This window comes from Heloderma suspectum, chromosome 6 (genome assembly GCF_057233095.1).
Source record: "Heloderma suspectum isolate Gila_16-S chromosome 6, 16-S_ref, whole genome shotgun sequence".
Classification (NCBI taxonomy): Eukaryota; Metazoa; Chordata; class Lepidosauria; order Squamata; family Helodermatidae; genus Heloderma; species Heloderma suspectum.
In genome coordinates this window covers 37,701,292-37,773,380 of record NC_139463.1, presented here as the reverse complement: position 1 = coordinate 37,773,380, position 72,089 = coordinate 37,701,292, and the positions used below count along the sequence as shown (strand labels likewise).

The following is a 72,089-nucleotide window of genomic DNA, read 5'->3' as shown; positions in this document are numbered from 1 at the left end:
TTACTTTGCAGACCAATGTCTAATCCTATACATAAATGTAACATGGCTAAATGTGGAGATGGCTGAACCCATTGTCCCATTATGGAACTAATCCCTTGCATCCTTCTTAAAGTGCGGCACCCAGAACTGGACACATCTGGAGTACTGTTTCCAGTTCTGGGCGTCGTACTTCAAGACAGATGCAGACAAGCTGGAGAGGGTTCAGGGGAGGGCAACAAAGATGACCAGGAAGGAATCCGGATGCAAATGCCGTCCACTACGCCATTTGCGGCCGTAAAGCTCTTAGATTAACCTAAATGCAGCTGTAAATGGCTGCATTTAGCATAAACTAAGGACTTTACGGCCACAAATGGTGTCCAATACGCCATTTGAGTCTGTGGTTTTTCCCGCGATAGGCTAGCCTTGAAGTGCACATGTATGCTAATGGGCATTTGTGTAAGTGCACACCTGCACTAATGTGCATTAGTGCAGGTGTGCATTCACTCTAATGCGCATTTGCAGTTAGGAACAAAATTATCACACATCCCTGAAATACCTCTAATATTGAGCATAGGGCTTGGCTTCTAGACTCCACACCATTCTGGTCATTCTTCTCTGGGCATGTTTTTTTTAAAACTTTTTATTCTATTTTTTAACTTTATAAATGAAATAAACAATATCAACAATCTAATCAATAACTACAATTTCCCAACAATACAGTATTCTTAAGAGGAGACAGCAATAATGGAAAAGAAAGAAAACAGAAGAAGGAGAAGGAAGAAAAAAAATGGAAAAAATATAAAGGATTATTTAAAGCAAATTTAAACTCCATTACACAGAAACTTCAGATCCCATTCTGCTTAAAAATTATACCTATAACATTGGCAATATTACAATTCAGTACAGCATAAATAATCAACCTAACATTTCAATATCATATCATCAGTCTTATAGCAAGGAAGCAGGCCTACAATTCATTTCCAGTAACCATATATTGCCCTTCAGCTAACATATAGTAATAAAGCTTAACAATTTAGCCAGCTAAAGATCTTACTAACCAGTAATAATGGTAATAATAATTTTAAAAGGAGATTTAAAAGGATTCATAAAAATAACAAATCACTAATAAATTTTATAATGTTATATAATAATAAAGCTTAAAATCAACCTCACAACAATCACTAATATATTTTGTGCTAGATATATAAATGAGTGTATACATTGTACAGTATATCATGAAGGATTTAAAGAGAAGAGACAAAGAGAGAAAAAAGTAAGAAAGGGGGGGGGGAATCTCTGGCCTAGCCTGTATCTTCCAGACTAAACACAGTCAGTTAGCAAAACATGTTTGTAGATTCCAGTTCATGGTGCTGGAACAGAAATCTCACGTGATTTTCCATTTAACCATGCCTCCGCCATTTCATGATTTAGAAACTTCTTCATCTGACCTGCAGAAAAAATGCAAAATTTAGCAGGATATTTTAAGTGATATTGTAAGTTCATTTGTTTTGCCATATTTTTCGCCTTGGTAAATTGCCTTCTTTTATCAGCAATTTCTTTGATGTAATCCGGAAATAGCATAACTTTATCTTGTTTCCAAAAAAAAGTTTCCAGCCTCTCTTGCCAAATGCAGGATATAATTTTTTGTGGAGATTCTTGCAAATTGGACTATAATCGTATAACCAGTCCCTTTGGCATTTGACACATGGAATACCTGCTCAGTATCAAATGAATGATCAGATGGCACAGGGAGTATCTCATGCAGGAACCTATCTATAAAACTAGACAGATTTACATCAGTAGGTAAATATTTAATACCAATAATACATACATTTGCCCTGCATGCTATCTCCTCCAGTTGAGAAATTCTGACAGAAAAATTGTTGAAAAAAGATTGTGACATAGTTTCATTCCCTGCCAGCCGATCTTGCAACTCATTAACCTTTGCCTCCATTTTTTGCCAAGAAGTGTTAATTAAATCCACAGTCCCTTGCAGGGCAATGATGGAATTTTGGATGGTATCCAGCCTCTTAGCCTGTTCCGCAAATTGCAAGGACAAAGTTTTTATCAAAGCAAGTAACTCCTCTGTCCCCTTCATGGATCACTGCCTTGTTGTGGTGAAGGGGCTTGTGTAACTCAGTGAAGCCATAAGCTATGCCGTGCAGGGCTACCCAAGATGGACAGGTCATGGCGGAGAGTTCTGACAAAATGTGGTCCACTGGAGAAGGAAATGGCAACCCACTCCAGTATTCTTGCCAAGAAAATCCCATGGAATGTATCACAAGGCTAAAAGAGATGATGCCAGAAGATGAGCCCCTCAGGTCGGAAGGTGTCCAATATAGTACTGGGGAAGAGCAGAGGGAATTTCCAAGTAGCACCAGAAAGCGTGAAGCGGCTGGGCCAAAGCCGAAAGGACACTCAGCTGTGGATGTGCCTGGTGGTGAAAAGAAAGTCCAATGCTGTAAAGATGCTCAAAATCCTACAAGCTAGGTTTCAGCAGCATGTGAACCGAGAACTACTGGAAGTACAAGCTGGGTTTTGAAGAGGCAGAGGAACTAGAGATCAAATCGCCAATATTCGCTGGATCATGGAGAAAGCAAGAGAATTCCAGAAAAATGTCCATTTCTGCTTCATTGACTATGCTAAAGCCTTTGATTGTGTGGATCACAACAAACTATGGCAAATTCTGAAAGAGATGGGAGTACCAGACCACCTTACCTGTCTCCTGAGAAAACTGTACGAGGGTCAAGAAGCAACAGTAAGAACCGGACATGGAACAACCGATTGGTTCAAAACTGGGAAAGGAGTATGACAAGGCTGCATATTGTCGCCCTGCTTATTTAATTTATATGCAGAGTACATCATGAGAAACGCCGGATTGGATGAATCACAGGTCGGAATTAAGATTGCCGGGAGAATTATCAACAACCTCAGATACGCAGACGATACCACCCTAATGGCAGAAAGCGAAGAGGATCTCAAGATCCTCTTGTTGAGGGTGAAAGTGGAGAGTGCAAAAGCTGGTTTGAAACTCAACATTAACAAAACTAAGATCATGGCATCTGGCCCCATCACTTCCTGGCATATAGAAGGAGAAGAAATGGAAGCAGTGACAGATTTTATTTTCTTGGGCTCCAAGATCACCGCAGATGGTGACTGTAACCATGAAATTAAAAGACGCTTGGTCCTTGGGAGGAAAGCTATGGCCAACCTAGACAGCATAGTAAGAAGCAGAGACATCACCTTGCCAACAAAGATTCGTATAATCAAAGCTATGGTTTTCCCAGTAGCAACGTATGGCTGTGAGAGCTGGACTATAAGGAAGGCTGAGCACCAAAGAATTGATGCTTTCGAACTGTGGTGCTGAAGAAGACTCTTACAAGTCCCCTGGACTGCAAGGAGGTCAAAATCAGGCAAGGAAATCAATCCTGAGTGCTCATTGGAAAGACAGATACTGAAGCTGAAGCTGAAATATTTTGGCCACCTAATGCGAAGAGAAAACTCTCTGGAAAAGACCCTGATGCTGGGAAAGACTGAAAGCAAAAGGAGAAGGGGACAGCAGAGGATGAGATGGCTAGATAGCATCACCGATGCAATGAATATGAACTTGAGCACACTCCGGGAGAGAGCAGAGGACAGGAAGGCCTGGCGTGCTATGGTCCATGGGGTCACAAAGAGTCGGACATGACTTAAGGACTGAACAACAACAACAAACTCCTCTGTATCTCTACTTCTCGAAGCCTTTGCCAAGGGAGGGGGGGCAGGCAGAGATCCTTTTTTTTTTTTTGCCTTAATGTAGTCATCCTTCTCTTCAAACAAATCTTGCAGGTCCTCAAATTTCATTGATATTTCTTAATTCATTCCTCAGATGTTGTTGGCATTTCTTAATCCAAAAATTACAATGGAGCACGTCAGCCCTAGTTTCCCCTAATTAATTAGGAGGTTCAAACAGCTTTGAGTGATGATTAAGCTCTGGCAGACTAGCCCCGGAGTACAGCCTGCCTGCTACCATGCCTAGAGTGTGGAGTGTTCCAAAACCTCATCCAGAGCTGCTCCCGCCTCCGCTTTTAATTCCAGGGGAGAGATAAAAAGGTTTTTCAACCTTTTAAAAAGCTGTTTGAGATAGCGTCCCATGGAGACCCTGTGGGAAGCTGCAAGCCCTTCTCTGGGCATGTTCCAGTTTGTCAATTTCCTTTTTAAAATGGGATGCCCAGAACTGGACACAGTACTCCAAATGCATCCTGACTAATGCAGAATAGAGTGGAACTAGTACTTCCCATGACCTGGATACCGTGCTTCTGTTAATTCACAGGACATGTCTTCATTTGAGGGAAGGTGTTCGAAATATTATTTGTACTGTGACTGCTTAGAGTCTGGCATGCACATTGGTGTAAGTTCTAAATATGAACTACTCTTCTGATTGCTACATTAACTTTTCATTTTCTGAGGTCATCTCAAGAAGTAATTCACAAGAAGACTGTGATAAAATGCCTAGTCCAGGAACCATCAATAAATATCAGTCAAAGGAAGCCCCTAACTGTACATCATTATGAGCATGATTATTCACAGTGCCTGCTTTTCCTGGGTAACTTTGCCCGTATATTATCTGCTTTGTGAACAACTCACCATACATATTAACAGCAGCTCACAGGATTAGTTTGACCTTCCTCTTTAGCAATTTTGATGAGTCAGCAGGTCACATTAAATAAGTGCCTTGTGCCACATTGGTTTATGTAAAGATGAAACGTGATCTTGTGTTTAGTGGCACAGCAAATGTAAGTCTGCCTTCGAAATGGCTAAATATCGGTAGCTATTTTTACATTTAACCATCACAGCCTTTTGAGGCTACAGAGTGATTGGATCATTAAAAGACAAATGCTTAAAATACTATATTTTGCATGCACCCTGCACCACAAATTTCAAATTCTTTATGCCAAATATACACCAGATGTGCGCAAAATTTGCAAACAGTGCAAAATAGAAGCATACAGAATATAATCAGGCAAATGCCCACTGTGTCCAATCCTCATGACACTCTGCTGATAACATTACTCATATCTATGCTGACTTGGACACCATGAGTTGATACAGGTCCAGTGGGTGTGACTTTGGACCCTGCTTGACCTGTTATAATATAATTAGGGTATGCGTTGGATTTGTATGAATCCAGGACCAAATTGGGCTGATTGGAACAGTTTTGGGAGTTTCCTAATCAAAGTGGGGCTCCTCCAAAGTCAACCAAATCCAAATCTTGAAGGATCCTGAAAGTTTGGGATTCAGAGGGACAGTGAGACAGTGTGTCTCCAAAACTGATACCTTTCTTCCCAAGCTTTCTATATAAGAAAAACACTAGGGAGGGAGAGGAGGAGATGTAGTTTTGTGACTGGCAGCTCTAGTTCCAAAGTGAATGGTTTTACTAGGGCTCTCCAGTCCCAGCGCTTTGGGAGAGGGACACTGAAATAATATCACAGGACAGATTCAGTGTTCTTTGCTAGTTCTCTCTCCCAGGAGCAAGAACATTATAAGAGGTTTGGTGGAATCTGTGGGACCTAGGAGGGTACAGCATTGGGTGCTTACTTAGAAAATGCTACATGTCCAAGTCCATCTGCCTCTGTCACACTATGCTTCACATCCATCATCCACCCCTGTCCTATTGCCCTTTCACTGATGTTGGCACCAACTGAGCAAAAGAAAAAAGTCTTACGCCTGTTTTTCATCCACCATAACTCCCTAAAACTCTCACCTATCCTTCTGACTCTGTGACATATGCCATTTTCATACACATTGCTACAGAAAAAGAAACCATAGATGGGTGTAAGGGGAAGTAAATCACTTTACTCTCCCCCTTCCCCAATTGAACACTTCCTATCTGCAAAAAAAAAAAAAAAAAAAAAGCTGCACCTATCCTTCTGAAACCATGCAAGTTTCTTAGCTATGGCCATCTGTATGCCATTTTCATAACTATTGCCCACAAAAAATCATAGGGGGATGAGCACATCCTAATTTGGAAGCCTCCAAACTGTAGATGCTGCTTTTGGCAAAGCTCCTTCTATATATTCATCTAAAACCCAGCAAGTTTGATCCCCTCAAAAACTGCAACTACATACACTGACCTGAATTACTCAGATGAAGGGCAAGATATACAAGAAATAAATATAAAGATGTTCCCCCTAAGATGACCTTCAAAAACATGGAAATAAGATTATTTCCCTTACAGCAGGTATATTTATTTCATTTCTATACCGCCCAATAGCCGAAGCTCTCTGGGGAGTCTAGGCAAATTTGGGAAGTTTGGAGGCCATTTTCACCCCCCAATGGGCTGTGCACATGCACACACAGATGTCGGTGCCAAAACCAGGGGGAATAAAACAAACAAACAAAAGAACACAAACTAGAATCCATAGCTGCTGCAGAACATCAAGAGGGTCAAAATTAGCTTGCAAACAAGCTCATTTTACCCTTTCAGTGCTCTGGGTGGTGCTCCATTCGCAAAAACATTATTTTAAAAAAGATTTGGGGGAACCCCTGAATTTTAGGGGGCAGCGGGGACTGCACTGGGGGCCACATCTTGCCCACCCCTAGCTTACAATTTGAGAGACAAGTCTCAGAATGTGCAAAGATTATCTGCTGAAGACTCAGAAAGCAAATGTGCCCTTGGCTCAGGTTGCCAGTGGTCAGAATGGGACATTACTGTGTCCTGTCCTTCACAAGCTCGTCAGCTTTCCTGTAAGGAAAATGGTCTCTAAAATAAGCTGGCAAAACTATGCTTTTAAATATTCTAGACATTCCATTTTCATTATGCAGGGTATTATACGGACAGTTCATCAGGTATTATACTGTACATCAGAAGAATACAAAGCACCTTTGCCATATCCTTTAATATAGCCCATTTTGCACATGAAGACATGTGGCTCGCTAAATGGCTTGGCGCTGTAGGATAAAATGTTCCCTATAAATATTCTGTGGCTATTGGGCTATCAAAATATCCATATAAATATTACAGATGTGTTCCGACTCCGTAACTCTAAAGAAGTGAAATAATGCTGGAGCATATTAGACTTTTCATACAGAAACCTCTACCACTAACCCTGTCTATGATTGAACCCAGCTCAGCAACAAAATGCATTTGTATAATTTTAGCTGCTGGGGTGTGTGTGTGTGTGTCTATTATAGCTGCTTCAGCTCAGAACTGCATCAACAAAATCCAAATGTTATGCTGATGCAGCTAAAAAGCTTAACTTAGACCAGGGGTACTGAACCCCAGCAGTTGGGAAGGGGATCAGTGTGCAGAGGAAGCCCTGCTGTTATCTCCAATCTGAGATTAGAGATAACAGCAGAGACTTGGACAGTGCTAGGAAGTCTTAGTGCCAGTGAAATCTTCCTCCACACACCTCTCACCACCACCAATGGGGATTATGAGTAGGGATGTCAGAGAATTCCACCAAGGATCTCGGTGAGGCCGAATGCCAGTGCATTCGGCCCCCCGAAATCTGTGGCGGAACGGCCTGCCCCCCCACGGATCCCCCCCGGGAAAAGACTTACCTGGGGCGGATATTCCAGGTGGCAGCAGCGGCTCCGGTGGCGGTGGCAGCAGAGGCAGCTGTGGCAGCTGGTCTTCTGACCGGCTGCCGCCGCCGCCATTTGTCTTGTAAAAAAAAAAAAACCCGACGTGATAACCTACATAAAGATTTACATAGCCTATCATGGCTGGGTTAAAAAACAACAACAACAAATGACGTGATAGGCTATGTAAAGATTTACGTAGCCTATCATGGCTGGGTTAAAAACAAAAAACAAAACCCACATATGCAAATGGCAGTGGCTACGGCCACTGCCATTTGCGTTCCTCATTTTTGGCTGTCTTAGTCTATGTAAATATTTACGTAGACTATGACGGTGAAAATAAAGGGGAACGCAAATAGCATATCAGGCGCTATTTGCATCCCTTTTTGATTCTCCGTTTTAGCCTACGTAAATATTTACATAGGCTAAAACTGTGAATCAAAAAGGGACGCAAATAGCGCCTGCTATGCTATTTGCATTCCCCTTTATTTTCGCCGTCATAGTCTACGTAAATATTTACATAGATTAAGACGGCCAAAAATGAGGAACGCAAATGGCGGTGGCCATAGCCGCCGCCATTTGTGTACACGGTTTTTTGTTTTTGTTTTTCCCAGAGCCCTCCGCGGCCGGGAATCTGGCTGCAGACGGCTCTGGGCTGGGCTGGGCCTGGCCAGCTGCTCCACGGAGCTGCTGCGGAGCACAGCCGGCTGTGGAGGATTCCGGGGGGGAGGAACAGATTGCCTCCCCCCCCCATTGAGGATTCCGGATGGAGGGACGGAACGCCTCCCCCCCCCATCAACATAATCCGCGAAAGGTAAGTGACTTTCGTACATCCATAATTATGACATGCTGTCCTGCTAGGGCTGGATCAGGATCAGGTTAAACTAAGGGGCAACCCAAAAGCAAGTCAATCAGCAGGCAATAGTCAAAAGCACAGCTTTATCAGGCAAGAGCAGGTGATCCAAAAGACATGACTGAAGAGCAGCCAAAGTCAAAACACAGATAAACAGCCAGATACAATACACAGTCCCAGGAACAGAGTCAAACAACAGTCCCAGGTCAGTAGCACAGAGGTTCAGTCACAAGGCAAGGTCAGGGAACATAACAACAAGACCACATAAAGGCATTGTTTCCATCACTGGCTAGGCAGACACTGAAGGCTTTTAACACTACACCTGCTGAGCCCCATTCAGGACTTAGCTGCAGTACATTAGAGCTCTCTAATCAGAGCCCTGCTCATGAGGAGTCACATTCTCCTGAGCAGTCCTTCTTTGTAAGTGACCACTCTTTCTCACAGGAGCCCTATTGGCCTGTCGCTTGAGGTGACAGTGCTCCTGGGGACCAGGGGTTTGCTTAGCCTCTGCCTCAGAGGCAGAGTCCCCTCCCCTGACAGGGGCAGACCTGCAGCCATCTCCCCCAAGAGCCTGGGCTCTTCCTGGTCTGGTGACAGTGACTGATCTGGGGTGCCCTGAGTTTCTGGGAGCTCTAGCTCTTCCTCCCAGGAGGATACCTCCAGTGGGGGCATGACAAATGCATGCAATTGCTGACTGAGTCCATTCACATGTGGCTTGCTGCCCCCATCGGGAAAACAATAGTAAGGCCCCTCCTGAATCTTTGCCTAAATTTTGTCCCCTCCCAAATCAATAAAAAGGTCCACCAGTTCTTTCACCTGCAAGTGAGGTGGTGAATTTGGAGGGACCACTTCTTCTCAGCCCTTTGTCTTCACATTGTCTTAACTTCTCGGCTACAGTTGTTGTTATTGTCTATTCATTCAGTTGCTTCTGATGCTTCGTGACTTCATGGACCAGCCCACACCAGAGTTTCCTGTCAGCCGTCACCACCCCCAGCTCCCCCAAGGTCGAGTCCGTCACCTCCAGAATTTCATCCATCCATCTTGCCCTTGGTCAGCCCCTCTTCCTTTTGCCTTCCACTTTCCCTAGCATCAGCATCTTCTCCAGGGTATCCTGTCTTCTCATTATGTGGCCAAAGTAGGGATGTACGAAACCCCTACCTGGCTCCGTGCTGGGCAATCCGCGGTGGGGGAGAGGCACTCTGTCCCTCCCCCCAGAATCCTGCCCAGTCAGCTCCACTCCGCGGCCAAGCCGCAGAGCTGCTGGCCAGCTCCAGCTGCCCGCAGCCGGACATCCAGCCTCTGGGCAGCCCTGCAGGGACGCAAATGGTGGCTGTCATAGCTGCTGCCATTTGCGTCCCTGCAGTGAGCTGTGATAGGCTATGTAAATATTTACGTAGCCCATCACGGCAGGGGGAAAAACCCCAGCATACGCAAATGGCGGTAGCCGCCGCCATTTGCATACGCTGGGGTTCCCCCCCCCCCGCCGTGATAGGCTATGTAAATAATTACATAGCCTATCATGGCCTCTGCAGGGACACAAATGGTGTCCCTGCGTTAGCCATGATAGGCTATGTAAGTATTTACGTAGCCTATCACGGCTATTGAGATGAGGAAGCGAATGGCGGCCGCAGGACGGCTGCCATTCGCAAAGCAGCGCAGACGGGAGTGGACAGGGTGCTCCGTTTCATGCACCTTTTGTGGGGTGGGGGTGGCGGGGACTTCGTCCTGTGCGCCTTTTGTTGGTTGGGGGGGCGGGGGCTTCGTTCCGCGATGGTTTTGGGGGGGCCAAATGCACTGGCATTCGGCCTCACTGAGATCCATCGCAGAATTCTCTGACATCCCTAGGCCAAAGTACTTCAATTTTGCCTTTCATATCATTCCCACAAGGGAGCAGTCTGGCTTTATTTCCTCGAGTATGGACTGGTTTGATCTTCTTGCAGTCCTAGGCACTCTCAGAATTTTCCTCCAACACCACAGTTCAAAAGCATCTATCTTCCTTCACTCAGCCTTCCTTATGGTCCAGGTCTCACAGCCATAGTTTACTACAGGGAATACCATTGCTTTAACTATGCGGACCTTTGCTGTCAGTTGTTATTACTTTTGTTCATTTCTTCTTCCCAGCAATCCTTGGAAGGATGCCAACCAAAAGTGAGAACCACTCAGTACCTGGTAGAGCTTAATTTGCATGTCTCTAGCCCCCTCCCACTTTCTATCTTAAAATTGTAACCAAATGCAGGCTTCATGGGCTGAACATCAACCACCTTTTCCCCTTCCTTTTCTTCCCCACCCACCCTTTTGCTTTGCTTACCATATTGCCTGATGAAGCATCCTGGAGAACTCGAAAGCTTGCATACTCTTTTTGTGACCTTTGAGTTGATCTAATAAAGGTATTATATGAATTTTAGCCTTTTTTTCTTCTGGCCAACATGGCTACCTTCTCTTCTTGTGCTGTTATCACTTCGTCTTCCTAGAAATTTTAGTCATGTTTTTGACAGACATGTGAGCACTTCACGACTCTGAACCCGAGATCCTGTTCCTTTCTTCAGCCATTAACCATCAGGGTGATGGTTAATCCTTATGAATTCAGTCTTTTGAGCAAGGCACTTGCAGCTGCGAGGCAAATCATGATATTGTTTGATGTGTGGGTTTCAGAGAAGGCCACCAAAACCAAAAACAATCCCCCCCAAAAAAAAGCAGAAGGAAGACTTGTTTTGAGCTAAAGGAAGGATGTCAATAAATATTTCAGGCTGTTTAATTTGGTTCAGTCATCAAAAGGTGTCAGTGTCTTATGACAGCAGAGGTGCAGTGCTCATCTCACTGGGTCATTCTCTTGTGCAAAGCTGGATGTAGAGCTCCTTAGGGTGACAACTCCACAGGCAAAGTGAGAGGTGTTGTGTTTTGTGTTGCTGGCATGTAAATAAACCAGCAGTGCTCCAAGCCTAGCTTAGCAAAGAAAGACGTTTTGGGATTTTGTTTTTAAAATGTATTTAGCTCACTCATAAGTGATCTAAGAAGAGGTGTGGAAACAGGCCTCCATAGTTTATCTTTGGGCTGAACTAGATAAGACACCAGTCACTGAATGAGTAGGGATGTATGAGAAATTTGTTCCAGTTTGCTCTTCATCAGAGTTTACCCAGTTCGCACCTTCCAGACTGAACACAGACTCAGACACAATCTGTGGTCGAAGTCTATACATTTCCAAGCTTTCAGTGTGATTCACAGACACACAGACACACCCTATACACACACCTACACATGCACACGCACACACTACATTTGACAGCATGCATACATTTGAAAGATGTGCATGAAAAAATACGCGCTTTTGAAAAATGCACACAAAGGTGCATTTTTGTGAGAAGAATGCTTACATTTCAAAGACGTACACAACTGATCTGTACATTTGGAAAAATATGCACAAAAATACACATGGATTTTCATGTGAAGGGTAGGAGGAGCTCACAACCTGATATGGACTTGAGTCAGAATAAGCTTCAAGGCAGAATTCAAAGAATGCGGACTTGAGTCAGAATGATCTTCGAGTAGAATGATATGGGGCCGATCTACATTGTGCCTGCCATTGCAATGAATTCAGTGTCCTGTTGGGTTAAACACTCTCACATTGAAACGTGATTATCCACACTCACCCATTTTCCCCGTTGTGGTGCTTCATCGAATGTGCGAGCTCCATTCACACTCGAGCGCTGTGCTATTTTCCTGCTTTTAAAGATGGAGGCTCTCATTGGAGGATCAGAAACTCTTCCTGTTTCTGCTGATTCCACAACCAGCATGCTCACAGCTCTCGACGGCCCCATGTCATCTTCCGGCTACTGATCACATAGCTTCCTCAGCACTCAGTGTTTCCTCAGCAACAAGCAAAAGGCTGGATGTGCGCGCGATTGTCTGATCTTGGAAGCTAAGCAGGGTTGGCCCCGGTCAGTAGTTGGATGGGTGACTGCCTAGGAAACAGGCTTCCTGCATTGAGCAGGGGGTTGTTCTATCCCTTCAAATGAGACTAAGTTTTACCCCCTTCTATCCCCCACTTTGGATTTAAAAAAAAAAAAAAGGCATTATCTTCGAAGAATCGTGGCTTCTCTGTGATTTTTTTTCTAATTCAGGCATGATCTTTGAAGATTTGAAGATCTGAGTGCTGAGGAAGCTATGTGATCAGTAGCTGGAAGATGACATGGGGCTGTCGAGAGCTGTGATTGGACAGGAGGGAAATACAAACACTGCCGTATATGGACAGGCAGGGGAGGGGACTATGACCAGATATGGTAGCAAAGGTAGAAAATCAGAGCACATTAAGGGGAAATACCGGGATATCAGGGTATTGAAAGCGGGAGCACGGAAGCGGGAAATTCCAGTTCCAATTTGAGGTGGGTACTGCGTAGTGTGAAAGACAGGTGGTGAAACCTCATTGGAAGCGAAAAAACCTGTAAGTGTAGATTGGCCCATGGACTCAAGTCAGAATGACCTTCGAGAGAGAATTCAAAGAACCATGAGGAGGTTGGGTTTTGCTGATACACATATCCATAAGAATGAGCCACTGAATAATAAGCAAGAGAGGTCCATAATGAAACACAGATAAAACCTTTTTCTTTGTGAATCACCCAGAGAGCTGTGGTTCTTGGGTGGTATAGAAATGTGATACATGAATGAATGAACAAATGAACGAATGAATGAATTAATGTACATTGCAGGCATGGGTGGTCCAATCCAAACTGGGACACTGGCATATAGAAAGTAGGGGGCATCAACCCTTTGCCTCCTTCTGCAGTCCCGATCTGGATCCTACTCCCCTACACCTGCTATTTACACTGCGAGGAAGCTCCCTTTGAGGAAATGGGAAGGGTTTTCCCCAAAAAGGTACAAGTAGCAGGTTCAGGGGAGTGGGGTGGGGGGTGGGGAGATGAACCACATTGAGACTCCAGCTTGTTCCATCCTGCACCAGATTTTGAGCCTTTTCCACCTGCATAGAAATCAGTACTTGTTCGCATTTTTTAAAGGTATGCATTTTTGTACACATGGTTCCATTAACAACAGCATGCCATGTGCATTTTTCCTTGCACATTTATCAGATGTTTGCATGTTTTTGAACACATTTTATTGTTTTGCAAAATGCATTGCAAACTTAGAAATGTACAGATTTCTGACCGCAATTTGCATTTGGATCCATTTTCAGTTCTGGGAAGTACAGATTGAATCTCGCATGAAATGCAAACCCAACAAATTTCTCATCCATCCTTAATCTTGAATGAAGTTCAGTTTATTTCCATTCCATGACCCTAAAATCATGCTAATATGTGTGCAATACTGCAATCTGCTTTCCTGAACAATTGTACATGGAGCAAATGTGATACCAAATTTCTAAGACAACAGGGAGGTCTTTTAACTTTATTCTACAGCTAATTATAAATTGTACAGTAGTAAAATCAGCCCCTCTTGTGATAATTAAATATCTTTCTTTTCTTTTTTTGCTTCTATAATATGGTGTTCGCAGAGAGTGGATATCTTGTACAGAGAAGCTCATCAAATGCCATAATTATTGTATTTTGCCTTGAACCCCTGATTAAAGAGGGCACTGGAAAAAAAAATCCCTTTTATACTAACCAAGGGAGGGTGGCTATGATGATTAACTGATAACATCTTAAAGTACATACAAATTGCTTCCTTACAGGTATTAAAACCCTGGTGGAGGGGGAAGGGATGATTAGCTAAGAAACTGCCATCATTTTAGAAGAAATTGCAAGAAACCTAACTGAAATGCTTTGTTCCCTGACAGCTGGACTCTGACCCAATGCATCCATTACTTAAAGGAAGTCGCTAGGAGATTTTCTTCATTTTTTACTGTACTGTAGCTGCATGTAGGGTAGGGGGGCTTTAACACTTCACCCTGCTGTGGTTCCAATCCAGATGGGGTGAGGGAGGCGTGCCTTCAGTACATGTTGCCAAATAGTGACTCATTTGCTGTAGGAGAGGGGCTACCAAGAAGAGGGCCTTTTCTGCTGTGGCACCCCAGTTGTGGGAATAGCCTCCCAGACAGGCTCACCTGGTGCCTACGTTGTACACTTTCTGACACCGAGTGAAGACCTTTTTTATTTCCCCAGCCATTTTAGTCCTTTAACTCTGTTGTTTTAGATATGTTATTGTATTTTAAATCTCTGCACTGCTGCTAGGCTTTATTTTGAGTTGTACTTTTATACTGTCATTTTAAACATTTATCATAGACTCATAGAATCATAGGGTTGGAAGGGGCCTAACAAGACCATTGAATCCAACCCCCTGCTCAGTTCAGGAAGCCTGATTCCCAGGCGGTCTCCCATCCAAGTACTAACCAGGGCTGACCCTGCTTAGCTTCCGAAATCAGATGAGATCAAGCACATCCAGCCCTTATATTTTATATTGTGTTTTATTAGGTTTTGTGTGGATTTAATTGCTGTTAACCGCCCAGAGAGCTTCAGCTACTGGGTGGTACAGAAATGAAATGAAATGAAATGAATAAATAAATAAATAAATAAATAAAGGATGACTATTTGGCAATATAAACTGCAGTCCACAGAGGGCCCACTCTGGAATGGCCCTTAGAAATGGGGGAGGGTCAATTTTGCATGATGCTAGAGGAAGGCACTTAATCCATCTTCTCTTTCCTCCATTTAAATCACACACACCCCTAAAAAGGTGCTTTTAGCTTCAGAAGAAGGAGACCAAAAAGTACAAGACTGATGCCTGCCTGCTTTCGCCCATCTCAGCTAGGGATGTATGGACTGTGTAAAATCCATTCCATTTGTGTTTTGCAGATTGTCAGGTGCCTTTCATCCACCCACAGATGGAAATAATTACATAAATATTTACGTAAGTATTTATCTAAGTATTTAGATAATTTATCCCAGTATGTAACATTTAGTGTATTGTCCCCTATTCCATTCTATGTTTCCTCAGCAGAAACTTATGTATTTTTCTATGGATTTATATGTGTAAATTTTGGGAAAGTAAAATTAATCTGAAAGTCCATGGACTTTCGAGGGAGGAAACTCAGCATTTGGTCATGTCCATGGGTTCCAGACTTCTTCAGGCAATTCACTGCAAAGGATTTTCATCCAGGTATTAAAGGTGATCCTTAAGTTTGAAATGATGTTGGTTTGTTCCATTTCTTATGAGCCACCAACGATGGGGGGGGGGTATGCCACTGGCTGTCCTTCCTGAATGGTTAGTGCCCCACTTTTGTCAAACCCCTTGAATTATAGCTGGAAGTCCTTTGCTCCCATCTGGGCGTGTTTCCCTTTCAACTTCAATGTGGTGGTGTACAGAGGCCAACTGCCAAAACAGTTATCCTTGTTCCAATATTTCTGGCCCTGATTGTATGTGTGTGATTGTTACACATGGCAGCCTAATGGCATGCCTGGGGAATGGAGACCAAGAGGGTGATATATTATTTATTTAATGGAAACATCTTTAGCCCACTCCCCAGACAAAAAGTCTCCTGGAGGGGTTACATAAAATCAATAAACATAAGATTTTTATTTTGCCTGCAGGCTCACAATCTAACATGACATGACATGAAAGGGAAAATGGATGGGGAGGGAAGAGGAAAAAGGGAAGTGATCTTTCAGCAGTTGGAATGGCCTGCTTCCCATCTCATTTCCCTTTGCTTCAGCCTGCTGTAAGAGCTGTTGCTGGCTGGGGATGGATGAGGGAGGTTCCTGATAGAGGTGTTCAGCAAGGCTGGTGGAACAACCCTGCATCCAATATCATCTCATTTTCCCAAGACCATGCAACCAGTCCAGGCCTTCTCATGATGAATTTACCCTCTGATGAACCTCACTGACTTTGAGGGTAATTCCACCCCATCATTATTACTTTCTCCCCCTTTGGCACACACTGTTCTTTCTCTTTCATCAGCTTGGGTCCCTGAAGGGAACTTCATATAGCCCCACTGAAATGAGAAAAAGATCATTCAGCTGCAGACCTTGCTGGATTTTCCTCCCATAATTAATTCAATCTTTACCATGATGAGTCACACAGCAGGTCAGTCCAAGACAATGGATTGTACAAAACCAAACAAATTATTTTCTGTTGCAGGGTAGAATTATAAGCCTGAGAGACTTTCAGGCAGTGATGTAGTATCAGGGATGCAAAATAACAGAACAGTGATTTCACCAAGTGGCTTGTTGCTACAAAAAAAAAAGGGGGGGGAGTCTATACTTTTGTAAGAGTGATGAGATGCTTCTTCTGTTCTGGATCTGGAGAGACTGCAGAGGAGGATGACATAATGATGTTATCAAAATGCAAAGTGGAACAATGGAAACAGTCAAAAGGAATTCACATTGGAAGTACAGCTAACTGATCTTTGCAAAGACAAACCATGATCTCTTTTCCCTTTCCCCAGTCTGCAGGAAGTTTGGGGAATTCTTTTGCAGGCTGAGCTTCCTTTGGAAAAGGGAGTAAGTGTCAAATGACCCATTATGCTAGCATGCAGCTTTTTATTTACTCTAGTGTAAGGACATGCAACCCCAATTTGTAGCAGGACCAGCATGGAGGGGAGTATTAAACCTCCCCCCCATTTTTCCATTGAACCCCACTATGCAGTCATTGGGTGCGTTTTTTAAAACCCCTATGGGGGGAATTTGAGGGGAGGAATGGTGGAAGGGAAGTTTTATCCTCCCCTCCTGTTGCACAGTGGTCCCAATCCAAACTGTAGCTGGGGTTCTATTTACACTAGAGTAAATAAAAAGCTAAGCTTCAGCTAATCTATGCAATGAACACAATGTGTTGTTTGGCTCTGTGTGTGTGTGTGTGTGTGTGTGCGCGCGTGCATGCGTGCATGTGGACAAATGTACGGGCTGAAAAGGAATGGGGAGGGAATGATAATAGGGCAGACAGTGCCTACTCCAAAGGAGAATCTGTGCAGGCCTGAAATACAAATGGTGTCCCTTCTATTTCCAGTGTTCAAGCTCTGAGTGTTGTTGCTAATGTAGCAGAGAACTCCTATGCTTGAGGAGGGATCCTGACTGGGCAGCATTCCTCCTTGAGTGTAGGTGCTCGCTATGTATACATTGCTACAGGCAGAGAACTCTTTCTTGCAAATCAAATGTCTGACAGACAATCATCTGGAGAGGGGTGCACAATTCTGGTGGTGGGTGGAGCTAACCCATGCGGTTCTGACAACCATTCTGTACATTTATTAAACACTTGGAGGGGCTTTGTGTGAAACCCATCTCTAGAGGTCCTTGGGTGGGACTGAAACCCAAAGAATGATAATGCTAGCAAGTCACTTAAAAAAAAAAATCACATTGCCCAAAGGCCAAAATGGGGACCAAATATGGACTAGCTTGAGGACTGCCCCCTTTAAATGTCTCCATCCATCTCAGAGGGGATGTGGCTTGAGGTGGGATAGGTTCCCAGGCCAGGAAATCCTAGAAGTGTTCAGTTGGGCTACATCAGGAACAGGTTGGCACCTTGGAGCTGGCCATGGTCCTTCTGCTCTAGTCTGCTGCTACCCTGGCTGACTATGGCTGACTCCCCATCTCTACCCCAATAGAGATGGCCAGGACAGGTCAGAGAACCATGTTCTGATGGTGGACACTTACTTTAATTCTGGTATCTTGGTCTTTAAAGGAAGTATCACATTACTTTTCTTTGTAGCCTTCCTCCTCTCCTCAAAAATAGAAGGGGAATTCAGGTGGCTGTTGGGACTCAGGTGATGAGAGATACAAAAGGTTTACTTCCAGGGATGCCCTTCCCACTGAAGAGGATCATCTGTAGTCAATGGTTACTAGTGATGCAAATCACTAGGGGGAACCACCAGACAATGCTTTGGGGCAATTGAGGGGGGGAAGGGGAATCCACACCCTTACTGGTAGCAGTCAGGCATTCCCAGTCTTACTGGTAGTGGTTGGCAGTCCTCCAGCACCATGCAAGTGCTCTGTTCCTGATTGGTTATCCACTCTCACTGCTATCAGTAGCGCAAGCTAGGGTTACTTGGTGTCATGGCCCTGGCTTTGGGGGCTCAGCATCACCTCAAAGAGGACTCTAAGCCCAGGGAGAGACTGGTCACCCCACTCCAGAGAGGACCCTTAGTAACCCCTAAAGCATCATCCAGACCCAAGGAGTCAGGCCTCCCATCAGCTTCCAAGAATGGCTCTCCCAAAGCCTCTCAGCTCCCTCAGTCAAAGCCTCCTTTGGACTCCTCCAAGAACAAAGGGGAATGGCAGGCTCCAGACCCAGGGGAAGAGACTAGCACAGAAGTAGCCTGAGCCCCCTCACCCCCTGTGGAGGAGCAATGCCTGGTTGCAGCCTCTCCGGAGGATTCAGAGGGCAAAGTTCCACTGACCCCAGCAGAGTGAAGGCGGCTTCATGTCAAAAAGGAACAAAGGCAAGCCTCTGTCTGTTTAAGACAAAGAAGCTCCCAGAGGCCAGAGGACTGATTGCCAGCAGCTGCTCCAGGACGCTGCTGTTAAAAGGAGGAAGCAGGAAGGGCCAAAGCTGCTGGAGAACAATGTTGTTTCCATGTGTCTGATCTCATTAGCCCCACCTCGACCTCAAACCTGAACCTCAGCCTTGCTCCTGAATCCCTGAATTTAGACCTTGCACTGGAAAATGAACTCTCTCTGCCATGCCATCTTGGACTTATCGAAGTAGTAAAGCCCCACTCCTCCAGCCTCCTCCTTTCCTATCCTTGGACAGGTTTTGACCTGACTTATCAGGCAGTGAGTTATTGCTGCTGTTTGCTGGGCAACTGCAGTCATCTGGCAAGGACTGACATGGAGAAGTTTAAGGTTGCAGAAATTACCATGGCCCATTGAGGGGTATACCCTGTACCCAGTGACAGGTGAAGCTTCTGAGAGACCTGAGCTGCCCAGCCTATCTAAGGCCTCGGTTGTTGTTAGTTCCGTGCTGGAATGGCAGCTCCTATTCATGAGGAGTTAGTCCAGCCTGACAGCTCCCGGAGAGCATGGTCTGGGGTGCTAGTAATCTCTGCCTTGCTGTGATCTTGCTCGCTGGCCATAACTGCCAACTGACGGTGATGTTACTGGTAGGAGATGTATGGATTAAATCCATTCTGCCTGTGTTTCGCAGGTTGTCAGATGGGAGGTATAATTTCATTCCCCTTCATGGATCAATAAAATAAAAAGCACACTCTGCCCAGGGAATGGACAAAATGAGGAATAAACATACCAGGGAATATGAAGAACTATATTCTTCCATTATGTGTGTGTGTGTGGGGGGGATCTCCCTCAATCCAGCTGTTCCCTGGGGGGGAAAAAAACCCATTCACCCAAGGGTCTTCTGAGATAACTAACAGGAGGTTTGCTAATGAGCTGGATGTGGAAAGCTGAGCTGGGGGCAAGTGGGGTGCTGACATGTGTAGGAGTAAGTTGCATTGAACTCAGTAAGACTTACTTCTGAGTAGACATGCACAGAGTTGGTTCTCCTCTCTGCTCAGCTTTGTATTTCCACATCCAGTTCATTATCAGACTTCCTGTTAGTTATCCCAGAAGACCCTTGGTGAATGGGGTTTTTTTTCCCCAGGGAACAGCAGGATTGAGGGAGATCCCCACAATGTCCCTTTTGATCACATCACAACAGAGGCCAGCACTTCCCACTAGAAGTGAATCCTGCGGATCCCCCCGGGATGAGACTTACCTGGGGTGGATATTCCGGGTGGCGGCGGCTCCGGCGGCGGCAGCGGCAGCTGCGGAGGCTGGTCTTCCAGCCGGCTTCCGCTGCTGCCATTTGCAGTCTTCTTCGGTGGTTTTTTTTTTTTTACAGAGACATGATAGGCTACATAAAGATTTGCGTAGCCTATCACGGCTGGGTTAAAAAAAAAACACTTATGCAAATGGCGGCTGCTACGGCAGCCGCCATTTGCGTTCCTTATTTTTCGCCGTCTTAGTCTATGTAAATATTTACGTAGACTATTACGGCGAAAATAAAGGGTAATGCAAATAGCGTAGTGGGTGCTATTAGCGTCCCTTTTTGATTCACCCTTTTTGCCTACGTAAATATTTACGTAGGCTACAAGGGTGAATCAAAAAGGGATGCAAATAGCACCCACTACGCTATTTGCGTTACCCTTTATTTTCGCCGTAATAGTCTACGTAAATATTTACGTAGACTAAGACGGAGAAAAATAAGGAATGCAAATGGCAGCAGCTGTAGCTGCTGCCATTTGCGTACGTGGGTTTTGTTTCTGTTTTTCTTTACCCAGAGCCCTCCGCGGCCAGAAATCCGGCTGTGGACGGCTCTGGCCTGGGCCTGGCCGGCTGCTCCACAGAGCTGCCATGGAGCACAGCCAGCCATTGAGGATTCCGGGGGGGAGGAATGGAACACCTCCCCCCCCACCATGAACATAATCCGCAGAAAGGTAAGTGACTTTCGTACATCCCTACGAGATATTCAGTCCAACAATGTACATTCTGACAATGCCGCAAACTAGGTTCATCTGTGAAGAATCCTGCCTTGGTGTAGGAATCTGGACAGCATGAGCCTTATGGCCCTTTGGCCCTGGATATCTCTTCCACACTGGATGAGGGGAGAGTATTTACCAGTACTGTGCCGAAAATTTCTCCCACATTTTTTTCAACCATTCTCATTCAATTTGATAGAAAATAAATTGCTTTTGAAGAGAAATTCAAAGGAGGAGAAATTTCTAGGGATGTACGAAAGGTACTTACCTTTCTGGGGATTATGCTGATGCTGGGGGGGAGGCGTTCCATCCCTCCCCCTGGAATCCTGGCCGGGGGGGGAGGCACTCCTTTCCTCCCCCCCGGAATCCTGGCTGGCCAGCTCCACTCCACGGGATTCTGCGGAGCCACCGGCCAGCTCCGCCAGCAGCTGGACATCCGGCCGCTAGCTAGCAGGGACACTAATGGCGGCAGCCATAGCCACCGCCGTTTGCATCCCTGCAGTCAGCCATGATAGGTTGTGTAAATGTTTATGTAGCCTATCATGGCTGATTAAAAAAAAACAAAAAATGCACATACGCAAATGGCAGCGCCTTATTTTGGCACGTCTTAGTCTACGTAACCATCTACGTAGACTGAGATGGTGAAAATAAGGGCAACGCAAATAGCGTTCCCTTATTTTCACCATAGTGTACGTAAATCTTTACATAGACTACCCCTGTCCAAATAAGGAACGCAAATGGTGGCGCCCATGGGGCACCGCCGCCATTTGCGTATGCGCTTTTTTTTTTTTTCCAAAGTCACCCGTGATAGGCTAACGTGACGATTTACATAGCCTATCATGGCTGACTTTGGAAATCTAGCTGTGATAGGCTACGTAAATCGTCATGGGTGTGTGTGGGGTTTTTTTACTGTAGTTTTTAATTTTGTAATGGCGGAGTCGGCAGCCAGTCGGGAGACTGGCCGCCGCCCCTACCCCCGCTGAAACGCCGCCGAACCACTGCCGGGACCCGCCGCCGAGAGGGACATTCGCTGAAGGTAAGTCCCATCCCGGGGGGACGGCGGGGAGCCAGCGGAGAATTTCCCCAACACTTTCGGGGGGCCGAATGCGTCGGCACTCGGCCTCCCGAAGATTCGTGGAGAAATTCTCCGCCATCCCTAATTTCAGGGGGCCGAATGCACTGGCATTCAGCCTCACTGAGATCCGTCATGGAATTCTCTGACATCCTTACTTGTAACCTTCTCAGCTCCCCACACTTCAGATAAAGCCATCATGAGGCAATTCCTCCCATGGACCTTTTTCAGTTCTGGAATGGCAGGTGGCCTGGGAGGCTGCAGAGCAATGGAAAGATGTGTAACAGAGAGAGAAAACACACACTGCGCCCTCGGCCACGTTGCAGTGATTAGGTAAGCTCAAAAAATACCACAAAAAGAAATTCAAAACTCTGCCTCAGAAAAGTGGAAGCCTCAACAGAGGTGATGCTGTTGCCACTTGCAGAAGCAATGCAATAAATCAAAAACCCTGAGGAAAAAAAGACAGAAGCTGGGCTACAACCCCTGAGAATAGTGAGCCCTGCCTGTGAGAAACTGTTGGAGAATTTCTCTTCCCCTGCGAAACTGGTGGAAATTGTCCCCCCAGGTTCTCTGCCTACAAATAGGCTGGATAATTTTGAGATGCCATTTGTGCACAGCTCTAGTATTTACATTAGTGAACTTGCTCCATTGTGCATGAGGGCTGGAGGAGGTAAATAAGTACTGCTTCTGAAGTTTTGGAGATATTGGTGACTAAAGAACTCCCACTGCTGGATACACACACAATATAAATAGATGCCTTGTTTGCCCACCTCTGTTCCTACCTACAAAGGATAATGATGCTCACTTGCTCAGTGAGTCAAGCCTTTCAGCACCCATTAGATGAGAGAACAAATGGTGCTGTGAGAAGGAGTGGGTGGCAAATCAATGATTTAATCTATACTAGAGATGCCATCAGCAGCAAATACGTAGGGAAACCCTTGAGGCTGCTTGGAATTGAGGATGTACAGATTTTTGTTTAATCCATTCTGCATGTGTTTCATGGATTGTCAGGCATCTTTCATTCATCCACTCATTGACAGAATCAGATTTTTTCCCCCTTCAGAAAAGTCTGCCAAAAAGTCTGCCACCATTTACAAAACTTTTGCTGGCACGTAACATTTTGTGTATTTTTCTTAGCTCACTGTAAAGTCAGTGAACAGAACATGTACACACACACACACACACACACACACAATTGTTGCACAGCAGGGGCTGAAGAGAGATTAGAGATACATAAAAACAGTGGTTTTGTGTATATTTCAATGGCATATATTAGTACATTTTCCAACAACTTTTGTATTTTCATACAACTAGATTTGTATACAATTCTGGAAAGTGAAAAACTGGTTTGCAGATCTTAGGGATGGATGGAAGTCCCTTACCTGTTCTCAAAGCTTGCTTCGCGGTGGAGGGGAGGCGCTTCGGTTCTCCCCCCGAAGTTCAGGCGAGGGGGGGGAGGCGCCCCTCCTCGCCCGGCCGAAATTCAGGCCAGGGGGGAGGCGCCCCATCCCTCGCCAGCGAAATTCAGGCCGGGTAGGAGTGCCCTATCTACCCGGCTGTGAAAAAAAAGTAAAACACACACACACACACACACTTTTTTAAAAAAAAACAAAACAAAAAAGCACGTACGCAAATGGCGGCTCCCATGGGGACTGCCATTTGCATTCCTTATTTTGACACGTCTAGTCTACGCAAAGATTTACGCAGACTACGGTGAAAATAAGGGCAACGCAAATAGCAAAAATAGCAAAACGCAAATTTTTTTCAAAGTCACTCGTGATAGGCTACGTGATGATTTACGTAGCCTATCACAGCTGACTTTGGAAATCTAGCCGTGATAGGCTACATAAATCGTTACGTAGCCTATCACGGGTGTGTGTGGGTTTTTTTACTTTACTTTTTTTTTGCAATGGTGGTGGCGGCAGCCGGTCGGGAGACTGGCCGCCACCCCCGCCCCCGACGAAACACTGCCGAAACACCGCCGGGACCCGCCGCCGAGAGGGACATTCGGCTACGGTAAGTCCCGTCCCGGGGGGGGCGGGGGACTGGCGGAGAATTTCCCCACCAATTTCGGGGGGCCGAATGCGTTGGCATTCGGCCTCCCAAAGATTCGTGGAGAAATTCTCCGCTATCCCTAGCAGATCCATGGAATCTGCATGACTCAGAAAATGCTATTCCTCTATAGAAATGCAGGGTGGATTCATAGATGTTCAAAGTCATTTAACTGTGCCGAAAATTTCTCCCACATTTTTTCGACCATTCTCATTCTATTTGATAGAAAAGAAATTGCTTTCGAAAAGAAATTTGAAGAAGAAGAAATTTCGGAGAAATTCTCATAGGTTGGGGTTGGGGTTCTTGTGCTTACCTTACGTGTGAGGTGGTTGAGGAGTGTGCATGAGTGTCTTGTCTGTCATCGTAAAATAATCTCTGTGGGAGCCTGTAGCCTCTCAGCTTCCCACATTTCAATTAAAGCCATCATGAGGAAGACGTCATGAAGCAATTCCTGCCATGCGTAGGGATGGACGAAAGTCACTTACCTGGTCCCGCAGCTTGCTTCGCGGTGGGGGGGAGGCGCTTCGTTCCTCCCCGCCAAAATTCTGGCCGGGGGGGAGGCGCCCCGTCCCTCTGGCCATGAATCCTCCTGGCCGGCCGGGACGCAAATGGCGGCGGCCATAGCCGCCGCTGTTTGCATCCCTGCAGTCAGCCGCGTGATAGGCTATGTAAATCCTTACATAGCCTATCACAGCTGACTTTTGGGGGGGGGGGAAGCGCGTACGCAAATGGCAGTGCCCATGGGCACCACCATTTGCGTTCCTTATTTGGGCACGTGTAGTCTACGTAAACATTTACGTAGACTACGGCGAAAATAAGGGCAACGCTATTTGCGTTGCCCTTATTTTTGCCGTAGTCTACGTAAATGTTTACATAGACTATGCATGCCCAAATAAGGAACGCAAATGGCGGCGCCCATGGGCACCGCCATTTGCGTACGTGCTTTTTTTTTTTCCCCCAAAGTCAGCCGTGATAGGCTACGTAAGGATTTACATAGCCTATCATGGTGTTTTTTGAAAATTTAGCCGTGATAGGCTACGTAAATCTTTACATAGCCTATCACGTTTGTTGTTTTTGTTTTACTGGGAAATGGCGGCAGTGGCAGCCGGTCGGAAGACTGGCCACTGCCGCCGAACTGCCGCCGAACCACCCCCAGGAGCCGCCAGCGCCAGGGACATTCGCCAAAAGTAAGTCCCATTCTGGGTGGTGGCGGGGGGTGGCGGACTGTTTCTCCACCAATTTCGGGGGGCCGAATGTGTTGGCATTCAGCTAGGGATGGGGGAGAATTTCTCCCCGAAACTTCGGCGGGCCGAGCGCCAACGCATTCGGCCCCCCGAAATCGGCGGTGAAATTCTCCGCCACCCCCCCGAGATGGGACTTACCTTTCACGAATTTCCCTCCCAGCGGCGGGTCCCGGTGGCAGTTCGTTGGGTCTTCATCAGGGGTGGGGGCGGCAGCCGGTCTTTCGACAGGCTGCCGCCACTGCCATTACAAGGAAAGTTAAAAAAAAAAAAAAACTACCCCTGCGATAGGCTACGTAACGATTAACGTGGCCTATCACGGCTAGATTTGCAAAGTCAGCCATGATAGGCTACGTTAATCGTCACGTAGCCTATCACGGGTGACTTTGAAAAAAAAAAAAAGCACGTACACAAATGGCGGCCCCCATAGGGAGCCGCCATTTGCGTTCCTTATTTGGTCCCTGTAGTCTACGTAAAGATTTACGTAGACTACGGCGAAAATAAGGGCAACGCAAATAGCCCCTAAGCAAATTTCACCCCTAAGGTTCAACACCCCTGATTTCATAGAATGATAGACTCATAGAATAGTAGGGTTGGAAGGGGCCTATAAGATCATCGAGTCCAACCTCCTGCTCAATGCAGGAATCCAAGTCAGAGCATCCCTGACAGATGGCTGTCCAGTCCCATCTTGATTTATGCAGTCACTCATTCTTTTTCTTTTTTTAAAAAAAAATAGAAACAATTGCAAAACTGCTCTAAGGGCTGTGTGAAGATACCTCAGTGATGGCATGAATGCTAGCCAGTTGGTGCCTTCCATAGCTGGTTTGTGCTACACACATTTGCAATCGTTGTTTTTTCAAAGCTTGACCCTGGAGTGGAAGAGTACATTTGAGCTGATCATGGTGAGGTGCTCTGAAATAGGCTCCTTCTGCTCTGCAGTCCGTCTTGACCCCTGGCTCTTTATGTGTCCCATTGCTTTGACTCCACACCTTGAAGATCTTTGTAAACTGCCCAGAGAGCTTTGCCTATTGGGTGGTATAAAAATCTAATAAATGAATTGAATCGAAGAGCTTTTGATTGAAGCCTGCTTATTATACAGGTCACCAACAGCAAACTCAATAGCTCTGCAAATTCATTTTACTCCATTCTCATCAGCTGCTTGAAGCTGATGACGAATTGAAATGTCTAGCAAACTGATATTAATAAAACAGTTGATGGCTTGCCAAGTAATGCATTACTGTGCTGAGAACTCATTAACCTAAAGCACGGAGCCAGTGCAATGTAAGAAGTATGCCAAACTCCTCACTGAAATTTAAATCATATCTGAGTGTGCCCTCTTTGTTTTATGTATACCCACATCCATACAGCTCAAGTTGGCATGCATGGTTCTACCTCACAGCAACCCTGTGAGGTAGGTTAGGCTGAGAGATCGTGATTGGCCTAAAGTCACCAAGGGAGAGCTTCATGGAAGAGTGAGGATTTGAACCCAGGACTCCACAGTTCAAGTGTGACACCCTAACCAAGTATTCCCCAACATGGTGCCCTCTAGATATTTTGTACTTCAGCTCTCATCAGCTCCAGCCAGCCTGGCCAATGGTCAAGAATGCTGGGAGTTGTAGTCCAAAACATTGGGAGAGCACTAGGTCCAGGAAGGCCAATCTAACCACTGCATCACAGTGCCTCTCCTTTAATGACCCCCCCAGATGTTCATAATGATAGACTACTTCCTAAGTTTGCATAAACAATAGCTTAGCTTAATTTAGACAAGGGGATGATCAGAGCATGTTCACTCACTCAATGCCTCAGCAACAGTGATGCAGTCATAAGTGCAGGAGCTAGGGATGTCAGAGAAATCCACAATGTATTCAAATGAGTTTGGATTTCTATGAATCAACCTGCAGATTCCACACCACACCACACCAGCTTCTTCTGAGTCACTTGGATTCCATGGACTTGTGGACCACTTTTTTTACTTGGGGGGGGGGATTTGAACTTGTGCTAATGTGCAAATTTGTGCTTGTGCTTATGTGCATCAGTGCGAGTGAAACGGAATTCTCATACATCCCTTTAAAAAATCCAGTTCCGTCATTAAGCAGACGACAGAACAAAAGATAGAATAGCCCCCATCTCTGCCTGGTGTAACAGTCTTACAATGGAATACACACACACACACACACACAGTTCCCCTTCTAACCCCTTCCTCTAGCTGTCATGTGCCTGGTCATCCACTGAACCCTCCTGTCTTGCAATGCTGCTATTTAATGCCAGGTCAGTCCTCAATAAGACCGCACTCAGTCATGATTTAAACATGGATGAGAAGGTTGACCTGGCATATATTCTGAGACTTGGCTGGGTGACCTGGGTGGGATTGACCTGACTCAGCTCTGCCCACCTGGGTACTTGATACAGCACCAACACAGGTTGGAGGGCTGTGGGGGGGGGGGTCGCTATGGTTCATAGAACCTCCTTCTCTATCACCAGGAAACATCTCCATCTTGGAGCAGGCCTTGAGGGGCTGCGCCTGCTGTTGGTCCACAGAGACAGACTGGGGATGCTGCTGGTGTCCCGCCCACCTTGCTGCCCAGCATCCTCCCTGACTGAGCTGGCAGAGGCAATCTCGAGTGTGGTGTTGGAGGAACCCAGAACGATGGTTCTGGGTGACTTCAACTTCTATGCTGAGGCTGTCTCTGGAGTTCCAGCTCGGGACTTCATGGCCTCCATGACAACCATGGTGCTGTCTCAGTTTGTCATCAGCCTGACACATGAAGGAGGGCATACCCTTGATTTGGGTTTTGCTCCAGGTTGTGAGTTGGGTAGTCTGAAGATACGGGGGGGTCCAAGTAACCCCATTGCCATGGTCAGATCATTTCCTGGTGAGATTTGAACTAACGGTGTTACTTTCCTCCTGCAGGGGTGGAGGAACCATTGGGATGGTCTGCCCCAGGAGATTGATGGAATCCAATTGATTTCTGAATGCTCTTGGGGATTTTTTCCAGTGGAGAGAGCTGGTGATCTGGCTGAGGCCCTAGCCTCACTGTGGAACAATGAGATGTGGAGGACCATTGACTTGATTCCACCTGAGTCTCCTCTCCAGTTGTGTAGAGCCCTCTCTGCTCCTTGGTATACTGGGGAGCTGCTGTCAATGAAACAGGCTGGACATCAGCTAGAGCTCAAATGGCATAAGACTCGAAGCAAAGATGACTGAGCACACTCTAGAGCACATAATCATGCCTACTGCATGGCGATGTGGGCAGCAAAGAAGGCTTATTTTGCTGCCTCCATTGCATCCTTAAATAGCCATCCAGCATAACTCTTCCAGGTGGTCCGAGGATTGTTAACACCCTCCTCAGCAAATGGGGCCCTGGTCCCATTGAAAGTTGCATTGCACTTTGAGGACAAAATCACTTGTCTCTGCAGAGAACTTGTCACTCTTGTTATTAAAGTTCCAGTTGAGGTGTCTGATGCCACCATCTGCCCAATTTTGTGGGATCACTTCCAGTTCCTGTGGCCTGAAGATGTGGACAAGGTGCTTGCAGCAATCTGACCCACCATGTGCCCTCTCGATCCCTGCCCCTCTTGGCTAATAAAAGCTAGCCGAGGAGGTATGTCTGGGTGGGTTCAGGGAGTGATAAATGCTCCCTGCAGGCTACTATCTTGTCCCCAATGTTGTTTAACATCTATATGAAGCCACTGGGAGTGGTCATTAGGGGATTTGGAGTCAAGTGCCATCAGTATGCTGATGACCCACAACTCTATCTCCCTGTGACATCTGAATCAGGAGAGGCTGTGCAAGTACTTGACCGGTGCCTGAACTCAGGAATGGGCTGGATGAGGGCCAATAAACTGAAACAGAATCCTCACAAGATGGAAGCCCTGTGGGTGATTGGTTCCCGAGTCCAGGAAATACTGGGCTCATTGCTTGTTCTGGATGGGTTTGCAGTCCCTCAGAAAGATCAGGTCCATAGTTCGGGGTTACTTCTAGATCCATCACTGTTGCTGGAAGCCCAATTGGCCGTTGCGGCTCAGAGTGCCTTTTACCAGCTTCGGCTGGTTTGCCAGATATGGCCTCTCCTGGACAGGGATAGCTTGGCTGCAGTGGTACAGGCATTAGTAACCTCAAGACTATATTACTGCAACACACTCTATGTGGGGCTGCCCTTGAAGCTGGTCTGGAAGTTGGAGCTAGTGCAGAATGCAGCAGCTTGGCTGTTATCAGGAGCTGCCCCTTTTCAGCATGCAACTCCTTTGCTGAGGGAACTGCACTGGCTGCCCATTCACTACTGGGACAGGTTTAAGGTTTTGGTATTAGTGTGCAAAGCCCTAAACAACTTGGGACCAGGATACCTGAGAGAGCACCTTCTCCTCTATCAGCCTGACAGGTCACTGAGGTCATTGGAGGACTTGCTCCTGGTGGTTTCACATGGACCTATGGGCTATGGCCCAGTTGAAGTCCACCAGGAAAAGAGCCTTCAGTATGGGGGGCCCCTTCCTGTGGAATTCCCTGCCTTTGGAGGTCAAGCAGGCACCAATGTTATGTTGTTTTCACTGCCTCCTGAAGACATTGCTATTTTGAGAGGCCTTCCCTGAGTGACCAGCTGTGGTTTATTAAGTTCAGAATCTGTTCTTTTAAAATGTTTCAACTGTCTTAATTATAGGGTTTTATTATTTTATCTTGTTGTTCGCTGCTCCAAAATCATTGATGTGGAGTGGCATTTAAATATTGTAAATAAATAAATAGGAGGTTTTATGCCCAACGATTGGATTTGATCCTAAAGGAAATCAACCCTGACTGCTCATTGGAAGGACAGATACTGAAGCTGAAGCGCAAATATTTTGGCCACCTAATGTGAAGAGAAAACACTCTGGAAAAGACCCTGATGCTGGGAAAGACTGAAGGCAAAAGGAGAAGGGGACGGCAGAGGATGAGATGGCTAGATAGCATCACCGATGCAATGAATATGAACTTGAGCACACTCCGGGAGAGAGCAGAGGACAGGAAGGCCTGGTGTGCTATGGTCCATGGGGTCACGAAGAGTCAGACATGACTGAACGACTGAACAACAACAACAACTATTGGATTTGATCCTGCTAGGAGAAAACCAGTAGGCAGTTCACAATGCTTGGGATGGGGGCGGGGGATGCTGCATGCTCTCCAACCATCTTGTACAATGCCCCCTCCCCAGGTGGCCTTTTTGATACCAGGCAAAGATCTTTCTATTTTCCCAGGCTTTTTAGTCCTTCTGGTTTTTTGTTGTTGTTGTTTTCTAAAAAATGTGCTATTGTGTTTTTGGAATTTTACACCACTGCTGGCTTTTACTCTGGTTTTTACTTTGATTTTATTTTGTTTTAAACTTTTAATGGTTTTATATTATGTTTTATCATGTTGCATTTTAGGGTTTTCATTTTTGTAACTGCCCAGAGAACTTTGGCTTGGAAGTTATAGAAATGTAATCAATAAATATTGCTGCAATGCTATGCATGTTTAGACAGAAAGAAGTCCTACATCTCCCACTGTTTCCCAGCCAGCGGATTGCGTCCTAAATAAAATGACCATTTCTACTGACCCTGTGGAATATGTAAATCTGTAAAATTAGTCTCCAGCATTGCTAACGTAAGGACTAGCATGTGTTCCAATTAGCACCAGATGTGGAACTGAATTACTTATTTACTGCTGGCATTTATATCTTCAAAGGGAGAATGGCCTTTTTTTCCCTTTCCCAGTGGCCTGATGCACTGGAAATCTGCTTTGTGCCTAGCCAGAACAAATATTTTACAGAGGACTTTTGGGTTGTTCTCATTATCTCCCTCTCATTTCTGGTGCTATGATTAACGTTCCCACTAGTAAGATTTTTTAGGGTGTTCTAAATAATTTTTAGCATGATTTTATATGACTTGCGATTTTGCATTGAATTGTTGTTGTTGTTGTTGTTGTTGTTGTTATCTTAAGAACATGAGAAGAGCCCTGCTGGATCAGACCAAGGGCCCATCTAGTCCAGCATTCTGTTCACACAGTGGCCAACCAGCTGTCGACCAGGAAGCCACAAGCAGGGCATGAGCGCAACAGCACCCTCCCAGGCTCCCACCCATGTTTCCCAGCAACTGGTGTACATAGGCACACTGCCTCTGATACTCATGGTAATATAGAGCTCATCAGGACTCTATACTGATAGCCTCCTCCTCCATGAATTTGTCTAACCCTCTTTTGAAGCCATCCAAATTGGTGGACGTCTTGTGGTAGTGAATTCCATAGTTTAACAATGTGCTGTGTGAGGAAGTACTTCCTTTTATCTGTCCCAAATTTATGTATGTATGTATGTATTAATTGATTGATTGATTACATTTCAATACTTGAAGCTCTCTGGGCAGTTCACAAAATAGAGCTTAAACCCATAAAATATAAGAACATAATAAAATGGAATGTAAGACCTTCAAAAAACTAAACTAAAGAACAACTACAGAAAAAAACCAAAGTAAAATCAACATATATAAAGTATAAAGATCTAAAAAAGAAGAAATGTGGCTTTTTAAAAACTGAAGCATTAACCAACCTGGGATAATAAAAAAAGAGTTTTCATCTGGTACTGAAAAGACCACAAGGTAGGCACCCAGTGATCTTCTCTGGGTAGGGCACTCTACAGCTGGGGTGCCATCAAGTCCCTCTCCTTAGTAGACACCTGCCTCACCTCATTTGGTGAGGGTACCTGGAGGAAGGATTCTGAAGATTATCATAGGGCAGGTATATGTGGGAGATGATCCTTCATGTATCCTGGTCCCAAGTCATTTATGGTTTCAGTGGTTAATACCAGCTCTTTTAATTGCACCCAGAAATGGACTGGAAACCAGTGGAGATTATAAACCAATGGCATAATATGATTGTTATAATGTGATAACAAACTCATTATCTTATTTCAGACCAGCTGTCAAAGGCAGCTCACATATAATCCATTGCAGTGATCCAAATGACCAATTCCCTCTCTTTTGGATTTGTAGTAGCTTGGATCCAGACCAAGTTAGTTGCCCTTACAGTGCAATCCTATACACATCTACTCAGAAGTAAATCCCATAGAGTTCAGCAACACTTACACCAAAGTAAGGGTTTATAGGATTGCAGCCTTAATCCCAGCTGACTTTTCACATGGTTTCAGTCAGAATAAGCTTCACTAGCTTGGTCCGGATGCAACCCAGTATGTCTTCTTAGCCTTTCAGCCTTGGAGACAGGTTGGGTTGAAAGACAGGTTACAATTTTTTTTAATAAAAGCAAAGATCTATTGGAGGGCCTCTAGGTAAATATTTTGTTTGTTTGTTTGTTTGTTTGTTTTAATATCCTCCCTTTCCACCAGAAATTGCTCTCGAGGTGGCTATCAATTATAAAACACAGATTAAAACAAAATCTTGGTTAAAATGTAACATAAGGATAAATCAATTAAAAACACAGCAATAAAAGACATAGCCAGCACCCAACCAGTTAACTCCATGCCCCGTCAACAGCAGACCCACTTACATGCCAAAGGCTGGCCTGATTATTTTTGTTTTAATCTTTTCCTGCCAGCGGAAGGACAACAGAGAGGAAGCCAACCTAGGCTTCCACAGCAGAACCTGGGAGCAGCCACTCAGAAATAAAGCCATTTGGATGGCCTTAAAAGAGGGTTGGACAAATTAACGGAGGAGAAGGCTATCCATGGCTACTAGTCCTGAAATCCTGATGGCTATTTGCTACCTTCAGTATCAGAGGCAGTTTGCCTATGTACAGCAGTTGCTGGGGAACATGGGTAGGAGGGTGCTGTTGCACTCATATCCTGCTTGTGGGTTTCCTGTGAGCAGCTGGTTGGCCACTGTGTGACCAGAATGCTGGACTAGATGGACCCTTGGTCTGATCCAGCAGGGCTCTCCTTATGTTCTTAAATATGCATGTACTCTCTCCAGTTCTAGCCATATTTATTTATTAAGATTCATGACCTGCCTTTCTCCAAGGAACTCAAGGTTGTGTACATGGCTCCCTGGCCCACATTTTATCTTCACAACAAGCTTATGAGGTAAGTTAGGCTGAGAGTTGGTGACTGGCCCAATCCAGTGAGCTTCATGAGCAAGTGGGCATTTGAACCTGGGTCTCTCCCATCCTAGTCCAACACTCTAACCAGTATACCAAACTGGCCATTACAATTGACTATGAGGATAAATGAGGGGAGATGGGTGGATCCAAGAAGTAGATGGGAGGGTGGAAGCAGTGCCTGTAAACACCTCTATAGATGTGATTCAGGGGTTCTATAATCCAGCTCCTCAAAAACCTGGAGCTAGGCTTTGATGGTTATGATATGTTCTTTTACAGAGCCTCCTTCCATTTGAAAGAAGCACATTGGGACTCTGGGAGTTTGGAAGAGAATTTAGTACAGACTCCTAGGTTACAAGCATTAAATGAGCCAGATGTCCGCATTAAGTAATTTTGCTCAGTGCAGCTCCAAGATAAGTGAGCTATGCAAGAAAATATCATTCATCCCTGCTACTGAATGAAAAAGAAAGACACCATGTTGTAACAGCTCCATTTATCAACAAAGAACATATGCCACATCCATTACAGGACCTTGGATGCCAACAAAGGACTGTGGCTTCCCCATCTCCCTGAAACACACACTGACAACGTCCGATCTGCCTGGCAGGCAATGGTCACTTGGGTTATTGGATTGGATTGGAGAAATCAAAGTACCTCACCTGTCAACACATTTGCTGCCATGGGATGGCTTTGGAAGGCTCCACTAATGTCTGTGGTCTCTAGAGTAGAGACAAGAATGAAATACTATGGCTGGCATAGTATTCAATTATCTTTGGGCTGGTTCAAAGGAAGGGTTTACCTCTATAAGAGTAAGAGACATATAAATGAAGCCCATTCTACTGTAATTGGTCATCCATCTCTGGAAAGACACTGAGCATGATCCAGTGAGAATCTGGACTGGTACCCTGCCTAGAACTTGCCTGAAAATTCCACATGGATGACCAGTTCCACCATAACATTTACCGTACTATTATGCCTCCACGTACTTGTGGAAAACTGTCTCTTCCATTGTGTCAGTAGAATTATTGTGTCAGCCAGATATTATCCTGGCCACATTACTTTTTTTCATCTATTTCACATTAAGATCCCTTAGTCCTCCTCCTTATGTATGTTAGCTAGTGTGCACACTTACCCAGCCAGGAGTAAGATCAATTGAACAAACAGACTCACTTCCAAGTAGACGTGCATAGGCTAAGTACTTGTACTTGAATTTGTGCATAGTCTTCCCCTGATACCCTTGTCCCCATCTTCCTCCCCTTTCTCTGTTGCCTCTCCCTGTGTAAAATTTTAGATAATAATGTTGCAGTGTGGAGTTCTCTTCAGAGTTCCAGCCAGTCATGCCCTCTTCCACAATACTCCATTGTTTCTGCATTTCCAAATTTCCCCCCTGAATTCCACTCAGCATTTTGTGGTCACTGAGCATGCTCAGCCCTCATTGGCCCATTTCTCTCTCTCTCTCTCTCTCTCTCACACACACACACACACACAGAGAGAGAGAGAGAGACTTAAGGTTTTGTAAATTGTTTAATATGTAAGACAAAAAAACAACAACCCTTAAACATGTCAGTGACCTGAAGAGAAAGGGAGGGGAAAAAAATGGGAAATGGAAGCTTTTTGCCATGTGTAAAACCACATGACATTAAGAATTGGTGCCTGAATTTTCCAATTTTTATTTTTATTTTTATTTTTGCGTCATATCTATTTTAGATTACATGCCTGAGACCAGGAGCTGTCATGTTCCTATTTATCTGTGAGCTGCTCTGGGAGCCTTTCTGGCTGGAGAGCAGGGTATAAATGCTTTGAAAAAGGAAGGAAGGAAGGAAGGAAGGAAGGAAGGATGGATAGATATCCTGCTTCACCAACTGTATGGGAAGTAGAGGGGGATTCTTTCAAGAAACTTTTCAAGAAACCATAAGTAACCAAAACAAAAATGACCCCTCCCCGAATCTTGTTACAATCATGTGTTCATGTCCTGCTTGTGGGCTTCCCATAAGCATCTGGTTGGCCACTGTGGGAACAGAATGCTTCTTATTGGAGGTTGGATGCTGAACCGAGATCAGTTATTCAGTTATATTGTTCTGAACTGTAGGGGCTTTTGTTCATCTTTGTAATGATACCTATGTTTCTTTCTGCATGGATGAAACTTCTTTGAAATACAATATGTGCATTGGGTTTTCCCCCCTGATCAATAATGATGGGGTCTAATAAGGCTAAAAATGTACTGTCTCAGAGAAGTAGCGATTTAGACCTCCAAAATATGTGATCTCCAGCAAATAAAACCTGTTTCCCATTACTTGTGGGTGTGAGTCCATTATTATGGGGTTAAAGTGGCAAAATACTTAGAAATGTTAACTCTGCCTAAATATAGGCATGCACTAACATTAGCTACAGGTTCTGTGATGTATCCTCTGGGCTGCTACAAGAAAGACTTTAGGGATATTCCTTTTGCTGCAAGTTGTCCTTGTGGGATAGGAGAGGCTGAGTCTCTAACATGAGTCATTACACTGTCTATTTGATGCAGAGATCAAACTGGAATCACAGCCAGATTTAAGGAAAGCTTTGAATGAGATAATGGGTGTTTTATTGTAAATAAAGGATATTTATTTAATAAATATTTAATAAAGGAGGAGGATAATGTAAGCCGCCATGGGTTCCTTGCAAGAGGAATAAAGGTGGGATATAAATGCAATAATAATAATAATAATAATAATAATAATAATAATATCAGATTGAGGGTTTTGCAAAAAGAAAAAGAGTGTAAATGCAATTAGAATAAGGTTGGAGAAATGCAGATGGGCAGAACAATCCTTCATTTTAAATTTTATTCTATGCACTGTAACATTATATGCCACATTGGGAAGACTCTTGCCCTGAAAGGCAGCCTGTAAATATTTGAAATAAAGAAATTATATATACCGGAGCCAGGTAGGCATAGTTGGGCACCTGCTGAGGGCCCACACCCCAGCAGGGGCCCACTGACAAGATCCTCCTGGAGTTGTTCCTCCTGTTCATCATTGCAACATGCTTGTGCACCTGCCTCTTGTGCTGGCCAGACAGTGATGGTGGTGAGAAGGAGTAGCAGCAGATGCCACTGCCTATGGCTCATGGGCTCTCTACCCATCAATCAAGCAAATGGCAGCAATGAGGAGCAAGAGGTGAGGAGCAACAGCAGCTGGTGACAATGGCAGTGAGGAGGTGGACTCACTGGAGGAGGGGGCCCATTGAGGCTGTCATGCTAAGGGCCTTCAGAAACCTGAAGCCAGCACTGAGTGGGACTCTCCAACAATGGAGGCTCCAAAGAAATCCAAAGCCCTGCTGGGATCTTGCTGGCAGGGTGGAATGGAAAGAAGGAGTGACATTCCTTTTTTTCCATTCTTTGTTTCCCCTCTCTCTCTTTCTTGAACCATTTCCCTTCCATTGATGCCAATGGGCAGAGAATGAACTATGCCAGCCCCAGGGCTGGCAAAGTCCTCCCCCCTGTTGGGGGGGCATCTCAGGGCATGGGACGGCTTGTCATGGATCAGGACCCTGACCTCTCATCCTCAGAGGATCCTGACCTTTCATCCTCAGAAGAAGAGGCTTCTGACTTAACTGTTCATGGAGAGGCCTTGCTTGCAGAAAGGCATCATGTGGCTTCCACTTTCTCAGGACCCAGTTCTCCAGGAAGAGCCCAGGGGCCTGATCCCCTGCATGCCGAGGAGGTTGCATTGCCACCATTGGACTCTGAGGGTTCCAGCCATGAAGACATCAGCAGGCCACAGCCACCCCTTTGTCATGGCCTGAGGCTGCTAAAACAGACAAGGCCCCTTTAAGAGAATAGGCCTTAGTCAGTGTGGAGGAGTGGCTAACCATCCTAAAGAAGCCAAACTCCTACTTAAGGCTCAGTCACAAGCTGCTGCTGTTGCAGCAACATACAGACAGGCTTATCTGGCTTCCAGCCCCAACACCACTTGGAGCTCTCTGTGGTGCTGTACTTTTCCCATTCCTGCCTTTCTGGGAAACTTGACTTGCCCCCAAATCCTGTAAAGTCTCAGTGCATACTGGATCCCTGTAATGAGGAATGTATGGATGTCGTTAAATCTGTTCCAGATTTAAAAATTGGTCTTTTGTTCTGTTGTCTGCTCATTGACAGAATGGGGGGGGGGGGTAACCACAATTGCATTCCACTTGCACTAGTTTGCATTAGTGCTAATGTTCATCAGCATGAGTATATATTAGCACTAATGTGCACTTGTACAAATGTTCTAATGTGCATTAGTAATGCAAATGAGTGCTAATGCACATTAGCACTAATGTACATTAGCACGAATTCCACACACACATACCCAGTGAAAGATCAAGCCATAAAATCCACGTGACGTGGAAGAAGCCAGTCCACTGCAGAATGTGCTGGTCAGACCCAAAGATTTCCAAGCTCATTTGAATCCATCGTGGATGTCTCTGACGTCCCAACTGTGTAACCCAGACATCACCAGCACCTAACAATGCTCAGCCCTTACCACAACAGGCAGAAGAAAATAGGGCTGTGGATTCACTACTCTTCTGCCACACCCAGAGATCACCACTGGAATGCTGCTTCTTGGTTGCTCTCTGATGTTGGAGAAGCATCAGCTACAAACCTTTGTGCATCCCCATGAAGGAGGCTTTTGAGACTGGGTCTCCCTCTCTGAAGGTGGACCTCTTCTCTCACCTTGGAAGGTAAGATAAAAAATAAATAAATCCTATGGTATCCAGGAACAAAAATCCCATGGCATCTTCCCAGGCACTATACAATTCCAGCTTCTTCTTCTTTTTTTAATGTTGGCTTTGGTCTATAGCCATCGATCATAGGAAGTCCTCTCTGATGTCTTCAGGCTGCTGCCAGTGTCTGTTCTTTCAGCCCAAGACAGAAAGTGGGATTCAGTTCTGCAGTGTCATTGCCGAACAGCAGACAGTTAGTTAGCCCTCTCTCCACAGATCAATTAGACACATCCCCTGGAAGAGCCATTAACCTAGATACAAATGAGATTTGAAGAAGGAAATGTTTCCTTGCCTGGGTCTTTCTTGAAGAAATGCTATCTTTTTATATGGCTGTGCACTCCATTTTTATCTCCTTGGCAAAGGCGAGTCAATAAAATGGGGTGGGAGAGTAAAGCGCTCCAGGGAAGTGGCAGATGGGAGGTGTTGTATTACTTTCTGAATAATGAATGCATCCCAGCAGAGCAAAGTAGAAACATTTGGTGCCAAATGCTACATTGATCACTTCAGTATTGTGCTGCTGTATTAATGCTCAACATCCCCTGTCAAATCCGGCAGGTGGCTATGCGGATATCAAAAGGAGCCAGGGCTGAAATTAAAGCTGATGTGAATTTGAGTAGAGAGGGGATTTTCAAGCAATTTCTCTAGGTTCAGACTTGCTTAAAAAACTCCATTTTTGTCACCAAAAGTGTATAGTTGCTAGAGATGCACAAGCTCTCTGAGACTCGCCTCAGATTGGCTCCAATAACAATCTCATTTGCCCTAGAAAAAAACTGGAAAAACTGAAAACTGGGCGGAGGGGGGGGGGACTTTGGCAATTTCCCCCAGAAAGTTTGAGGGGATCTGGAATATTATGTTCCCCTACATCCCTAGAAGAACTTCCTCTCCTTCCCCCCCCTACCCAGTTCCCCCTTCCTTTGTAATAGTAGCAATTGCAATTGCAGTAACTTTGGGAGAGCTACGTCTCCCATGATATACAACCTTGACAAGCTCAAGTTTTGCTGGTTCACACATCCCTTGGGAATAGCACGTGGGTGACATGGGTGGCTGCAACCACAGGGGAGAATTGGTGGGCACTGTAAACCCCACCCTTGCATGAGCCAAACTGCCTTCCACACATGCCAGTTTCCCTTTGGATCCAACCCATGTGGGTAGGGGCAAGCTGGGTAAGAGAGATGTGCAAATCCACGACGCAAAATCTTCCCATTTTTAAAAAAAGTATTCATGTTCAAATTTCTGCAAAGCCATTTGTGTGTGAAAAGAATCATAGAATCATAGAATAGTGGGGTTGGAAGGGGCCTTTAAGACCATTGAGTCCAACCCCCTGCTCAGTGCAGGAGTCCGAGTCAAAGCATCCCTGACAGATGGCTGTCCAGCCTCATCTTGAATGCCACCAGTGTGGGAGAGCCCACTGCTTCCCTAGGTCATTGGTTCCATTGTCGTACTGCTCTAATAATCAGGAAGTTTCTCCTGATGTTCAGTTGAAATCTGGCTTCTTGTAACTTGAGCCCATTATTCCATGTCCTGCACTCTGGGATGATCAAGAAGACATGCTGGCCTTCCTCTCTTTGACAACCTTCCAAGTACTTGAAGAGCGCTATCATATCTCTCCTCAGTCTTCTCTTCTCAAGGCTAAACATGCCCAGTTCTTTCAGTCTCTTCTCACAGGGCTTTTTTTCCAGTCCCCTGATCATCCTCATTGCCCTACTCTGAACCCTCCCCAGTTTGTCCACATTCTTCTTAAAATGTGGTGCCCTGAACTGGACACAGTACTCAAAATGAGGCCTGCCTAACCAGTGCTGAGTAGAGGGGAACTAGTACTTCAGAGAATTACCTTTTAAGATTATGGCATTGTGCAAACTGCCACTGATTTCATTGCATTTATGACAAATGACATTGCCTGTCCTGCCCCTCTCCCATGCTCTTTCTGTATGCATTAAAAAAAAAAACAGCAAAGAGGAAAAAAATCCAAAAGCACCACTGATTATGGACTGTAATATTTATTTATTTGTTGTGCAGATCTCTAAAATACTCATGGATGATATAAAAATTATACATTCTTTCACAAAGAATAAATAATAATTTTTATATCATCCATGAGTATTTTAGAGATCTGCACAACAAATACATAACTATTACAGCCCATACTCAACGGTGCTTTTGGATTTTTTCCTCTTTGGTGTTTTTTGTGCATAGTGCCTTCCCTCTTAGATTTTCAATATGTATTAAACAATCCAGTTTGCAGCTGCTGTGAAAAAAGAAAAATCCGTGTTGGGCAATGATTAAAAAAAGAATTGAAAAAACAATCTGCTAATATCATAATGCCCTTAGAGACATCTACTGTGTAAACATACTAGGAATACTGTATGTGGTTCTAGTCACATAAAGGCTATTGTAGAGCTGAAAAAGGGCAGAAAGGGGCCACTTAAATGATCAAGGGGCCGGAGAAGTGTGAGGAAAGGTTACAAAGTTTGGGGCTCATCAGCTTGGAAAACAGGACAGTATAGGGAGACATGATAGAGGTGTATGTGGTTATGCATGGTGTGGAGAAAGGGAAGGGAACACAGAAATGTTTGTTTCCCTCTCTTATAATACTAAAACCAATGAAGCTGAAGTGTGAGAGATTTGAGACAGATAAAAGGAAATACCGCTTTGCACAGTGCATAATTAAACTATGGAATTCGTTCTCACAAGATGTAGTGATGGCCACCAACTTGGATGGATTTAGAAGGGCGTCAGATGAACACATGGAGGAGAAGTCTATGTACGAGTCATGATGACTCTATGCTACCTGCAGTATTAGAGGCAGTTTGCTTCAAAATTACCAGTCGTGGGAAACATGAGCAGGAGGCTTGGTTGTGTTCATGTCTTGCTCGTGGGATTCCCATGTGCATCTGGTTGACCCCTCTATGACCAGAATGCTGGACATAATAGGCCCTTTGGTCTTATCCAGCCTGGCTCTTATGTTCCTACGTACTCTTTTTAAAGCACTTTCACTGAGTGCTGATGAGCAGAAACACCAAGGTTTTAAAACCAAGGTGGAATTCAAAGACCATTTTTGTGCTCGGTGCTTTGCACTAATACACATTAGTGTTGATGCACCTTAACAATGCAAGCCATGTCTACTCTGAAGTAAGTCCCACTGAGTTCAGTGGGGCTATTTCCAGGTCAGTTTGGATAGGATAGCAGTCTAAAAGACCCTTTGCACTGAGGGTAATAGTCATTAGGTAACATGGTAATATTCATTAGGGCTGTGTAATGCTTCAGTCCGAAGCCTGACTCGAAGCGGGCCGCTTTGGGCCACTTCAGGGCTGTTCCGAGGCAAAGCAGAGTGGGCAGGAAGTGACCTGAAGTGGGTCAGGGCCTCTCCGAAATGCTTTGGTGCACTTTGGAGCTTCAGCACCCCAGCCCAGCTGAGCCAGCGCCTCCAGCTCCTTACCTGAGCCATTACGTGGAAGAGTCACCATCATCGTCACTGCTGCCGCCATCGCCACTGCCACTGTCACCGCCATCGCCACCACTGCCATCACCACCTCCTGAGCCCTGAGCTCTTGTTGCAGGGAGCCATGGAATCATAGAATAGTAGGGTTGGAAGGGGCCTATAAGACCATCAAGTCCAACCCCCTGCTCAATGCAGGAGTCCAGGTCAGAGCATCCCCGACAGATGGCTGTCCAGCCTTATCTTGAATGCCTCCAGTGTGGGAGAGCCCACCACCTCCCTAGGTCATGGGTTCCATTGACATATTGCTCTAACAATCAGGAAGTTTTTCCTGATGTTCAGACACAATCTGGCTTCCTGTCACTTGAACCCATTATTCCGTGTCCTGCAATCTGGGATGATCAAGAAGAGATCCTGGCCTTCCTCCCTGTGACAATCTTTCAAGTACCTGAAGAGCGCTATCAGATCTCCCCTCGGTCTTCTCTTCTCAAGGCTAAACACACCCATTTCTTTCAGTTTCTCTTCATAGGGCCTTGTTTCCAGTCCCCTGATCATCTCCGTTGCCCTCCTCTGAACCCTCTCCAGCTTGTCTGCATCCTTCTTAAAGTGTGGGGCCCAGAACTGGACGCAGTACTCCAGATGAGGCCTAACCAGTGCTGAATAGAGGGGGACTAGTACTTCAAAGACTGTTGTTGCAGGGAGTCATAGAATCATAGAATCACAGAATATCAGGGTTGGGCGGGGTCTATAAGACCATCCAGTCCAGCCCCCTGCTCAGTGCAGGAATCCAAGTCAACTTGGTATAAGTTGCCATTTTAAAAATGGTGACTCCCTGCAACAAGAGCTGACCTGCATCCAAGGCCCAGGAAATGGCGGTGGCAGGCGGTGGCAGTGATGATGGCAGCGGTGGCAGCGACAACGGCACCAACAGTGACTCCTCACAATGGCTGCTGGCACACATCCTGAGGGCCCAGGTAAGGAGTTGGGGTTGTGCAGCACAGCGGGGGTGCCGGGGTGGGCAAAGTGGGAATCAGCCATCCGAATCCCTCTTGAGGTTCAGGACCAAGGTGGACTGAGGGGGCCCAAATCAGTTGGAAGCAAATTGGGCCTGCCTCGGAAGCCCTGAGTTGGTTGTGTGTGTGTGGGGGGGGGTGCACAGCCCTAATATTCATTCAGAAACTTTTTAAAGCCTTCTTTGCGCATGTGTGAGTGTGTGCGTGCGTCCGCACATACACACACCCTCAATGTTTTTTTTCATGCTTTCAATTTATATGTTGGTTTCCAATTCCTCTGTGAATGCTTTCAGTCCATTCATCCACTTCCGCTATTCACCAATGTTGAATCAGTCATTCACAAATTGTGGGTGACTCATTTTCCACTTTCCAGCCCTTCCTGTTTTTTGCTATCTAAAATTTAACCTGTTTTATCCTTAACTACCTGGGGCAGAATATATAGTGGGTAAACTTACACTGCAGAGGGTGAGGACTAAGGGGTTGTGCCAAAGGCATTAAGAGCTTCCTTATTATACCAGGTCAAATTATTTGCCCATCTTTCCCAGTATTGTCTGCTCTACATAAGAACATAAGAAGAGCCATGCTGGATCAGACCAAGGGTACATCCAGTCCAGCATTCTGTTCACACAGTGGCCAATGAGCTGTCAACCAGGGACCCACAAGCAGGGCATGAGGACAACAGCACCCTCCCGCCCATGTTCCCCAGCAACTGGTGCACATAGGCTCACTGTCTCTGATACTAGAGGCAGCACATAGCTGTCAAGACTAGTAGCCATTAGTAGCCTTTTTCCTCCAGGAATGTGTCTAACCCCCTTTTCAAGCCATTCAAAGTGGTGGCTATCAATACATTCTGTGGTAAAAAATTCTATAGTTTAACAATGCACTGTGTGAAGAAGTCATTCCTTTCATCTGTGCTGAATCTCCCACCCATCAGCTTCATGGGATGAACCCGGGTTCTAGTATTATGAGCAAGGGAAATGTCTGAAGAAGTCCTGTGTGAAAATGTCCTTTCTTTTATCTGTCCTGAATCTCCCACAGATCAGCTTCATGGGATGACCCCAGGTTCTAGTATTCTGTAGTCTGATTTGCAGTGGCTCTCCAGGGTCTCACAAATAATAATAATATCAGAAGATCCATACTGAATGAGACAAAGGGTCCATCTAGTCCAACATTCTGTTCATGCAGTGGCCAACCAGCTGCCTGCAGGAAACCCATAAGCAGGACATGACTGCAACAGCACCCTCCTGCCCATGCTCTCCATGCATACTGCCTCTGCTATTGGAGGTACCATATAGCCATCAGGACTGGTAGCCATTGAACGCCTTATCCAGTGGAGGCTGGTGGTGGCTCCTATTTCAGTGAGGCAGTGAATGTGCTCTGGGTTTCAGTCAGAACCAGTCAGAACTCTAAAGGAGCTATCCAAGGTGCTGAATCCATTTTGGGGATAGGATTCAGCACTTTGTATAGCTCCTTTAGAGTTTCAGGCAGGGCTTCTTTCCTAGCCCTACCTGGAGATGGTGGCGATCGAACCTGGGACCTTTTGCATGCAAAGTATGTCCTCTACCACTAAGCTGCATTCCCTCCCCTAAAGGTAGAGTGTCTGCCTGTGTCTAGTTGTACTGCTTCCAAAAAACTAGATGGGAAGCATGGCTGAAGGAAGAGAGGATTGGCAGCATTGCAAACTATGGTCACAATATCATCCTCATGGGCAAAGTAATATTATTACCTCCTTCAGATCCACGTCAGCAAAACCTTTCACAGATCCTTCTTGCTTGGACCTCCGCTCTGCAGCACTACTATCAGTGGTGCAGTTAGGACTGGAAATTGGGGCCCAAATTCTTGGTGTGGGTGGGTGGGTGGGTGGAGTGACTACTCAGAGAGCAGCAAGTGATGGGGCCGGTGGCAAACAGGCCTGGCATTAGCACCTGAGCCAGCACGGGCATGTCAGGACCCACCAGGGCTAATGCTGCTTGCTGTAGGATCCTTCCCCCCACCCTTCTTTGGAAAAAAAAATTATAATGAGGGGACAGCTAGCTAGGCATGTACATGGTTACAGATGCTTTTTAAAATTATTTTTGCAGATATTATTTATAAGGCAGGAGCTGAAACATTGAGTCCTGAAGGCACAGTCCTATGGGTGGTGCCCTCGTGAGATGGAAGCTTCCAAACTCGGAGGCATCCATATATCCAGTGCCCTGCCATGCTGAAGCCAGCAAGGCAGGAGGAGCAGCAGAGGTGATCTTTGCCTCATTTTTTCACTAGATAGGCTTTCTTGAAGCTAAGGCACTTCAGAGGGAGAGGGCAGGAGGCTGGAAGAGGCTCAGGTTAACTTGTATCCCAGCCTCTCTAGCCCTCTCCCCTCCCCACCCCCTCAAATGCCCCCTTTCCCCCTTTCTGACATCAACTTTCTGCCCTCAGAGGCCAGCTGGCACAGTTCTTTCCACTCTGGCTGCAAGGGGGTGGCAGAAGGGGGCTGGATCTCTGACTCTCCCCCTTTGGTTGGTGCATTTTCTCCACCCTCAGAAGGGGGAATCCCCACTATCCTATGACCCCTCAGACAATGTCTAGGGACCATAGGACTGCTCCCTCCATATATTTTAAATTACTCAGTTGTTAGTCTGTCTTTCCTTTTCTACACCAAAATGGTGTTTATATCCCCCAGTCAATATGCCTTCCATCAGGTCAGCAGAAGCAAACTCCATTTGATTCCTGCATCATGACGGTGCTATGATTTAAGTGAGTTGAAAATGTGAAATTGCATGAGGTCAGAGTCTTCCTTCCTTCCTTGTCTGTTTTTATAAGTCATAAAAACAACAACACAAAGGCAGTAGTGTTAACCATAAGAAAATCCCAGAATCCATATAGTGTAATACCTTTATTAGGCCAACTCAAAGGTCACCCCAAAAATGTACAAGCTTTTGAGATCTCTAGATTCCTTCATCAGGCAAGGTGTTACCAAAAGGAGGTTGGTGGGCTGAGGGGAAAGGAGGGGGAGAGACTGATTTCATGTTGTTGTCAGGAAGTCTGCATGGTCAGAGTCTGAATATGATACGGAGGAGGTGGAGGATTTGCAGACATTCAAATGGAGTTCTGGCAGGTGATGTGGAGGTTTCAGGTTTCAGTGCCCCCAGGACCACTGGAAAGAAGAAAGTAACAGACAACTGTTGACCCTCCATTGTTGAAAATATAGAATTCAGCTGCTAACTCAAAACTGTCTCCATCCTGGATGAACCAGACAGGTTCCTTGGTTGGGGGAAATGGAAGTAGGCTGTCTTTATATTAACAATGCTGAAGCTAAATGGCTGGATGCACCTGATCTCTGCTGCTCTTGGAAGCTAAGCAGCATCAGCCCTGGTTAGTACTTGGATGTGAGACCGCCTGGGAATCAGGCTTCCTGCACTGAGCAGGGGATTGGACTTGATGGTCTTGTAGGCCCCTTCCAACCTATGATTCTATGTCTATGTCTAATATGCTGAACTAGGTAGAACAGAATCAACAGAAGCCAATTTGAGCAGTTTACCTAGTAGTTGGGGCAACTCTGACCATGCAGATATCCCATCTACAACATCAATTCAGCCTTCCCCCATCCCCTCCTATTCCCCTTTCTCTTTCTGGAAATGTGCTTTTCATAACAACTTGCCTGATGAAGAGTTCTGGAGATCTCCAAAGCTTGCACATTCTTTGTAATCTTTGAGTTGGCCTATATGAATTTAGGAATCTGTATACAGTTTTGTATTTGTGTGGATGTTTCCTCGAGCATCAGGAATGCAGGAGCAGTTGTAAAGCATGGAATGGTGGTGGACAAGGGTGGGTGGAGAGAAGAGAAATGCAAGTCATGTGTTTTACAATTGAAGCAAGACATGGCTGTCTAAAGCCCCCACCCTGTAAGATCATTAAAACCAGGATCTAAAATTACGTAGAGGCATCTGCATACTTGGGCCGCAGTGGCTTAGTGGTTAAGACGCTGAACTGCAGACCGGAAGGTCGGCAGGACAGCAGTTCGAGACCCGAGTGCTGTGTGACGGAGTGAGCTCCCATCTTCAGTCCCAGCTCCTGCCAACCTAGCAGTTCGAAAGCAAGAAATTGCAAGTAGATAAATAGGCGCCGCCTCGGCGGGAAAGGTAACAGCGTTCCGTGCACCTCGGTGTTCAGTCATGCCGGCCACATGACCACGGAAGCGTCTTCGGACAGCGCTGGCTCTTCGGCTTAGAAATGGAGATGAGCACCACACCCTAGAGTTGGACACGACTGGTTGGGGACACCTTTACCTTTTTTACCTGCATACTTACAGGTATAGTACTGCACAAGTAGTAAAGATATTTGTGTGAGCCCAAGACTCACTCACTCCCATGCCTCACCACATGTGCGCTCTACATGCCAGGAGGACAATATGAAGTGATCTAACCACTGGTCTACTGAAGCCAGGGCTTACAGGGAAGCAGCCCCAGGACTTTTTAATTAGCAGGGATACTGATGTCAGTTTCTACCCTCCCCCCCCCCCAAGAACTCCCTGTACCCTCTGAGCTTAGCTGCAATTCTCACAGTAGCTGGCGGGAAATGAATTTTCCCAGCAACAATACATTGTTCCTTGTTGTAATCTAAAGTATTGAAGCTTGACAAAAGAACTCTTCCTAGATGAAAATTCCTAGAACTGGTTTGTTGATATGGCTCAACAAAGCTGCCTGCAATTTTGGACTCTCCTTGGTGGTGTGGCTATGGGGACTGTCATGATGAGTGTCTGTCATGATGAGTACTTCGAAATTTACCACTACTTCACTGGAAATGACCCGTTGTCTCTTTGCTCAGTCTGTGTCAGACCAGCTTGGAGACAGCCAGCTCTCTTTTCTGGCTTTTACCACCAGAGGGCTCTTTGGAATGTGTTTTGCAAAGGCGACACTGACTCAGTGGCTTTCCTGTGAGATACTTCTCTGCAAGGCTATGCTTCTTCTTTTTCTGTTCTGTTAATTGTGTTTCGACATCAGCCAGTAGTCTAATTTGCCTTGAGGCAGTGAACGGGGGGGGGGGGGGTTGTACCTCTTCAGACTGCTCATGTGATTAAGGCTGCAATCCTGTATGCATTTACCTGGGAGTAAGCCCTACTGAACTCAATGAGACTTACTTCTGAGTAGACATGTATAGAATTGCACTAAACGATCCTTTTTTTTCTGTTCCTTTTCTTGCACACACACATCACAGACACACACACAAACTCCCTGCAAATGAAAAACTAGCATGTCAAGAGAAATGCTAGGCTAGAACCCTTCTCCTTGGCATCTAGTTTTCCAGTATGGAGGGAGGGAGGGAGGGAGATGTATTTTGCATGAGCCCAAACCAGCAAAGTGAAGTGGTACAGCCAAAGCACAGACTTTCTCAAGTGAGAACTCACTAAGGTTGGGACAGCCCCTTAATATCTGGGGTATAGGTTAGGGGTGACATTTTGCAGGGGTAAAAATAGCTTAAATCTGTTCTTGCATGCGGTTTCGGAGAATTTTGTGCAGATTTCATATTTCATTCATTTGGAAAATGCGAGCACTGTCATATCCTGACTGGAGAACACTTAACAGGAGACAGCGAGTCCCAGACTCATGTCCAGCCATTAAACTGTGCCATTATATGTCATACCATCCCCATTTATAAGATGGCAGGCCATTTTGTTCACAGAATCATTCTGTCTTGTATCTTGAAGAGATTCATAAACACCTGGGGCCATCAGAGAAAGAGGAACAGCAGGCATTCTAAGCTCCTACAGACCTTGAATACCCTGCATAGAGGTGCCTTTGCAGGCCTGAGAGCTGTTGTACTGGGGGTAACTCCTGAGTAGACTTGCATAAAATTCAGCTTTGCTTTGCTTGGTGGGAAAACTGTCCAAATTTGTAAGAATTACACCTGGCCCTGTGCACTTTGCTTTCTCTGTCCTTGGCCCTGCCCTGTGCCCTTAACCCTGCCTGCTGCTGGAATGTCCCCCCAAGTCCTTTCCCAAATTGTAATTCAGCCCCCAGGCTGAAAAAAAATCACTACCCCTGACTTTTTAGAATGGTAGGCATGAGAGACAAGCCTTTTCAGTGGTGGCCCCATAGTGGTGGAATTCCTTGCCTAGGAAAATGCATATTGCCAGTACTTGACTGGCTTTCAAACTGGTACAACATGGTTCTAACCACCACCCCCTATTTTATCCTCACACAACAATCCTGCAGGGTAGGTTAGGCTAAGGAATAGTGATGGAACAAGGTCACTCAGAGAACGTTATAGATGAGGGATAAATTCGATATGAATTGGCATTAGGTATCTGTTTTTTGTCTAACAAATCACCAGCATGGGAGGAGCCAACCTGGATCATGAATGTAGCATGGGGGATTGGGGAATTTAACCCTTTGCCTCCCAACTGTGTTCCTGATTGAGATCTCTCTCTGTCTCTGTCTCTGTCTCTGTCTCTCTCTCTCTCTCTCTCTCACACACACACACACACACACACTACCTGCTATGCACAATGGGAAGGAAGCTTCCATTCACACCAAGGCCCAAGATATAGGGGGAGGGGGCCCATTCTGATTGGGACTATGATGGAACAAGGGGTCAGACTTTTCAATCCCCATGCCACTTTTCCAACCTGGCTCCCTCTCCCATGTATGCTGGCTCTTTGTTAAACAAAACAACTACTACTACAAAACACCCAATGAGATTATCAAGATGATGTCTAATTTGGCCCTATGTGGGATTTGAACCCAGGTCCCCCTGGCTGTAGTCCAGTACTCTAAGCACTACACCATATTGGTTCTTGATTCTTTATTGCATGAGGAAAAAAGAGTCCAAAAATGCCTTAGCTCAGATAATCCTGGCTGTTTCACGTGTTAAATAGGATGCTTTATTGTATTGGTCACTTCAGTGAGTGCTGGTTTCCTCAGCAAAGCTGGAAAAAAAAACAGAGAACCTGAAAAGAGCAATCAGTCTTTGAATCCTCCTGAGATCCTGAACAAACTACAGCCAAGCAAGGGTTTACTGTTGCTTGGCAGAGAATTTCTGGCATCAGCTCTTAGCATTGCTGAAGCAATGAGTTACTTATTCATTTAGAAGCAACTTCCTAACAGTGGCCCAAAGTATCCTGAGAGAAGCTGCATCCCCTAGTGAGTTAATGAGGTTGAGCATAGATGGTGTCATTCTAGGAGTCACCCTAGATGGATGACATCCATGTCCTGGAGTACTTCTTCATCCTCATTATGTGGAGAGGACAGGCTGCAAAGGCAACAACACAAACACAAAAAAAATGCAACCAAAATATACCTCTGGAGGTCAAGTCAGTGATACCTGCATGCCAAAGATTTTTGCGCACGAGTAGTACTATAAATGTCATTTTAACTGAGATACACATTCTCATCTGCATAAAGATGGAGGCTCATGTTTAAGATATAAGAATGCTTATACACTAAAACCTCGGCTTTAGGCAGAAGGTAGATCTGAATCTGTTGGTAGATCTCTGGGTGAGGACTTCTGACTTCCAACTGTTTGACAATAGCAGCAACCACGTGACTCCCTTCTTCCACCGTACAACTCTAAATTATACTGCTGAAATGAAGAATGTTTTAGGGGGAAGTGCTCACCAGGAGTAGATTTTTGTGAGATCCATTTGGTTCTGGTTCACCAAACAAATCCCTGGTCTCAGAATTAATTAATTCTAAGTGTATGTTGTTTTTCACCATTCTCTGGTTGGTGGAACTTGTGGTTTCAGAAAAACAACAACAACAACTAGATCTCAGAAGCCTGATGTCTCCTCACCACTGATTTAGATAGACAGGACCTTACAACAACCCTGTTAGGTGGGCCAGGTATATTATCCTCATAACTCTCTGAAGATCACCTAGTGAGTTCTTAGCCAAGTCAAGATCTGAATGAAAGACTTCTTTGTTCTCTGCTCACACTTTTAAGGATTCTCTTTTATGAGCTTTCTGTGTGTATGGCTAGCATGGAAGGACAGACTATCTGTACCGCATTGCTTTTGTGCATATTTCCATATTAACAGCTGATGGTGTGTATTGGTTAGAATGCTGGACTTACAGCTAGGTCAAAATCCCCCCTCACCACAAAGCTTACTGGATGACCTTGTGCCAGTCACTAACTCTCAGCCTAACCTACCTCACAGGTAGGTAAGGATAAAAGAGGGAGTTCATGCATTCCACTATGAAAGAACAGAACTGCCCTCCTTTTCTTTCTTTCTTTCTTTCTTTTTTCTTTTTTTAGATTGTTTTTAGGATTGTGGGGTTAGGGGTGTGTGTCTGTATGCTAGTTGGTTTAAGGCAAAGGTTAAACATTTAGAGGTTATAAGTTCAGTTTGAATGTAGAGGTTGGGATGTTTGCTTAGGAAGCAAAGATATTATAAAAATCACAGGAAGATCAGAGGGCGGGGGGGAGAGAGAGGGAGAGAGAGAGAGAGAGAGATTTCAACTCAGGGAATAGAAATCTAATTTTCCTGTTTTCCTTTTCTACTCAGAACAGGTTGCAGCTGGTCCAAGAGAGCCACTGTACATCTTTGATGGAAGAGCAAGACATAAATGGCATATGTTATAAATCAGCTTTCCTCAACCTTTTGCCCTCCAGTTGTTTTCGACTACAAGCCCCAGCTTTCCTGACGATTGGCCATGCTGGCTGGAACAGATGGGAGTAGAAGTCCAAAACATCTGGAGGGCACCAGGTTGGGGAAAGTTGCTATAAATAAAGAAGAATGTGTGAGATACCTGCAAGTTCATACCTCAGCTTCATTACCCACATGGGTTTCCGTGTCTGGATGGAAAGTGAACCTAGTCTTTTTCCCTTTATGTACCTACAGCAACTCTACAATGAGCTCCATAGGAATCTGCCTTATGCCAGGTCAGACTACTTGGGTTGGATCCAGATTCAGTCCTACTTAGAGTAGACCCATTGAACTCCATCAGATTTTTTTAACCATTACTAACTTAACTTGCATTGATTTCAATGAATCTACTCTAAGTAGGGCTAAAATTGAATGCATCCCATGGTCCATCTATCCCAGTATTGCCTGATCCAACCTTCCCCAACCTGGAGCCCCCCAGATGTGTTGGACTACAGCTCCCACCATTCACAAACAGGGACAACATTTACAGCTATGTGAGTCCATTAGATTGAAAAGTAAGCACACTGATAGCATAACATCTTTATTAGGCAAGTCCAAACATTGCAGAATAGTCAGCAAGCTTTTTAGGACACTTCTTCAGGGTGGATGTTACATTAAACAAAAATTGCAAAAGGGGTTGTTTGAGAGGTATGATGGAAAAGCCCTAGTGTAGATCATGGTGTTATTTCAGAAGTGTACAAAACGTAATTTCATAATTAAAACAGAAGAATCATTCATGACTCATTGAAATTGGATGCATGGGATGGAACCGTGGCATGTGCATGGAAAGGAATCCATGCTGCAAGTTTGTACTGCCCCCCCAACTGAAGCTTGGGCGTGAACCTGGGTCTACCCAACCTAGTCTAACATTTGCTTTATCATGCTGGCTGCAGTGGAGGCTGGTGGCTCCGATTTTGGTGGGCCTGGTTCTGGGTTTCAGTCAGAGCCAGCCAGAACTCTAAAGGATCTATCCAAGGTGCTGAACTATTTTGCATATGGGGTTCAGTGCCTTGGATATTTCCTTTAAAGTTCTGGCTGGTTCTGACTAAAACCCAGAATAGATTCACAGCCCTACCAAAAGTGGGGCCACCAGCCTCCACTGGCTTGTTCTTATTATTGCAGTGTGAGACAAACACATTGACACTCCATCCCTTACACTGTGCTGCAGCCCTCATTGACAAAGATCTCATGGGAGTAGTATGTTTTTTGCCCCACACAACCTATGCTTGCACGCACACCCTATCTGTATGCCTGGCTGGCATTTCGCTAGGCATCTGATAAACTAGCAACTAAAGATTCTCATTACCAGCTTTCCTAGTGGTGAGTTAAAACTAAGAATTTTCAGGGCAGTTTGTTCTGTTTCCTGGGAACACTGGGGGCCACCTTAAGCCACATCCGACTATTTGTCCAGCTAACCTAAGAGTGGACAAGGTGTGGCCTTCTGGCTGTCATTGGACTGCAGCTCCCATCAGCCCTAGCCAGCAGAGCCAATGGTAAGGGATGATGGGAGTTGGAGTCCAACCATATCTGGAGGGTCACATGTTGCAGTACCAATAGGGATTAGAAAAAGCAGCTGCAAGGCTGGAAACCAACATCAAAAAAGGAACAGCTGCACCAGTTGAATTCCCAATGCATTTCAATATGGGTCTTTATCCAGGGAACTGCGAACTCTTAGAGCTCTTCTTTGGAAGAAGTAAGGGACAGGGAATCCTCCAGAAAAGTCTGTAAGAGTTTGCAATTCCTTTGATAAAGACCCATGTTGAAATGTGTTGGGAATTCATTTGCTGCAGCCATTCATTTTTTTATTAGGGTCACATGTTGCCCATATTAAACCTAGCCCACTTTAGCCTACTCTGACTGGCAGCAGCACTCTGAAGTCTCACACACAAGTCTTTCACATCCCTGGCTACTAGGTCCTTTTAAGTTGGAGATGCCAGGGATTGAACCGAGGGAACTATGATCCCTTCCCTGGAGGAACATAGAAAGCTGTTTTATATCAGATCAGACCAGGGCTGGCTCTGCCATTAGGCAGAGTGAAGCAAACACTTCAGGCAGCAGGTGCTGGGAGGTGGCAGCAAGGTGTTAGAGAAGAGGGCAGAGGCCTGTGTGCTGTGTGGCCTGCTCTCTGCCCCCCAAGTTAGCAGGCTGCCTTCAGGTGCAATAAAGGATGCTGTCCCATCACTGGTGTTGAAGACAGATTCATCTGTCAGTCCAGTTGGCTTTTGTGGATGGAACACCATCTGTGCCTCAGGCAGCAAAATGCCTTGGGCCTGTCTTTGATCAAACTATTCATTCACATAGCCCAGTGTTGTCCATCTGATTGGCAGTGGATCCCCAGGGTTTGGGGCAGAAGGACTTTAACATCTCCTGAGACCTGCTTCTTTTAATTGGAGCATGCAGGGTTGAATTGGGAGATGCAGATGCGGCATGCAAAGTATGTGCTCTACCACTGAGTTACGATCCTTTCTGCTGCTCATCTTGAAAGCTGGAAGAAAGGAAGGAAGGAAGGAAGGAAGACTAGCTTTCTTCTGTGTCCCCATTAAGAAGTGTTGTTATTGGAGCACAATTCAGCCTTTTCTCTGCATAGCTGACCTTTTTCAAAGCTGCCCTTCACTTTAGAGTGTAAGGCACTATTTTGGTTGGATGCCTCCACCCATATCATCTTCATCCTCATAGTTGAGATTAAAAACTCTTGACAAATTGAGTATAAGACATACTAAGCTGGAAGTAGATCAACAGTGGGGTCTTCTTCCAAGTCAATGGCTTGGATCCAGCTTTAGTCCTAGTTAGAACAGACCCACTGAAATCAGTGGGACTTGTGAATCATTACTAACCCAAGTAGCATTAATTTCAATGGATTTACTCTAACTGGGACTAAACCTGAAACCAAGACTTGGTAGTTAACATGGAAATGGTTGAAGAACTGCAACAGGATAATTGCTGCAATCCTGCATGCAGTTAGGTTGCTTAAATCCCATTAAAGACAATTGAGCCAATGCAGACAACCGACATGCAGGATCCCAGTCACTTACATTACAATGCAAAGGAACTGGTTTCTTTAAAAGTTATGTGGAAACAGCCCACCAATTCATTTTAACCTTCATATCACCTTCATTAAAATGTAGGAGAAGTATTTTTGTCCAGCCACATATTTATGGACCAAAGTTCATGTTGTAAGAAAAATAGATCTTTGAAAATGAACATCTTGCATACATTTTTTTCTTGATGTAATTGCTCCCTATAGAATGTTTTGCATAAATACACTCTCTCCTTTCAGCAATTAGCTATAATTCACTTGTTCTGAAGCAACCTCGCTGCCTTCAATGACACCACTCTGAAGAATGTAGGCTAGAAATAGCAGACACAGATACATTCAAATAATGCCATTTTCAAAGGAATGGTGTTAGCTATGAACATAACTGCACTGAAAGCATTAGACAAGTATAACTTTCCAAATGTCAGAAAATTAATTTTAAAAAAAGTTGAATAAGAATTCTGTTATGAGTGTGTTTGATGGACTTTCAAGTCATCCATACAGCAGGTCACTCATTGCAAAAAAAGAAAAGAAAAGACATTTGATGGTGAAATTAAGCAGTAGCTTAGATACTTTTCTGCAGTATCACTTTGCACCATCACTTTTAAGTTCTGCTTTTCTTTGCTAAGCATATTATTCCTTTCCTTTTCCTTGTGGGCAATGATCAGTCCACTGTTCAATATCATGGCATTCTTTAATGAAATAGAAAAAGATAGCCCTGATTTGAAACGTTTCCCTTTTCTTTGAATTTATTTTGGTTTAAAAGAAACTAACAGGCTCATTCACCACCCAGCTAATCTCAAGTAGCTGGATACATGCCAGTCTGGACCAGTATCATAAGCTCACTAATCAGACATTCCACTGACATCCATGGCACCTACTTCCAAGTAAAAATGAGGTGGCAGCCACAGTTTGCCCAGTGTTGCCTTAAAAGAGGCCAGACCATGATAAATCCAAATACTTTGGCTTAACAGGGATATAGACACCACCACTACCCCCATGCATAATTTAGAAACAAGTACAACTGAGTAAGCGTGCATTGGATTTCAGCTGTCCAGTCTTAAAATATACATGCTTATTCAGAAGTAAGTCTCGCTGAATTCAAATGAGAATATGACTGGAGGCTTGGAGACATGATGCCTGATTTTATGAGTCTTGCTAGAAACATGTATTATTTTCCTGCTAATTAAATTACCTCTCATAGAAACAAAAGAATTGTGTGTTATTTTGTTGCTTTTACCTCTCAGTGCTATCACAAGAGATTTTGCTGCCCAGAGCAGAAGCCCAGCTGGGCCCTTTCCTCAACCCACCCCCATCCCTAACCCTTCAAAAAGCCTTGCTGTACTGTCCAGACACCGATGTCTCCCTTTATCCATTTTCCTCACCCAAGTGACCCAACCCATGGTGCTGCCTGAACCTCTGAGCCAGGCTTGGCAAAATTCACTGGGAAAGATTTTGAGATGAGAATGCTTTAGTATATAAAAGTTGACTACTGTGACAAAAATGTCTCTTTCTAGTCACATCAGTTGGAAGAAGAAGGTTAAACAGTGGATCTTAGCAGATTCTCCCTGCAACTGCAACTCAGCAAATGTCCTGAAGAAGCCTGCCCTGGTTTCCCTTCTCCACCGACTGCAGTGCTGCAGTTCTATGACCACACCATATTAATGAGCTGACAGCATCAGGGGCTTCCTTGTGGCTTGCAAAGTTTGTCCCTTCTCCCTTGCCCTTCCAACTTTGGAAGAAGAAGAAGAAGAAGAAGAAGAAGAAGAAGAAGAAGAAGAAGAAGAAGAAGAAGAGAAAGAAAGAAAGAAAGAAAGAAAGAAAGAAAGAAAGAAAGAAAGGCACCACAGAGCAAAGCAACAGCATTTGGTCCAAGAACAAAGCAAAAGAGGGACTTACAGCCAGAAAAGTTTGTAATTGTATTGAGATTTCTCCTTAGAAAGTACAGCAAGAGCTGCAAAATGAGTCTGGAATAAGGCTGTATTCTAAGGCACTATTGCCTGGGAATGAGTCTCACTGAATGCAGTGGGACTTACTTCTGAATAAATGTGCTTTAAGGCATGCCTGGAAGTGTGTCAGCATTTTTGGAGTGGGGATAGATACATAGAGGTCTTATATCCTTTTAGCAATGTTTCTTTTTTATTTGTTTAACATACTGCCCCCTTCAAAAGAATTCATTGAGTAAAACTGGTCCCACAAGCCCATGTTTAAAATTACCCTGAGGATTCAGTTCATGAACAAGTTATTCTAGAGTCCCCTAGATTCAATGGGACGGCTCCCAAATGAGGACTGTGTGAATTGGTGTCTCCCCCAGTAAAAGTACATGTTCTGCAACCCAATCCTATCAATGACTACTCTGAAGTAATTCTTGCTTAGTTAAATGGAACTTAGGGAAGTGTGTGTAAGAGTGTAGTCTTCTAAGTGCCATATTTATGTTAGTATATATCTATATCTATCTATCTATAGATAGAGGATTGGGTGCTTAATAGCTCATTGTGGGTGGCAGAGAGAGAGAATGTATTGGATGGAGGGAGGGAAATATTCTAAAGAGTATGATGCAGTGTTGCTTAAAACATAAAATAAAATGCAATATCTCCATACCTACTGAATGTAACCTATTGCAATATCTGCATACCCACCCCAATGTAACCTACTGGATTTCCACTTCCTCCCGAGTCCCTCAGCCACTGTAGTCATTGTGGGCGATTTGTGTTACCATAAGGCAGCCATTCCCTAGGAATCCCCACCCCCACACCCCCGCCCATCCGCCACCATCTGACCTTTCAATGTCAAGCCCTTCATAGGTATTTTACCGCTCCTTTGCTTCCCGCAATTCCTTTGAATACGTTACAAAAACAAAAACAAAAGTCTCTGCTTTTGTTTTGCTTTTTAAAGAGAGAAAGAGGGAGATTCTTTCCTGGGAAGCCGAAGGGATGGGAAAGGGGTTCCCTCTTCGGATCTTTCTGCCGCTCTGCATTGCAGATGCAGAAACGCAAACCCACCCACCCCCCACCCCCACCCAGGTCCTTCCACACACGAGGCGAGGCGATCGGGTTTTGCTGGGACCCTTTAGAGGCTCGCATTCAGGCACAGAAACACACACAGAGCGCAAAGCCGGGGCGGCTTGTTCCGGTGCCTCCTTTCCTCCGCCTTGCCGGCGTCCTTTTGCCTGCGGCGCTGGCCTTGGTGCTGAAAGCCGCCATGACTGACGCAGACAAGGGGCAGGCGCCTTACCTGAATCTTTCAGCATCCCCAGAGCCAGATCATCCCCCAGACCCAACACGGGCGGCCTGCCTGGATTGCCTTAGGAGGGATCTAGCAGCCACCCACGCCACCCACGCCCTTTCCATGCCGTCGCGTCCGGGCCGAGCTGGCGGGCTGGTTGGGTGGCAGCTTCATGGAGCTCCGCTGAAGCGAGATCTATGAGGGAAGGGAGGGGGGAGTAGGGAGGGGAAAGGGAAAGGTAAAGAGAGCGAGCGAGGGAAGGGGGTGAAACAAGAAAAGGCATAAGGCGGTAGAAATGGGGGGGAATAAACCGGGTGGGTGGGGGAACAGATAAGAAAAGAAGAATTGGTTATAACGCTTGTCCAGTGATGTCAGTGGGATTGTGAATCCGCTCTGGGTTTCAGTCAGGACTCCAAAGGAACTGTCCAGGGTGCTGAACCTATTCTTACGATGGGGTTCGGCACCTTGGAGAGTTCCTTTAGAGTTCCGTCTGATTCTGACTGAAACCCAGAGAGGATCCACAGCCCCACTGACATCGGAGCCACCAGCCTCCACTCCACTCGTCATCACCCTAGGCACTCCCGCCTAAGAGGAAACCCATTAAACATGGTGGAACTTACTCTGGAGTTAAAGTGCATTAGGGTCGCACAGTTAAGTCAACGTTAGAATTCCGTTCAGGAACAGAAAGAGGGGAGAGAAAAGAGAAGCCAAGGGAAGGAGGGAGGCGGAAGGAGGGGGTTTATGAATGGAAGGGACGGGCCAAAGTCGGGCTGCGTCTTTCTAGGGGAGAAAGTGAAGGAAGGGGAGGGGCTTCCCTGGAGGGAGGGGCGTCGGGTCGGCGGCCCCGCCTCCCCGGGCGCGTCACCCCTGCGGGCACGCCCCCTCCAGAGCCCAACGTGCGGCTCCGATATATAAGGCGCTGCCTTCCGCAGAGCCTCCGCTGCCGGGAAATCCGCGCAAGGCGCCCATCACCAAAGTCTTCCAAGATGAGCTACACGCTGGAGCCTCTGAGCAACCCGTCGTACCGGCGGGTGGCCGAGAGCCGGACCACCTTCAGCCGGGCCAGCGTGTCGCCGTCGAGCGGCTTCCGCTCGCAGTCATGGTCGCGGAGCTCCCCCAGCACCGCGTCGTCGTCGTACAAGCGCAACGTGGGCGCGGCGCGGCCCTCGTACGGCTCGACGGTGCTGAGCTCCGCCGAGAGCCTGGAGCTGAGCCAGTCGTCGCTCTTCAACGGGGGCGCCGGCGGAGGCGCGGGCGGCGAGCTGAGGCTGAGCCGCTCCAACGAGAAGGAGCAGCTGCAGGGCCTCAACGACCGCTTCGCCGGCTACATTGAGAAGGTGCACTCGCTGGAGCAGCACAACAAGGAGCTGGAGCACGAGATCGCGGCGCTGCGCCAGCGGCAGGCCGGCCGCTCGCAGCTGGGCGACGCCTTCGAGCACGAGCTGCGCGAGCTGCGCGGCGCCCTCGAGCAGGTCAGCCACGAGAAGGCGGCGCTGCAGCTGGACTCGGAGCATCTGGAGGAGGACATCCAGCGCCTCAAGGAGCGCTTCGAGGACGAGGCGCGCCTCCGCGACGACACCGAGGCCGTCACCCGCGCCCTGCGCAAGGACATCGAGGAGGCGTCCATGATCAAGGTCGAGCTGGACAAGAAGGTGCAGTCCCTGCAGGACGAGGTGGCCTTCCTCCGCGGCAACCACGAGGAGGAGGTGGCCGACCTGCTGGCCCAGATCCAGGCCTCGCACGTCACCGTCGAGCGCAAGGACTACCTGAAGACGGACCTCTCGGCCGCCCTCAAGGAGATCCGCTCGCAGCTCGAGTGCCACTCCGACCAGAACATGGTCCAGGCCGAGGAGTGGTTCAAGTGCCGCTACGCCAAGCTCACCGAGGCCGCTGAGCAGAACAAGGAGTCCATCCGCTCGGCCAAGGAGGAGATCGCCGAGTACCGGCGGCAGCTGCAGGCCAAGAGCATCGAGCTCGAGTCCGTCCGCGGCACCAAGGAGTCCCTGGAGCGCCAGATCACCGACATCGAGGAGCGCCACAACCACGACCTCTCCAACTACCAGGTAAGCCAGCGCCGGGCGGAGGGTGGCGGGAGGGAGGGGCGGAGAGGGGGTGGGTCGGTGGGTGGGTGTGCGAGCTGGACTAGATGACCCCCGAGAACCCTTCCAAAAACATCAGAAGCTGCCTTAGGAGGAGTCAGGCCATGGGTCCATCTAGCCCAGTACTGCCAAAACTAACGCTTCTCGGAGTTTCAGGCCGTATTCTTTCCTAGCCCTGCCTGAAGACGCCAAGAATCGAACCTGGGACCCTTCCGCATGCAGAGCAGGGGCTCTACCACCGAGTGACAGCTCCTCCCCTCTAAAGCTCTGTGATGCCCTGGGGCGTGGCTGGGGGAGTAGGAGTGGAAGACCCCACCCCCTTGGCATCCCCTCCCCCCACATGAGGTGGGGAAGAGAATTCTGCCTGCTTTTATGCAAAATGCCACTGCGGGGAGGGAGACAATGAACAACTGGGGTCAGGACAAGCGCTCCCTGCCCCCAAGTGCCCCCCCATCTCCTGCCCATTACTGAATCTCTGTGGTTACTTGAAGGAATAGTGTACAAATTATAACGGAATTATAAACTGGACCTGCAATGACGTATGCTTACTAGAAATGTATCACTATTGGAATCAATAGGACTTCACTTCAGAGGAAGTACATTTAAGATGGGAGTGTTAACGTGAAATATGCTGGTATTTCTTTTTCAGAAACCTGTTATGTGGAACGAAGTTCATACACACACACACACCCCGAAATGCACGGACCCTTCTATGCATTTTTTTTTCCTGGTTAGCCCCTGACAATGGGAAAGGGAAGAGTGAGCACTCCTTCCCCAATGAAACTCTGCAAATTTGGGAGAAGGGGAAACCCATTTCTGGACTCCATGCAAAAAATGTGGTTTTTGTAATTGAAGGAGGTGGGGTGAAGGATTTTTTCTGTCTGCTAACTGAAGTTCTGGGGAGGGGGTTTTCTAAACTGTGCTTCTCTCCAAAGGATATCCTGCTTGCTTACAGTTGTGGGGAGGCAGTTGGAACAGGGTAAACGATGCTTCAAAGTGCATGCCAAAAATAAGTATCCACTTCAGTTCATTTTTTAAAAAAATATCCAAAGGGGGAAAGCAAACAATATTTCCTTTTAGTGCTAACCAAGAATTACAAAATGGTATGGGTATACAGGCTTTCAAGTTGCACAGAACTCTTCATCTGGTTGCGGGGGGGGGGGAGAGAATGGCGGAAAGGTGGGGGAAATGGGGGGGGACTTTTCCAACCAAATGCAGTTCTTCTGAGAAGATGAAGGGGTGGAAGAAGGGGGCCATTCCTCTGGTTCCTGTGCTGATAATCTCCCCTACTCCCCTAAGGTGTAGGACAGGACAGGGATGGGACAGAGAGCCTGCCTCCCTGCCCACATACACAATGCAGATCTCGAATTGGGAAGGGGGAGAGAGAGGAGGGATACAACTTGATGCCATGGAAGCCAGAGCCACCCACTTCCAAGCAGCTCTCTGTGAAAAGGGTTTGCTGGGATTGTGGGCTTATGGGTCCAATGAACTGGTCCGGCTTCAGAAGGAACTCCAGCAAGTATTTCTTTCCAAGTGTCATGAACTTGAACTGAGCGAGAGCAGCAAGGCTGGCTCTGGAAAGGTGATGGATGATCAACTTAGCTTGCAAAAACTTGGGAAGTTCTTGTGGTGATTAATGGATTTCCTGAGTCAATAATAAGGCTTTCTGCCATTGCTGAATAGTTCCCTCTAGCACAGTGCCCCAGGAGAACTGATGGATGCACTGCAGAATTAGTCCTGCGAGGAGGAAAAGGCTTACAAATAGTGCTTCCCAAAGGTGTTAGTACCAATAAATAATGTGTTGTGCCTCAGCAATGCAAAAAATGTCTTCTTCCCTACAATCCTGAATCATGCAGTAATAACCCGAGTTATAAAACCCAAGCATTAGAGTAGTCCTACTCAATCCAATGACATTGTTCTGAAGATCCTGGGGAAAATGGCAACCATCAAGTGTCATCAGGTTGCTGCTGCTATTTTATTATGATGATTAAGAAATTATTGTTAATATTGTTATCTAATAATAATTATAATCACAATAAAATATGCGAGAGGGAATTCAATAAAAATAGATCAAAAAAGATCAAGAGTAAAAACATTATGTAAAATAAACTCTCGCATAGAGAGTTTCTGCAATAGAAAACTAACATTTCTGGAGTATTTATTATTATTATTATTATTATTATTTCACAGAGAGCTTTCTCCCACAGCATGGTGAATCTGTGGGAATCATGTTGGACTTCGTAGGATGAGTCCTCATAAAATATAGAGAAAGTTCATTCAGCAGCTGAGTGATCAGGGTTTTTTTTATGCCAATAATAAATGGCTACATTTGCTGTAAGATGCAACTGCTCTCCTGCACCAGTGTCTGAATTTCTGCAATGAAGAAGCTCTTTCTGCTGAGCAGATATCTAAATACAGTCATCCAACGCAAAAGGCATATCCCCAGAAAGCTTCTCCTTTGGGATGGGAAGCACTGCAATTCTGAACTATTCCCTTACTGGCAATATGTGAATGCAGCTAATTCACCCCATCTGGGGCAAAAACACAGCCTCAAAAGGAGCCTCTGTAAATGTGGATGCAGTGGGGATCTGCATTTCCCATTGAATCAACTTTTGGGGAGGCAAATAAATAGGAGACACATAAAATGAGCCAGTCAACAAATGCAACCCTGGGCAAAATTTCATTCCGCCAAGTGAGCCCCAAGGTTCTGCAATGCAGAACTTGCCTGCTACCAAGGAAGTCGTGAAATCATCCTGCCCGTACAAAAAGGCATCCCTCCCTTGTATGAGGCTCACTGGAGAGCTAACTTGCGCAGTGCAGAATGACATTGGACAGTGCATAGGAAAAGAAATTTGAGTCCCCTAAAATATTAGGTAGATCAAATAAGTCAATCAATAAGTCGACAACACAAACCAAATAGCCCTATGCCGTTTAAGATCTAACTACTGATCTTATAGACACTCATGCAATGCTATTTCTGTTGCTGATGCAAAATTGGGCATTGCAGAATTCATAATGCAAACAAAACCCAAAACATGACTCAGAATTTATGTTTGCTTTGCCTCAACCAGTCTCTAGCACCCCATTTGGAGCACAGGTTCTGCTCAATTAACCTTTCACTTCCAAAGTGCTTTTGCTAAGTGTGGAATTTGGTTATATAAGGAATATGTCAAAAACATATACCACAATGCAAACTTGAAACCAAGATCAGATTCAATGGGACTTCTCAAGAGTAATTCATTGGATTGTGAATATACCATCCAAATACAACAGGATGACATTTGTTTGCAGAGATTTACCCATGTATTCCCCAAACATTTATTCTTAATTGAGAAGCATACAGAAAATGTGCTTTTGAATCCTGAACATTTTTTATATGGGACTAAACTGCTTTGAACGTCATCTGATTTGATTGTAATTGCTTGGATCCAGTCCTCCTTTGCGTTAGCACCCTCACGCTACTTCAGATCAAAGCCAATGGGATTAGAAGTCAGCCATTAGTCTACCATTTTAGTTTTAACAGACAATACTGGAAATGTTTTCCATCAATTTTTTTAGGCATATTGCTGTTAAACTAGAATACAATGAATCTGGCTCTGTTGTGATAGGTAGGCATTTTGTCATTGAAGGTAGCAGCCCTAGTTAAATAACCAGAGATTGGCTTGAGCTTTTAAATCAAATACTCAGACTTTCTGCCAGCCACCAATATGCAATCTTGCCTCAAACTTCAATTACTCATATTGCTCACTTTAACAAAGGTTCAGACTTTAAAGATGCCTGAATCCTATTGAGTTCAAAAGCAGACCAGTTTAGGAAACCAGCAATTGCTAAAGAAAGGCATGATCTGTAAACCAATTTAGCTAAAGGAATTGGGTTTCAGCCACCAACTTTGCCAGAATTGGAATATATATATATATATATATATATATATATATAATATCTTTGGTATCATTCCTCAATCAGTGGAATTTATTTTAGTTAAATATGTCCAACTCAAAGCTCCTTGTATTTCATCTGTTCATCATCTGTATTTCATCAGAGTTCATCTGTTAAGCTCCAATGTTCCTACTGCTAACTTTGGAACAGACTACCAGAATACAATAAATGCATTTTGACACATGGAGGTTTTATCAATTTGGTTGAAACCACATCTTAAAAATGGTTAAGACGCTGAATTGCAGACTGGAAGGTCAGCAGGTCAGCAGTTCGAGACCCGAGTGCTGCATGACGGAGTGAGCTCCCGTCTTCAGTCCCAGCTCCTGCCAACCTAGCAGTTCGAAAGCAAGAAATTGCAAGTAGATAAATAGGCGCCGCCTCGGCGGGAAAGGTAACAGCGTTCCGTGCACCTCGGTGTTCAGTCATGCCGGCCACATGACCATGGAAGCATCTTCGGACAGCACTGGCTCTTCGGCTTAGAAACGGGGATGAGCACCACACCTTAGAGTCGGACACGACTGGTTGGGGACACCTTTACTACATTCCCTTAGCAAGGCTGTGAAGTTTAGCTATTACCTTTAATCAACCAAGGGAGATTCTTAAACCTGGATGATGACAGCAAACTGAGAAACTGCTGGTTCCAATTCCAGGCATAGATATCAGGAGCAAAAGTAGGCTAGCGTTGTCCCTTCATGAGTTTATTCTAGGTTTTTTGAAAAGTGGGTCCGGAACTATATTTCTCAGAGCGTTGGTTGTGTTTGATTTGGACTCCTTTACTTCAGCCTTTCATGTCCTCATGCCTTCCAGATGTTTTGGACTGCAACTTCCATCAGCCCCAGTCAGCATGCTCAGTGGTCAGGGGTGATGGGAGTTGTAGTTCAAAACATCTGGAAAGCACCCAGATTGGGAAAAGCTGCTTTAGTTTATAAAGAATGGTTTCTATGGTTGTTGTTGTTGTTGTTTTTAAGTTTCCTCCAACTTTTCAAGAATCACTTATGGTCCCTCTTAATTCTCCACACAAGAGTGGCAACTTACTCAGACTCCTTCCAGCCCCCTGCTTTCTGAGGCTGAGCTTTCTGGAGCCTCACAAAGCATGGATGTTTTTACTGCTGCCAGAAAAGAGATCTCTAGGTCATTGGAGTCCACCTCGGACTGGTTGGCCAAGATGGAGAGATGCATGCTAATGCAACCCAAGTCACTCAATCAATGGCTGAGGAGTCCAGTTCTAGCCCTTTGTCACCACTCCCCATTCAGCTCCATCCTGTTCATGTCCCTCCCACACAAGGCTTTAGTCATCACTGAATCCCTGTTGATGTTTTGCTTGTAACTATCTTAAAGGACCGTCTGTGTCTTGGTTGCAGGACACGATTCAGCAGCTGGAAAATGAGCTGAGAGGTACAAAATGGGAAATGGCACGTCATTTGAGGGAATACCAGGATCTCCTCAATGTCAAGATGGCTCTCGATATTGAAATTGCCGCATACAGGTACAGTAGACACAACGCCGATGTGGCGGACCTGGGAATTGCACTGCAGAAGCTTCTGGTTCCAGCAAAGGAAAACAAAAATAAAGGAACAAATAAACAAAAATCAGCTAATCTTTGAACCTCACGAGGCATGTTGGCCATGAGCAAGGAACTTTGCCAGGTTCTTAGCACCATTTGGAACCTGGATGAATAATAATAATAAGTCTGTTTCTGGATCACTTCACTTTCTGCTGTAGAAGTTAACAGAAGCTCCACATGTGATATCAGTCTGATCACATCTGAAAGATATATAGGCAGTTTCCTTGGCTTACAAGAGATGAAGAAAGAGATTTACAAGCACAATTTGATATTTGTCTTGTAAATCTTTAAAGTGTTATTTATTTGAATTATTTAGATCCTTCCCCTCCCATCCCCATCTGCTTGAGCCTGTGCTTCTCCAGTCTGAATTGTTTGACATTTACAGTCTACACCAGGGATGGGGAACTGGTGTCCCTCCAGATCTTCTTGGACTCCAATTCCCATCATCTCCAGTCAGCATGGCCAATAGGAGTGATGGGAGCTGTAGTCCAGCCAACATGTGGAGGGTCATTGGTTCCCCACTCCTGGTCTACACTGCAGCCCTAGGCACACTTATTAAGGAATACATTCTATACGAATGAGTGGAATCTTATTCTGAGTAATGGTTAGGATCATCCAGCCGGTACAAGCATAATCATTTGGAATTAAGCCCAACTGAAATCAGTGGGATATACTTCCCATTAAATGTCATGTTTAATCTGAAGGTCAAACTACATTTGATACTCAGTACATCCCCCCCCCCAGCAAGTTATTTTCCCTCTCTTTTCCCTTTCTTCTTAACAAAATGCCGCTGCAGAGGCTTCAACCTGCAGTGAAAGACCCACATGGAGACAGAGGGTCAAAGAGGCTCCTTAATCCTTTCTTAATCCAGCATTTTTCCACTAAAAAATAATCAAGCAAGCATTCAGTCATCAAAGCAAGGAAAAATAAATTCAGCTGAAAATACAACACATCCTCCATTCATTTTCAATGTCAGAGCAGGGACATAGCTATCATATCTGCATTGCTTTGCTGTGTGCATGTGTTTTAAATCAAGACATTTTAAACTCATGAATACCCTGAAAGAAAATGCTAAAACACACATCTTTTCTCAGGGATAGAGGAACAGATGAGGACTGATTGCTAGTATAATCAATGAAGGGACAGTGCCAGTCCTATACATGTTTGGTGGTGGCCACTGCAGTTGCTGCCCTATCCTGGTCCAAACATACATGGTGTTATGCCCATAGCTCTGATGAATGTCTTATGACTGTGTATGTTCCTGGACTGAAATGGTGCTAAGAAAAAAAAATACCTTTGCACAAATTACATTTTCATTGGTGTCCTTGGATTTTTGCTTGTTTGCTTTAATCAAGAAGAAGCTAATCTGGTGTCTCCATTGCTGCTTTTGAACACTAGCTGGAATTTCATCTTGTTTGTTTGTTCTAGGATCCAGGATCAATATTTTTAGGTGCCCGTTGTTCATAGGACATGTGGTAACTACCTAAGGGCAATATTAGTTTACCCTTGTTTACTGCAAAAAACTATACAGGGCTCAATTCAACCAAATTTTAAGCCACCCTTCCCCAATTTGGCATCCTCCAGATGTGTTTGACTACAACCCCATAGCTGACTGGGAAATGCTGGGAATTGTAGTCCAACTCATCTGGAGGGCTCCAGTTTGGGGGAGGCTGCTCTAAGCACTCTTTCACTAAAATCAATGGGATGTAAGAGTTAAGCACATGCTTAACAATGCAATCTTATATATGTCGATTTAGTAGTAAGTCCCATCGAGTTCAATGGGGCTTATCCCCAGGTAAGTGGGTATAGATTGCAGCCTAAATCTCTCCTACTGAAATTAATGGGCCTTAGTTAAAAGAGTTTAAATTTGGCAGCATCATGGCTCAGGTATGTAACACCCTTTAAACTAATACAGGAATTCTGTATGCAAGGGTCCTTCATTAAAACAATATGAAGATTATCATTCTGTAGGCACTCTCAGTAGTTTCAGTAGTCATGTCCTCTTTGGCTTTGTGAGCTGGTTGTTTCTCACATTAATTCTTGGCCCTTTGCTCCAAACCCTGTGAAATATGGCAGTTTGGGCCCTTTGCTTGCTAGGCATGCACATCAGCCTGAGAGGAGGGTGAGGATTGGTGTGGTAGCTGATGATGTCTCAAAGGCATTGATGGCTCTCTAAAGCAGTTTGAAGAGGAAAACATCATTCTCTCCCAGGTGAAAAGTTGCAGCGTCTCCCAAGCACAGTTACAGCACAATCCTATACATGTCTACTTGGATGTAAATCCCTTTGAGTTCAGTGAGGTTTACTCCTAGGTGATATAGGATGGTAGCCTTCATTACCTTTCCATCCCTCTTGGGTTTCCAATGGTTCCTCCTATATCAGCAAAGTGGTTCAGGAAGAGAAAATGGGGTGAGACACTTGCAGAGTGTAGGATGTTATTATAGAATAAAATAAGACAGAAGAGTTTTTCTATATTCCAGTTACTCAAAATAGCTTTATAAAGTGATTACAGCCACTTACCAAGGCACCTGGCTGTTTTAATATTGAGTCTGAGTTACTGGAGAGGAATATTAATTTCCCCTCCCCTTGTATTTCCCTAGGAAACTTCTTGAGGGTGAAGAGACAAGATTCAGTGCCTTCTCTGGAAGCATCACTGGGCCCACATTCACACACAGGCAACCCTCAGTAACAATATCAACTAGCAAAATACAGAAATCAAAAGCTGAACCTCCAAAGCTAAAGGTCCAGCACAAATTTGTAGAAGAAATCATTGAAGAGACAAAAGTAGAGGATGAGAAATCTGAACTGGATGAGGCCCTTGCAGCTATGGCTGAAGAACTGGCTGGTGGAACAGTGCCTGAAGAACAGAAGGAGGAAGAGGAAGGAGAAGCTGTAGAAGAGGAAATTATGGCAGAAGCAAAGGCCAAGGTTGAAGCAGCAGCACCAGAAGCTGAAGAAGGAGAAGGAGAGGAAGAAGGAGGAGAGGAGGGTGAGGAAGAAGATGGTGCAAAATCTGATGAGGCAGAAGAAGGAGGATCTGAAAAAGAAGAAGAAAAGAGTGAAAAGGAAGAAGGTGAGGAACAAGCAGCGGAGGAGGCAGGTGAGGGAGAAGCTGAGGAAGCTGAAGCTGAGAGCAAGGAAGAAGAAGAGACTGAAGAAGCTGAAGGAGAGGTGGAAGAAACCATTGCACCAGCAAAGGTAGAAAAGATAAAAACATCTCCACCTAAATCTCCTCCTAAATCTCCTGTGATAGATGAAGCAGAGGCAAAAGAAGAGGGTAAGGAAGCTGAAAGTGGAGATCAGAAAGAGGAAGAGAAGGAAGGTGAAAGAGAAGAAGCTGAAGAAGAGGAGAAAGCAACCTCACCAGCAAAGGCAGGTTCTCCTGAGAAAGCAGCATCACCAGAAAAAGCAGGAACTCCAGAGAAAGGGTCTCCTGAGAAAGCTAGGAGTCCTGAGAAAGGGTCTCCTGAAAAACCCAGAACTCCTGAGAAACCTGGGACCCCAGAGAAAGCAGGGACTCCAGAGAAAGAATCTCCAGGGAAACCATCCTCTCCAGTAAAAGCAGGGACTCTGGAAAAAGCAGCATCTCCACAAAAAGCAGGGACTCCAGAGAAAGCAGCATCTCCGGAAAAAGCAGGAACTCCGGAGAAAGCAGGGACTCCAGTGAAAGAAGTAGAAGATACAATCTCAGTGAAAAAAGTAGAAGAGACCATCTCGGTCACCAAGGCAGCAAAGGTTGGTGCAGAGAAAGAACTTAAAGAAGAGAAGAAAGAAAAAAGTGAGAAAGCATCCAAGGACTCCAACAAAGAAGACATAGCAGTGAATGGAGAAGTGGATGACAAGGGGGAAGAAGAAGAAGACTCAAAGGCAAAGCAAATAGAAGAGGAAGACAAAGGTGTTGTCACCAACGGCCTGGACGTGAGCCCTTCTGAGGAGAAGAAGGGAAAGAGTGAAGAGAAAGTTGTGGTAACCAAAAAAGTAGAGAAAATCACTAGTGAAGCAGATGATGGGACCACCACATACATCACGAAGTCTGTGACTGTCACACAGAAGATGGAAGAGCATGAGGAAACCCTTGCAGAGAAATTGGTGTCCACCAAGAAGGTAGAGAAGGTCACTTCTTCACATGCTGTAGTGAAAGAAGTTAAGGAGAGTGACTAAGATAATCTTTTTTTTTTTTTCCTTCTAAAGAGCTTGGGTTGGTGCAAAAGGTTAAGCCATATGACAGCTGCAAAATGCATGTGAGTGACGGCTTCTAAGCAGAACGGGTTCTCTCGTGGAGTCTCCAGAAACACTCTATTTTATTTCTGATTTTATTTTGTGCAATACCCAGGGGTGTGTTGGGGGGAATGCATGCCAGCCCAATGCGCTCCCTCTGCAGAACTTGGGGAATTAAAAAATAAAATAAAATGCATGAGCTGTTATTCTTACAGAGGAAGTTGCTGAATTTCCTAAGCTGCTGATGGGACGCTTCTGAGGAACGTCTTAAGATGTATTATGCAAAGAATCAACTGAGCCAAATACAAACAAATAATAATTAAAAAGAATGAATGAAAATAATAATAATACCCAGAATTCTCCTAGCCTTAAGCTACTTAACAATTATGTTTACCTCACTGGTGCAATTAAGATGGACTTTTGTTCATGGGAGAACCTACCTTACACACACAGTATGCAACCTTTTGTTGTTTGATGTAAAGCAGTCACAGCAGTCCGTGCTCAATAAAGGTCATATTGAAAATGTACTTGGCTTTGGCTGGGTTTCTCTTATAGCTCAAAGGTTTTATGAATTATTCAGTCTTTGCAGGAGACTAGCAAAATGCCAATGGGAAGGTATATGGAGCACCTGTGCTGGTTGCAACTCCATCTTTACATGCCCATGTTAGTTTCTTTTGATTCCATCCAGACCTGTTTAGCACAACAGTCTCTGCCCCCTTTCCTTATAGGTGATTTGCTAGACATGCAAATAGGTCTGAGGGGAGGGTGGAGATTGGTGGAGTGAAGATGTGGTGCCAGTCAGAGGGCAGGGTGTTCAGCGCCCCACCAACAATAACAACCCATTCCCCCTGCCCCAGCCAAACCTTTAAAGAAAAAAAAAAAATTCTGTGCACTGGATTCTTCCATTGTGCAGCTGCTTTTGTGCTGCCACTGCAGACTAGGAAGGAACTCCCAGTGCCTAAGCATCATTTGTCAAATTACATGCGTGCAAAGCCATTTCCCTATGGGATGGTTCTGCCCCTGGTGACCCATTGTCTGCCCCACCAGCCACAGTGGCCACCAGCAAGTGGTGGCGTGGCTGTTGTTGTAAAGGCTCTGATAGCTCCCTAAAACAGTGCTATCCACTTATGTCTTTCCTAGAGGTGGGGAGGAGAATTTGGGGAGCTTGCTCCCAGGTAAAAGATTGCAAGTACTCCAACCATAATCGCCCCCTCCTCAGCTTTCAAGTGTGGCTCATGGTTCAGGAGACAAAGTGGTTCAGGAGCCAAAGATGAACAGACAGGCTCACAGAAGACTGGTCTTGTTTTACAAAATGTTTGCATACAATTCACACACACACACACACACACACACACTACTTTAACAGAAACGATCTTGATGGGGTTTTCAGCTGAGTGTGTATTTTCACATTTCACCTTATAAAAGAACTGCATTTCTTTCAAGGAAACCACATCCTACAAGTTTGCTCCATGATCCTGTAGTGAAAAAGAGCCCTTGGCTAAACCAGGGGTGGGCAACGTAGGGCCCACCAGTTGGCCTATAACTCCCATCATGCCTTGCCATTGGCTATGCTGGCAAAGGTTGATGGGGAGTTGTAGGCCAAAACATCTGGAGGACCACAAGTTACCCATCACTTGGCCAAATTGAGGGCATATTGGATTCAATGAGGACTGGAAAAAAATTTGGTCCCTTTGCAAACTGGTCTGTACTAGAATGCCAAAGTCTCCATTTGTGGCATGTACCACCACCCCCACCTTGAATAAAATAAAAGCTTTGATGGCTTTCTGTTGACTCACCTGGGCATGTAGAGTAACTTGATCCCTCTGTCTTTGACTGCTCTACACTTGATGATGGGAAACTGAATGTGTGAAATTACTCCACTGCACAGGATTGTGTTTCTGGCAACTGGGATAATCGACCTGTCACCCTGTCACGGCCCATGCAGCTGAGACTGCAGTCACCACATATGTATACATATGTGAGCCCCACCCTGCATTTGCAATTCAGGTGAAAGAAATGGACCTGCAACAAAATGTTGCAGGGTGGAATGCTCCTGTTCACTGCTCCAGTGAGTCAGCTAAGCCCCTCTTCAGGATGCTCCATTGCCCCTCCCACCTGGTTTTCTGTCCCCGTCCCCAACAGTCAGCATTCTGCAGCCTCTGTGCCCACACATTCTTCCATGGGCTGTTTGTAGAGCCTCGTGTGGCGCAGAGAGGTAGGCGGCAGTACTGCAACCGAAACTATCCCCATGACCTGAGTTCGATCCCAGAAGAAGCCGGGTCCCGGGTAGCCGGCTCAGGTCGACTCAGCCTTCCATCCTTCTCAGGTCGGTAAAATGAGTACCCAGCTTGCTGCGGGAAAGGTAGTCATGACTGGGGAAGGCAATGGCAAACCACCCTGCTATAGTCTGCCATGAAAACGCCAGCGAAAGCGGCGTCCCTCTAGGAGTCAGCAATGACTCGGTGCTTGCACAGGAGGAACCTTTCCTTTCCTTTTCCTCTTCCCCTTAGGATGGCTCAGTTACCTGTGGCATGCTGTAAGCCATTCATTTGATAACCTGCACATACATGTATGCATTTCTGCAATGCAAAATGGACAATCTCTATTCACATTTTACAGGTGAGGGACCCTGAGGTTGAGAGATAGGCAGTTAGCCTAAGACCAGCCTTGTCAGAGAGATTTTGTTTAACTTGTTATTGTTAAACTGTTGGGAGTCATAAACCCTTGCTAGCTCCAAATAGATTCTGACTTATCTTGTTCCCACCCTTGGTCTAGGACAAGCACATATATTTATGGGGTGGTATCAGAGTCCAGGGGGTTGTGGTTCACCTGGCAGAAAGTGATACAGATCCCTTAGATCAAGGATGGGGGATGTGTAGCCTTCCAGATGTTCTTGGACTTCATTTCCCATCACCCATCCCCATTGGCTGTGCTGGGCAGGGCTGACAGAAGCTGCCGTCTGCCCAAATCTGGACTATGTGTCCAGA

The 72,089-nt window shown here is 45.5% G+C and overlaps 1 protein-coding gene across 1 annotated transcript; it reads left to right on the top strand.

The window, feature by feature from the left end:
- Positions 1-58,232: 58,232 nt before the first annotated feature.
- On the top strand, positions 58,233-69,396 carry NEFM (neurofilament medium chain). The gene is made up of 3 exons (XM_084808187.1): positions 58,233-59,350; positions 64,684-64,808; positions 67,485-69,396. Exons 1-3 carry the CDS (start codon positions 58,274-58,276, stop codon positions 69,043-69,045), a joined length of 2,763 nt encoding a protein of 920 aa, XP_084664313.1. The 5' UTR covers positions 58,233-58,273; the 3' UTR covers positions 69,046-69,396.
- The last annotated feature ends 2,693 nt before the right edge of the window (positions 69,397-72,089 follow it).

Bases quoted from the DNA above. Each gene is read 5' to 3' on its own strand.
- NEFM (XM_084808187.1), top strand. From the start codon at position 58,274: ATGAGCTACACGCTGGAGCCTCTGAGCAACCCGTCGTACCGGCGGGTG. The intron at 59,351-64,683 runs GTAAGCCAGCGC...TCTTGGTTGCAG, and splicing joins ACGACCTCTCCAACTACCAG to GACACGATTCAGCAGCTGGA. The intron at 64,809-67,484 runs GTACAGTAGACA...GTATTTCCCTAG, and splicing joins ATTGAAATTGCCGCATACAG to GAAACTTCTTGAGGGTGAAG.